This window comes from Narcine bancroftii, chromosome 2 (assembly GCF_036971445.1).
Source record: "Narcine bancroftii isolate sNarBan1 chromosome 2, sNarBan1.hap1, whole genome shotgun sequence".
In the NCBI taxonomy this organism is placed as follows: domain Eukaryota; kingdom Metazoa; phylum Chordata; class Chondrichthyes; order Torpediniformes; family Narcinidae; genus Narcine; species Narcine bancroftii.
In genome coordinates, this window is record NC_091470.1 from 187,918,204 (window position 1) to 187,989,974 (window position 71,771).

The following is a 71,771-nucleotide window of genomic DNA, read 5'->3' on the forward strand; positions in this document are numbered from 1 at the left end:
TTATCACCACACCACAATCGACCGGTGTTTCGTATCTTTTTCTTCCGTCACTTCTCCATCTTCATCACGTCGGGGTCACCAAATTGTCGGACTCTGGCTTTACCTTACTCTTAATTTAGTCTATGTGTAGTCTGAGTCCAGCGTGTTCTTTGAATGAAGTGATAGGAGAAGGTATTCGGTTCAACAGTCAATTTATTACACAGCACAAGAATAAAACTTAACAGAGCTCTGGGTCACTCATTAGTTCATAGGTCACCTGCACAGTGAGCTACTCCCCAAGACTGACCCCTATTGTCCAGTTGGTTCAGTTTATATAGGTCAACCTTATCATACAGAACAAAAGTTGGCTTCCTTTGCTAGATTTCATTATCATACAGAACAAAAGTTGTCTTCCTTTGCTAGATCTTTTTGCATAAGGGTTATCACAAGTCATCTCCTGTTTTGCAGATATCTGGGGTGTAGCACTCCCATCTTAATCCTCCAGGCCAGACTATCCTGTTGTGTTGATCAGAAATTAATTCATCCCCAGATATTTCTAATCACCATTCTGTTCTTGTCTGGCCAATTTCTGCTGTTCTCTTTAACACCTCCTCATGCCTTAATCTTCCTCCTAGACTGGTTTTCCATTCCCTTTGTTTCTTGCAGGCCATTCTTTGTTCTGGTCTGGCCTGTGTCTCCTGTGCTACTCACCACCTCCTTCAGTTTGAGCATTCCTCCTAAATCGTTTTATGCATTTCCTCTCCCTGTATTTTGGAGCAGACAATTTTGCTCAGCCAACTTTGCTCCATACTGTGATTGCCACTTAATCACATTCCTTTTTCCCTGAACCATGCAGTAAATATACACTCATTAATTAATCATTTATTTCATACTGTTTTAACCCCTAGATTCCAACACTGGCCAGGAAAAGATTTAGCCTCCTGACGGTCCAACGGGCCGCGACTTTCATGTTTAACACAAAACTGTGGGGTAAAATCAAGAATGATAAAATCCTGAGGTGGAAAATCAAACTCTCCACCTATAACTATGTGAGAGATAAGTAAAACTGATATAAAAATATGAGGAAACTAGTATGGATATATGTGTAATGAATAAAGCCAGTATGAATAGGATAAGAATAGATATTAGAATGTAAAGTTAGTCTGAATCTGAATAAGATAAGGGTCTTCTAGCCTTAGACAGAATTAGCAAGTTCTGCATATAAGAAATGTAGCCCTGAGAGTTGGGAAGGTGTGAATAAGGACAAAGGCAGGTTTGTGAATAAGGACAATAAGGACAATGACATGATGGGACACCGACAGGATACCCCCTGGTCCTCCAAGTTCACAGAAACAGCACGTAGGCAGACAGGATTGCCTAATCCCAAACTCATCCAGGGGGCAGAAGAATGTAAGGGGGAGGGTATTCTGATACTGAAATCCACTGTATAAAAGTTGGGTGAGCCCCAGTGTATGTGTGTATTCCCAGGGCAAGGGGAAGCACCCAACTTTGCATTGTTGTTATAATAAATGTTCTTTGTTCTCAATTTTTGTCTCGAGCAATTTCTGTTAAGGTACATCTATTTCTAACAAGGGGGAGGGTATTTCTATACTGAAATCAACTGTATAAAAGTTGGGTGAGCCCCAGTGTGTGTGTGTATTCCCAGGGTAAGGGGAAAGCACCCAACTTTGCATTGTTGTAAAATAAATGTTCTTTGTTCTCAATTTTTGTCTCGAGCAATTTCTGTGAAGGTACTTCTGTTTCTCACAACTACAATATCCTGTACCAGCCAGAACTCAACATTCCCCCGGATGCCCTATCCCGGGGGACGTGCACCAGCACGCATCTCGACCACCTCCAGTCCCTCCATGATGACCTCTGCCACCCCAGAGTCACGAGGTTGATCCACTTCAGGAAAGCCCAGAACCTCCCGTACTCCATTGAAGACGTCGGGTCCCTGACCAGTCACTGTCGGGTCTGCGTGGAATGTAAACTGCAGATCTTCAGGCCCGACACAGCACACCATATTAAGGCCACGCGTCTCTTCGATCGACTGAGCGTCGATTTCAAGGGAGCCCTGCCCTTGACCAATAGGAACGACTATTTCCTCAACGTCAAAGATGAGTTCTCCAGATTCCCGTTTGCCATCCCCTGTCCCGACGTGAGTTCTGCCCCAGTTATCAGGGCACTCCGCAGTATATTCACCCTCATCGGGTACCCGGACTATATTCATAGTGATCGGGGGGTCCTCGTACATGAACGACGAGCTGCGGCAGTACATGTTGGCTGGAGACATAGCCATTAGTAGGACCACGAGCTACAACCCCAGGGGAAACGGCCAGGTGGAGCAAGAAAATGCCACCATTTGGAAGGCAATCCTCCTGGCCCTAAAGTCGAAAGGCCTGGCTATGTCTCACTGCCAGGAAGTCCTGCCAGAGGCACTCCACGCCATTCAATCCCTCCTATGCACTGCTACAAATATGACCCCTCACGAACGCATGTTTTCCTTCCCCAGGAGGTCGGCGACCAGGACCGCCCTGGCTCTCAAGTCCAGGTACCGTCCTGTTGAGGAAGCACGCGAGGGGCTTGGTGTTAGAGGTGCAGCTCCTCCACACTAACCCACAATACGCTTGCGGCCAGTCCCCCAACAGTCCCTGTCCGGGACCTGGCGCGTGCCGGCGACACCCACCTACTCCCCCACCCCGGGGTCCCGGCCACCACACACACATACATCGGCCCCTATGGGGACTTGGTGCAGGCTAGTGACAACCCCTCCCGGGCAACCCACACCCACATGCCCGGCCATGAAGGTCGACCTCCCTGCCCCCTGCTGTCCATTCGAGCACATGGAGTGCGGCCAGCCGAAATCTAATGTGTATTGAAGGCCATTGTTCCTCATTCAGTCATCGATCACCGCCAACCACTCACCCCGCCCGCCCCCGCTATGTTTGTGAAGGGTAGGTCGCCGATGGAGGGGGGAGTGGTTTGAACTCCTGTTCAACAACCCCAGCACTGTTTACCAATTGCAGCCTTCCACCCTTTTTCTTGCGAGATCACTTTGCTCCAGCCGGTTCACTCTCACCTACAAAATATCTGAAGATGAGCAACTCAAGGAAAATTGATGGTTAATTGTTAACTTGGCAGCAGAGATTAGGTTGCGATACTTAAGTTGTTTTTGCAGGGGTTGGACAGGCTGCTGGTCATTTCAAGGGCTGACTGAGTCCGTTCGCCGTCCCGCACAGAGGCTCACGGAATGGCAGTGACCATGTTGGAGTTGCCTGCACTGAGCACCAGCTCCGCCCTGCTCCTCTGCGCTCTGCTGGCCATGCTCCTCGTCTACTTGAAGGCGAAGAAGGGCAGCGGCGGGCACTACCCGCCGGGCCCGAGGGGGCTGCCGTTCATTGGCAACATGCACCAACTCGACCTGCGTCGGCTCCACCTCTGCCTCATGGAGGTAAGGCTGGGGGGTCAGGGTCGGATTCAGCTGGTGCGGAGGGATGGGGATAGGGTGGGGATGGGATGGGGTCTGTAGCATCCTGCTGCCCTTGCTGTCAAGTTCATCCAGGCACTGGCGGAATTAGACAGGGTCTCACCGGTGTTGCCCCACAACTTCCGAGATAATGGGTTCGATCCCAACCCCCGGCTCTGGCAGTGTGGAGCCACTCAGAAAGGAAATGATAGACCAATTTAGCCTGACATCAGTAATGAGGAAGCTGTTGGAGTTAATTCTTAAGGACAGTAAGAGCAGGAGTGGGCCATCCAGCTCAGACACTCAATGAGATTTACATGTAAACTTTCAGCAAATATAATTTACCAGAAGCCCTTATTTTTGATTGTTCCCTGACTGTTTTTTTTTTAAGTTGTACGTACCACTTTTTTTTTTTTGGCTTGGCTTCGCGGACGACGATTTATGGAGGGGTAATGTCCACGTCAGCTGCAGGCTCGTTTGTGGCTGACAAGTCCGATGCGGGACAGGCAGACGCGGTTGCGAGGGAAAATTGGTGGGTTGGGTGTTGGGTTTTTCCTCCTTTGTCTTTTGTCAGTGAGGTGGGCTCGGCGGTCTTCTTCAAAGGAGGTTGCTGCCCGCCGAACTGTGAGGCGCCAAGATGCACGGTTTGAGGTGATATCAGCCCACTGGCGGTGGTCAATGTGGCAGGCACCAAGAGATTTCTTTAGGCAGTCCTTGTACCTCTTCTTTGGTGCACCTCTGTCACGGTGGCCAGTGGAGAGCTCGCCATAGAACACGATCTTGGGAAGACGATGGTCCTCCATTCTGGAGACGTGACCTACCCAGCGCAGTTGGATCTTCAGCAGCTGTCAAGGGCTGATGCTGTCGGCCTCTGCCAGCTCGAGTACTTTGATGTTAGGGATGAAGTTGCTCCAATGAATGTTGAAGATGGAGCGGAGACAACGCTGGTGGAAGCGTTCTAGGAGTCGTAGGTGATGCCGGTAGAGGACCCATGATACGGAGCCGAACAGGAGTGTGGGTATGACAACGGCTCTGTATACACTAATCTTTGTGAGGTTTTTCAGGTGGTTGTTTTTCCAGACTCTTTTGTGTAGTCTTCCAAAGGCGCTATTTGCCTTGGCGAGTCTGTTGTCTATCTCGTTGTCGATCCTTGCATCCGATGAAATGGTGCAGCCGAGATAGGTAAACTGGTTGACCGTTTTGAGTTTTGTGTGCCCGATGGAGATGTGGGGGGGCTGGTAGTCATGGTGGGGAGCTGGCTGATGGAGGACCTCCGTTTTCTTCAGGCTGACTTCCAGGCCAAACATTTTGGCAGTTTCCGCAAAACAGGACGTCAAGCGCTGAAGAGCTGGCTCTGAATGGGCAACTAAAGCTGCATCGTCTGCAAAGAGTAATTCACGGACAAGTTGCTCTTGTGTCTTGGTGTGAGCTTGCAGGCGCCTCAGATTGAAGAGACTGCCATCCGTGCAGTACCGAATGTAAACAGCGTCTTCATTTTTGAGGTCTTTCATGGCTTGTTTCAGCATCATGCTGAAGAAGATTGAAAAGAGGGTTGGTGCGAGAACGCAGCCTTGCTTCACACCATTGTTAATGGAGAAGGGTTCAGAGAGTTCATTGCTGTATCTGACCCAACCTTGTTGGTTTTCATGCAGTTGGATAACCATGTTGAGGAACTTTGGGGGGGCATCTGAGGCACTCTAGTATTTGCCAAAGCCCTTTCCTGCTCATGGTGTCGAAGGCTTTGGTGAGGTCAACAAAGGTGATGTAGAGTCCTTTGTTTTGTTCTCTGCACTTTTCTTGGAGCTGTCTGAGGGCAAAGACCATGTCAGTAGTTCCTCTGTTTGCGCGAAAGCCGCACTGTGATTCTGGGAGAACATTCTCGGTGACACTAGGTATTATTCTATTTAGGAGAATCCTAGCAAAGATTTTGCCTGCAATGGAGTGATTCCCCTGTAGTTAGAGCAGTCTGATTTCTCGCCTTTGTTTTTGTACAGGGTGATGATGATGGCATCACAAAGGTCCTAAGGCAGCTTTCCTTGGTCCCAGCAGAGGTTGAAAAACTCATGCAGTTTGGCATGCAGAGTTTTGCCGCCAGCCTTCCAGACCTCTGGGGGGATTTCATCCATACCTGCTGCTTTGCCACTTTTCAGTTGTTCAATTGTCTTATATGTCTCTTCCCGGGTGAGGACCTCATCCAGCTCTAGCCTTAGGGGCTGTTGAGGGAGCTGGAGCAGGGCGGATTTTTGGACTGAGCGGTTGGCACAGAAAAGAGATTGGAAGTGTTCTGACCATCGGTTGAGGATGGAGATCTTGTCGCTGAGGAGAACTTTGCCGTCTGAGCTGCACAGCGGGCTTTGGACTTGGGGTGAGGGGCTGTACACAGCCTTTAGAGCCTCGTAAAAACCCCTGAAGTCGCCAATGTCCGCGCTGAGCTGGGTTCGTTTGGCGAGGCTAGTCCACCACTCATTTTAGATCTCCCAGAGTTTGTGCTGAAGATGGCTGCATGCGCGACAGAAGGCTTGTTTCTTCTCTGGCCAGGACGGCTTTGCTACTACGAAAAGCCCTGTTTGCCGGGAGAGCAGTTTTCATGAGGGAGGGGGAGAGTTTCTGCGACACCAGGGGGTTCAAGTAGTGCGGCGGGGGCCAGCAGACATGGGGAGCGGGGCGGAGTCGGCCAGCAGATGGAGCGGGGCGGGGGCCCAGAACGTCCAAGACCTGCTGAGGGAGGGGTGATCTCTTCCTCGGGGCCCACTCTTCCTGAGGGGTGAGTTACATTCCCGCTTGAATCGCACTGGGTAATGACAATTACTGCCTGGGCGGGCGGTGGTGCACTCCAGAGCTCACGGGTAGATCAGCAGTAGTCCCTGCCCCATGGCGTGGGCATTAGTATCCTTCGATTAACCTGCCTGAGCATGAAGGGTCCTTCCAACATACTTTAGCGACTATATTGTATGGGGTCTCAACATTGCAGGGTCGAAAATTGTTCATTAAAAAACAACACAAAGCTTCAAGTACAACTCAGTCAATCGAAGAGCGAGACGAGCTGGGAGGCTCTCAGATCCGAGGCTAATCAACACAATCTGCCGGTGGGGGTGGGGGAGGCGCAGGGCGGGGCCGGGGGGCCTTACTAAAGCTCAACCAAGAGCTCGGGTGGTAGTTAATCCCCCACTGACAGGCCATTTCGGCCCACGAGCCCTTGCCAACAGCCTACAACTCTGGGACGTATTGGTCGGTGGGAGGAAACGGGAACCCCCCCCCCCCCACCCATCCACCCCGGGGAAAACCCACGTAGATGCGGGGAGAACATACAAACCCCTTACAGAAGCGTGGGGCACAAGCCCCGGTCCCGATCGCTGGAGCTGTAACCGCGGCGCCCCAGATGATGGGCTCATCTCCACCGACCTGCCTTTTCCCCATATCCCTTAATTCTCCGACGACGTAAAAATCTAGCTTAAATATATTGACTGAGGTCACCTCCACTGCTTCAATGGGCAGCGAATTCCACAGATTCACCATCCTCTGGACAAGCCAGTTCCTCCTCATCTCCATCCTAAATCTACTACCTCATTCTGTTCCCCCCCCCACTTATTTCTACCTTTCATAATTTTATATGTTTCTATAAGATCCCTTCTCATCCTTCTAAATTCCAGCGAGTACAGTCCCAGATGACTTGATCTCTCCTCATTGGCTCATCTCTGGAATCCAACCTCCTCTGCACCGTGTCTAAAACCAGTCCACCCTTCCTTCTTCAGGAAGAAGGCATTTGGAATGTTGGCCTTCATAAATCGGAGTATTGAATTCAAGAGTAGGGAGGTTATGATGAAATTGTACAAGGCATTGGTGAGGCCAAATTTGGAGTACTGTGTACAGTTCTGGTCACCAAATTATAGGAAAGATATAAACAAAATAGAGAGAGTGCAGAGAAGGTTCACGAGAATGTTGACAGGATTTCAGGGTCTGAGTTACAGGGAAAGGTTGTGCAGACTGGGGTTTTTTTCTCTGGAGCGTAGAAGATTGAGAGGGGACTTGATAGAGGTGTTTAAGATTTTAAAAGGGACAGACAGAGTAAATGTGGATAGGCTTTTTCAATTAAGAAAGGGGGAGATTCAAACTAGAGGACATGGTTTAAGATTGAAGGGGGAAAATTATAAGGGGAACATGAGGGGAAATTTCTTTACGCAGAGGGTGGTGGGGACATGGTCGAGGTGGGATCATTGGTTACATTTAAGGAAAGACTGGATCGTTACATGGAGAGGAGAGGTCTGGAGGGGTATGGACCGGGTGCTGGTCAATGGGACTAGGAGGGTGGGAATTTGCTATGGCATGGACTAGTAGGGCCGAACTGGCCTGTTCTGTGCTGTAAGTGGTTATATGGTTATATGGGAGACCAGAACTGCATGTGGTACTCCAGATGTGGCCTCTCCAGTACCTTGTCAAGGCTGAGGTTATGGAGTACTGGGGGGCACGTGACAGGATAGGCCATGGTTTCCTTTAGGGAAAATCTTGTTTGGCAGATGATGTGACAAGCCGGATGGATAAGGGAGAGGCAGTGGATATTGGATTTTCAGAAGGCCTTTGACAGGTGTAGAGTCTAAAGCTACTCAACAAGATGTGCCGGGGTGGGGGGCATAGATAAGGTGGATAGCCAACGTCTTTTTCCCAGAGCAAGAGTAGCAAACACCAGGGGACAAAGTGAAGGGAGGGAGAAAGGTTTAGGGGAGACATCTAGGTAAGGGTTTTTTTTATACACAAAGATTTGTGGGTGACTGGAACACCTTGCCAGGGGTGGTGGTGGAGGCTAGAACATAAGGGGCATTTAAGAGACTCTTGGACAGGTACATGGATGAAAGAGGGCTATGAGATAGGGAAGGTATATGATCTCTTCTGGTAGGTCAGCACAACATCGAGGGCTAAAGACCTGCACTGTGCTGTAACATTCCATGATCCATGTATAACAGGAAATGTAGTCAAGTGGGTGGAACATGGGGAGAAAGCAGAGGATCAGAAAACAGGGATCACGTTCTTGCCCGCTGCCGGTTGTGTTCACAGGGCTTGGTGTTCGAGACGTTTCTTTTTGTGCTATATAATTTAGAATGATTATGGAATGGATGGCTTTGTGGTCAAGTTCGCAGATGGTGGGCAGAGGAGCAGGTCACGTCGAGGAAGCAGGGAGCCGGCAGAAGGACTTAGATTAGGAGGACGTGCAGAGAAGTGGAAACTGAGACGCAATGTTGGAAAGTGTACGGTCGCGCGCTTCGGCAGAAAAACTAAATGAGCAGAAAGTGCTTGGTTCGGTGGGTCTGAAGAGAGACGAGTCTGGACACAAGGGTTTGCCAACAAGTGTAAATTTATGAACACTACAATTAAAAAGAGAGAGGATTTATAAGGGAGGAGCGTGGGAACCGATCATAACGGTTAAACAGTCCACAAGTATTAATTCACACAGGCATGCCATACACCCTCCCGGACCCCCGAATGAGAGGAGGTGGATCTGGCACCACTGTACTCACAGGGGTATACGCACGCCCTCGGACCCCTGATCAGTTGTGAGCAGGGGCTCTACTGCTAGTATTGATCCGTAGCAATACCACATTCCAGCTTCAGTGCAGTGTCACCTTCCAAGCGACGTCTGCAGCAGCGTCCTGGGGCTAGCACCACAAGGCAGAGAGAGTATCCTCTGTGCTGGGCTCTAGCCAATAAGGACGCTGAGTGATTTGAACCAGCCAATGGCAAGGTGTGCACTGACCAGTGGTCTGAGCCCATATCTTAACTGACACTCCACCTGCAAACTGTAACTTGGTCTTACAACTTTGTAAGTTTGAGTGGAACAAAAGTAGGCCACATACTGGCAGGTGTGACCTCCGAACGGGTTTCAGGTGGGGGAGGTCACGTGACCACCAGCAATTGGCAGAGGGAGCCTCCCCCCCCCGCCACACACAACAGCAGTCTATTTTCTAAATGAGGATAAAAATTCCCAGATGGAAAGGGACCTGGGAGACCTCATGCAGGATGGCCTGAGGGTAAACTTGCAGGTCGAATCTAAGAGCAGGGATGTAATGTTGAGGCTTTATAAGGCCCTGGTGAGACTTCACTTCAGAAGTTTTAGGCTCCTCGTTTAAGAAAGGATATGCTGACATTGGAGAGGATTCAGAGAAGGCTCACAAGGATGATTCCATGAGGAGCGTTTGACGTGTCTTGGCCTGTATTCGTTGGAATTTAGGAGAATGAGGGGGGAATCTCATTGAAACATTCTGAATGTTGAAGGCATGGACAGAGTAGATGTGGAAGGGTTGTTTTCCATGCTGGGAGAGTCCAGGACAAGAGGGCACAACTTCAGGATTGAAAGGCGTCCGCTCAGAACAGAGATACGGAGGGATTTCTTTCACCAGGGGGGTGGTGAATCTGTGGAATTTGTGGCCACAGGCAGTTGTGGAGGCCAAGTATTTAAGGCAGAGATTCATAGGTTCTTGATTAGCCAGGGCATCAAAGGTTCTGGGGAGAAGGCTGGGCAGTGGTGCTGTATGAAAATGGATCAGCTCATGACTCAATGGGCTGAATGTTCTATTTAAGAACCTATGCCTTAAGATCTCCCAGGTTTTCTCTGGGTGCTTAGCAACCCCATGTCCCAACGATGTGCAGGTCAGTTGGCCCTTCAGTCGCTGGAACTCTGGTTGGTATGGCCATCAGTGGGCAGAAAGGCCTGAGGCCTAGCTCTTTATTGTCAGGGGGTAGTTGCACAGGGGCAATAGTTCTTGACCTCTCCCCAGATTCTACCACCCACTGACCACATTCCACTCACATAGACAGAAAATAGGCTGTGCCAGACAGCAAGGACAGGCATGTGTTGTCTTTGAAAGGCAACCGGATGGTTGCAAGGTCACAGTTGCAGGACAGGAGAAAACAGCTGCTCCCTGAGACCCATCTGATAAACACGTCCACACATCCCCTCACCTCTTCATCCCCCCTACAGCCCCCTTCTCACCTCCCTCCCACACGCCCCTCCGACACGCACCTCCACACATTACCTCACATCGTCCTTCAAACCTCTTCATCTCCCCTCCATCTCCCTCCCACACACCCCGCCGACACATAACTCCACACATCATCCCTCTCTCCACCCCAATTTGACGCCCCTTCCAGCCCCCTCCCCACATCCCTCCCACTCCCCCATCACCCCTCTGACACCTCTACCACCTTTCCATTCCCCATCCGACACATACCTTCACACATCCCCTCACCCCTCTCTCCCCCCCCACTTTGACCTCCCCTTCCTGCCCCCTCCCCACATCCTTCCCACTTCCTCGTCACCCTTCCGACACCACTGCCACCCTTCCATTCCATCCGAAACACAGCCCCTCACATCTTCCTGCATACCTCCCCTCCCAACTTTGATCCTCCCTCCCAACTTTGATTCTCCTCCCTACATCCCCTCTATCACCCCTTCCACACCGCTGCCACCCTCCCGCTTCCCATCTCCCCAGAACCCCTCACATTTTCCTTTGCACCTCTCCCCAATCCCCTCCGACCACCCCCCTCCCCATATTCCTCTAACACTCCCCTCTGACACACATCTCCCACAGACCCATTCTACATACCCCTCCCCATGTCCCTCTCCGCTCCCGTCCAACGCCACTCCCACCCATCCCTCCAACAGGAATGAAGAGGTGTCAGTGGCACAAGACTCGCACCACCAACAGCTACCCCTCCTCTGTCAGACATATCGACCAGAAACTCAGTCAGGGACTTATTTAAGGGATCTTACTTTTGCACTTCATTGATTTTTTTTCTCTCGGTATTGCACATTCAGTTTGTTTACATTTATTTATTTGTTTACATGTGTATGTTGAGTACAATTATTTTATTGCACTACCAATTAGTGGTAATTCTGCCTCACCCACAGGAAAACAAACCTCAGGGTTGTATGTGATATCGTGTATGTACTCTGACAATAAATCTGAAATCTGACATGCTTCCCACACCTCTCGCCACACCTCTCCTCACTCCCCTCCGGCTCCCTTCCCCACATCCATCCCAACTCCCTTCTGACACACAACTCCCACACACCCGTCAGAGACACCCATCGCCGCTCCCCTCCCGTAAACCCCCAACACAACTCCCACACTGCCCTCTATCGCAACATCCCACCGCGTTCCCCACACCTTCCACCTCACCCCTCCCCATTTACCTCCGACATAAACCTCCCATGCCTCTTGCGCCTCACCTGTCCACCACTTCCCTCTGATAAACACATCCCCCCACACCCATCCCACAATACACCCCCACACCTGTCCCACTCCTCCCCATGTTTGCTTCCCCTCCCCTTCTCTCACATCCTTTTCCACCCAAAGGCACACAGCCACGCTCCTTTCACAGGTCCACACTCCTTCCCCCACAACCTTTCTGCCATCTCTCACCTCTGCCCCCTCGCCCCTCCCCCCCCACCGTCCCCAACAGTTGAATGGTGCTCAGGTGCTGAAGATGGCTCTGTGGGATAGAATGTCCATTTGCCATGTGTGAAGGGAGACTCTCCCCACCACTTCCACCCGACCCCCCCCCCCCCCCACCAAAACCTGACGGGCTGGAAATTTTATGACACAACACTTCCCTCATGCTTTTCCAGATCTCTGAGAAATACGGGAAAATCTTTTCCCTGCGCATGGGCCAGCAGAACACGGTGGTGCTAATGGGTTACGAGTTGGTGAAAGAAGCACTGGTCGGCCACGCGGAGGAGTTCATGGGGCGACACAAGAGCAAGATAATAAAGATGACCAGAGGAAATCACGGTGATTTCACGTTATCTCCCCTCCCCCTTGTGCAGGCGGATAACCCTCTGAGTGTCCTGGTAGTGGAAACAGGCCATTCGGCCCTACTCAGCCTTGCCCATCAAATTGACTTCCCAAGTGAGACCCATTTGCCTGAGTTGGGCCCATTATGGGGACACTTTTAGTGTAGGGGTCAACACCACACTATTTCAAGGAAGAACGGGGCTAGCGGGTTAATTGGTCACAAGGGTGTATTTGGGAGTCATGGAGTCGTGGGCTGGAAGGGCTTGGAAAGGCTAGAGAAACTCCGCAGGCCAGACAGCGGACTTTATCTAGTAAAGATAAAGGTACATAACCAACATTTCGAGCTTGAGCCCATCATCAAGGTACAAGCATAATGTAGGCAGGGGCCCAAACAAATTGGTGAGGGGGGAGGGGCAGGGAGGAACATGGTCCCACAGGCAGGGTGGATAAGGGAGGGAGGGCACACCAACAAGCAGGGGGGAGGGAGGATGGCTCTGTGAATGGAGAGGGAAAGGGTTGAAGAGCTGGAGGGGGAGAGAGAGAGAGAGATGGGGAAGGGAGGGAGAACTGCGAATGGTCTAGCAGAAACTGGAGAAGTCGATGTTAATGCCGTTCAGCTGGAGAGCGCCCAGACAGTATATTAGATGATACTTCTCCAATTTTCGGATGGGGTTGGTGGGACTGTATATGGGGCAATGGATGAACAGGTGGGGGGGGGGGTGTGGGGCACAAAATTGAAGTGGCTAGCTACTGGGAGATCCCTTTCACTGAGGCAGACAGGATGAAGGTGCTCAGCAGAGCGATTTCCCAGCCTTCTCTCCGATGTAGAGAAGACCAGAACGGGGAAATGTTGCTTCACTTGAAAGGTCTGTTTGGGGTGCCGAATGGTAGTGAGGGAGGAGGTGAGGGCACAAATTGCCAAGTGAGCAATTTGGTGGGCTGAGTTGGCGAGGGAGTCATGGAGGGAGCAGTCCCAATGGAAGGCAGAGCGTAGAGGAGAGGGGAAGATGTGGCTGGTGGTGGAATCACATTGTCGGTGGCAGAAATTACAGAGGACAATGTGTTGGACGAGGAGGCTCGTGGGGTGGTAGGTGAGGACAGGGGGAATTCTGTGTGAGTGGCAGAGGGGGCTGCGGCAGAGGATTGGGAAATGATGCGGGGAAGGGCTGAGTTGATTGATGGTGGTGGAGGGGAAGCCACGTTTGTAGAAGGCAGACATTTCAGATGCTCTGGACTGGAAGGCATCATCTTGCAAAACACTATGCTGGAGAAACCCATCGGGTCAAAAAATGGCGGGATGTTTGGCATAGCGGATAGCACAATGCCTTGACAGCACCAGCGATTGGGTCTGGGCTGGGGTTCGAATCCCACGCTGTCTGCATTTTTTCAGCCTCGTCACCACTTTCTCCCCTTCAGAAATCTCACTGCTAGTCACTTGACACTCAGAGGAGCTGCTGTTCAGTTGAAGATTGCGCCAAACTCCCCATAGAATGTGACTGCATGCATTTGATGTCACACGTAGCACTTTCCGTTAACATTCCCCACCCCCCATCCCAACACCTGCTTCCGTAAGATCCCTGTTGTATTATATATGCAGCCACTGTTGGTCCCCAATACAATCATTTAAATTCCCCACTTACTTTCTCTGGCCGTATTGTCACAGAGGTGCTAGAGCAGTGCTCTGGCGATCTCCGGCAGTTCTGGATCCAGGCCTTTCACCCCTCGATTTTGTGCCGACCTATAACTTTGTCCTAAAACAAAAATTAAATCCTTCCCCCCTCGAGACCCTCTATTTTTCTATCATCTATATGCCTGTCTAAATGCTGGTACGAATCCAGAGGACCCCAAAACCCAGCAGCAATAGATATTCACGACAAATGGTTACTTAAACAAAAGTTGCTTTTAAACATGAAAATAGAATCACACTTTAACTTAACTCTATTAACTTAAATCACCTAAGCACATGTGTATGTAATGTGTGTGTGTCTGTGTGTGTGTGTAAGTTCAGAAAAGTTCTTGGATTCACAGTCCAATCTCACTTCTCATTCCTCCAAGTTCACTGGTTGCAGGCAATTCTTATACTGTGCACAGAATTTAACATTTATAAAGTTCACCAGGCTTTGGTGCTCGAAAGGTATTAGATGATGTTCCAGGACATCCACAACTGATTTACTTCCATCAGCCACTTCAGTGTCTTGCTGATGAAACATGTCCCTTCAGGGTTCTCCAGATGATAACCTCTTTCTTTCAGGTCACCACAGAGTGTCTTTTTGTCTCTCTTATTCCAAGTGAAATATTAGACAGCCAGTCCTCTCCTCTTGCATGAACCACAAGGGCTTTGACCAGGCCATATTCCAAAATGGGGCTTCTTGCCAGCTTGTCCTGTTCCAGTTCCAGCTGCTTTTGCTGGCTGTAACACTGTACAAGTGATCTCTCTCTCTCTCTCTCTCTCTCTCTATCTCTCTCTCTCTCTCTCTCTCTCTCAGAGAAAAAGTCTGTTTGATTCTCTCTGCTTGCAAAACCACATGACCCCCTTACAGCAGCAAGCTCTCCTCCAGACAGCAGCAGCTCCAGCCTGCTCTCATCTGTTCCCTTTGGTAAACAACAATCCATTAGTGAAGCCTCTTGAGCATCCTTCAAAGCTCTTGCAAAATGTGTGAGGCTCCGATATGTCTAGCATTGGGCAGAGCTCCAGTATTCCAAATAAGATCTGTTTTAAAGTGTTTGTATGTGACCTACTCTAATGAACCTTTCCCAATTTAACTCCCAGAGACATATCTATATACTGTCACAGTACCCCTCATGTTCCAGCCTCCACCACCACTCCAGGCAAGGTATTCCAGCCCCCCCGCAAAGAACCTTTCCCTGATGTCTCCCCCAAACTTTCCTCCCTTCACTTGCCACTTTTCCTAGCCTTGCTTTCCCTCTGTCCACAGGGATCATCATGGCAGAGGGCAACTCTTGGAAACAGATGCGCAGGTTTACAATATCAACTCTGCGTGATTTTGGAATGGGCAAGCGGTCCATCGAGGAGAGAATCATTGAAGAAGCTTTGCACCTGAGAAACCTGATTCAGTCTTTTGGAGGTGAGCGTGGTTTGGGACTGGGACCGCTGTGATGGGGAGGACATCATTTTATCACTGGGGGTGGGGGGGGGAGCAAAATCCTGGGCGAATAGCGGGTCGAGGGGGGCCTGTGGAAGCCAAGGGTAGGTCGGTGTTTCAGGCCAGGATCCAGCTTCAGGACTGAGGGTACATAATTCCTGTGGTGTTGAAGAAAGTTTTTGGCAGGTTGGCCTTCAGAAATCAGAGTGTTGAATACAGGAGTTGGGATGTCATGTCGAAGTTGTATAAGGCATTGGTGAGGCCAAATTTGGAATATTGTGTGCAATTCTGGTCACCAAATTATAGGAAGGACAACAAAATTGAGAGCGGGCGGAGAAGATTTACAGGAATGTTACCTGGGTTTCAGGGTTTGACCTACAGGGAAAGGTTAAACAGGCTGGGACTTTATTCCCTGGAGTGTAGAAGAATGAGGTGTGATTTGATAGAGGTGTTTAAAATTAAGAGGGGGACGGATCGAGCCAATGTGGACAGGCTTTTTCCATTGAGAGTGGGGGAGATTCAAACAAGAGGACGTGGATTGAGATTGAAGGGGGAAAACTTTAGGGGAAACATGAGGGGGAATTTCTTCCCTCAGAGAGGGGTGGGAGTGTGGAATGAACATCCAGCCAAAGTGATCGACACAGACTCAATTTTAATATTGAAGGAAATGTTGGATAGGTACATGGACGAGAGGGGTGTGGAAGGTGATGGGGTTGGTGCGGGTCAATGGGACTAGGTTGGAGAAGATGTTCAGCATGGACTAGAAGGGCCGAACTGGCCTGTTACTGTGCTGTAATTGTTATATGCAAGGTAGTCAGTGAGAGGGAGGGGTGAAATGAGGGCTGGTAGGAATTAGGTGGAGCCTGATAAGGTGAATGATGGGTGGAGGGGAAGGGGGTAGGGAGGTTTGGAGGGATATGGAAGGGGATAAGTTGAGAGGGAGTAATCTCCTTTGGAACGCCGCTGGTTCTGGCAGGAAACCTTTGGAATCTTAGAGTTAGAAATGGTAGAACTGTAGGGAAGGGGGAGTGCAGGAAAGGAAATAACTAAGGAGGTCCACTCAGAGGGATGGTGTCATATTGCTCATGCCACCCTCTCCATCCCTCACCCTTCCACTGCACCCATCATCCATCAGGAAGCCCAGACCTTCTAAGCTGCACCTTCTCCCCCAGGCCAGCCCTTCGAAACGACCATCCCAATGAACTGCACAGTGGCCAACGTCATCTGCTGTATTGTGCTTGGAAAGCGATTCAAGTATGAAGACGAGACATTTGTCTCTCTTATAAAGCTGGTGAACGAAAACGTCCAGCTTGTTGCTTCACCTCAGGTGCAGGTGAGTCCCTCGGTGATTGGTGCCAGTCAACAAGTAGCCCATCCTCAATGGGCAAATTGGGGATTGGATGGCTGGGCAAAATAGCATGGGGTCACACCCCAGGATGACGATCTACCCCAGTAGAAACACTGCTGGAGAAACTCAGCAGGTCAAACACTAAAGATAAAGATGCATAACTGACGTTTCGGGCTTGAGCCTTTCATCAAGGTATCGGAAAATGTTGGCAGGTATCCGAATTTTATTCTGCATCCCACTCCCACACTCGCATGTCTGTCCATGGCCTCGGGTTCTATCCCACCAATTGGAGGAACAACACCTGATTTTTTATCTTGCCAAGCAGTTGGCATTAACATCAAATTCTCCAATTTCTGCCAGCCTTCTCTCCATTCTCCACGTTCCCCTTGTCTCCACCCCCTTCCTTATCTATTTCTAGTCATCCCCCCTACCCCTGCTTGCTGCAGCTCCCACCCTCCCTTATCCTCCTATTACCTCCTCCCTTTGGGACCGTGCTCCTCCGCCCCACCCCTCCCCTCAACCATTTTGTTTGGGGACCTGCCTACATTTTGCTCCTACCTTGATGAAGGGCTGAAGCCCAAAATATAGGTTATGTACCCCCGACGATGCCTGGGATTGTCTAATCTCGGAAGATGAGCGGGTTCAGCCCTGGTCAGTACTCGGAGGGGAGTCCGTCCAGGAACACCAGGCACTGCGGGTTTCTGTGAGGGGGTACTGGACAAAGTGGCGATTCTCGGTCTGCCTTTGGGTGAACAAGAGTTAAAGAATTTCATGCATGTTACATTCTAAATCAGGGGTTCTCAACCTTTTTCTTTCCGCTCACATCCCACCTATGCCATTGGTGCTCTGTGATTAATAAGGGATTGTTTAAGTTAGTCTGTGAGTGGGAAGGTTGAGAACCACTGCTCTAGACCCAATTGTTACTGAAATATTTTGCTTGAGAAAAATTTGTCACTGGCCCATTTCCTTTGGAGTTATGAAACCGTCCACATAACGAGTCAATGAGTGGCGATTAAAACTTTTTCTTTCCACTTACACACCATCTTAAGCAATTCCTTACTAATCACAGAGCCCCGATGGCACAGGGATTACTTAGAGTGGGATGTGAGTGGAAAGAAAAAGGTTGAGAACCACTGGTCTAAATGAGGTGTTACTTGACAATAATGGAACCTTTATGTTTACCTGTCTTTGCTGTATAAAGTAGGACACTTTGAACTGCTGGGTTTCTCCAACGTTGTGTTTTTACTTCAACCAGTGCCTGCAGACTTTTGATCTACCCCAGAGTGTGGGTGGTGGATCCTAACTAATATGCCCACTCAAACTTGTCCCATCACAAGTGCATCTGTAAAATGACTGGGGAACTTGTTTGTGTGGGGTGGGGGGGGGTGGTGCAGGCGATGTAGCTAATTATCGGGTTAGAGGTGAGGCGGATCGGGTTACAGCCGCCCCTTCCACTGCCCCTGTCCACAGAACTAAACGCCACTTCAACTCCGAGCACAGAAATATTGGAGGAACGCAGCTGGTCTTGCAGATACATCACCAAAATTTCGGGCCCTTCTTTAGGCGTGCAGCGCAGCAAAAGGCCATTTCGGCCCTCGTGTCCATGCCGCCCAATTTACACTCAATTAACCAACATCCCCTGTTCATTTTGAATGATGGGAGAAAGCCGGAGGTCCCAGGGGAAAACTCCCACAGAGACGGGGAGAACGTGAAAACTCCTGACAGACAGCGCAGGATTCGAACCCCGGTCCCTTTTGCTGGAGCTTTAAGAGAGGTGGCGCTAATCACTATGCCAACCGTGCCGCTCACCGGTGAAAGTATTAAAGGCTGGGAAAAGAAAGGGGTATGTATGGAGGTGTGGGAGGGGGAGGAGTCCAGACCAACAGACAAAAGGTATTAATTGATGCGAGGTGATGCTTGATTTTGGCTCTGTGAAAATAGACAAGAGGGAAATGGGAAGAAAGAGAGAGGGGGTGACAGGATGAAAAAGATACACAAGACAAAGGGACAGAAATCTGCCATTCGGCCCATCGAGTCTGTTCCATAAATCTACACTCAGCTACTCTACTCTAGTTCCAGTTTCTGACATTGACTCCATATCCCTTGACGAGATACTTGTCTATTTCTTGTTCAAAATACTCCCAGTGATCTGGCTTCCACTGCTGTATACGGCAGCGAGTTCCACGGATCCACGACCCTCTGGCTAAAGAAGTTCTTCCTAATCTCTGTGTTAAATGGATAACCTCTCATTTTCAGACTATGACCCCTTGTCCTCGATTCACCCACCAAGGGAAACGTCTTACCCGCATCCACCTTATCTAAACCTTTCAGAATACTCTCTGAGATCTCATCTCATTCTCCTAGACTCCAATAAATACAACCCAAGAGCTGCCAAACGCTTCTCGTACGTTAGCCCTTGCACTCCGGGAATCATCCTAGTAAATCTCCTCTGCACCCTCTCCAACAATGTCACATCCTTTCTAAGATAGGGGGCCCAAAACTGCACACAGTTCTCCAAATGGGGCCTCACCAGTGCCCCATAGAGCTTCATCAACGCCTCTTTACTTTTATACACTATTCCCCTTGAAGTGAACGCCAACATAGAATTCGGTTTCTTCACGACCAATTCCACCTGGTCATTAACTTTTAGGTTTCCCTGCATGCGGACACCCAGGTCCCTTTGCAAATCCGAGGTCTGAATTTTCACCCCATCCAAACAGTATTCTGCCTGTTTGTTTCCACTGCCAAAATGTACATTTCTCTATGTTAAATCTTATCTGCCATAATTTTGCCCAGTCTCCTAATATGCCTATATCCTTCTGCAACTTTCCAGTTTCTACTGCACTTCCCAGTCCACCACCTATCTTGGTGTCATCCGCAAATTTAGCTACAAAACTATTCATACCACAATGCAAATTGTAAACAGCAGCGACCCCAAGACCAACCTCTGAGGAATACCATTAGTTGATGAGGGGGTTTAACAGAAACTGTAGATGTGAATGCCATTTGGTTGGAGGTGGCCCAGTTGGGCGATGAGGTGTGCCTCCAGTTTGCGGGTGGTCTCAGTCTGGCAGTGCATGAGACCATGGGCAGACATGTCGGCAAGGGAATGGGACAGGGAATTGAAATGGGAGGCCACTGGGAGATCCACATTATTGCGGAGGATCGAGCCGAGGTGCTCAATGAAGCCATCTCCCAGTCTGCGCCTGGTCTTTCTGATGTAGAGGAGACCACAGCGGGAGCCCTGGAAGCAGTAGATGACCCCTGCAGATTCACAGGCGATTTGACGCTTCACTTGAAAGGAACCGTTTGGGGACCTTAATGGTGGCGAGGGAGGAAGTGTGGGCGCAAGTGAAGCGTCTCCTGTGGTCACAGGGGTAGAGAGTAATTGGCAAGGAGGTAACAGTGGGAGGGGCAGTCATGGAGGGAGCCGTCCACGCAGAAGGGAGGAGAGGGGTAGGTGCGTCTGGTGGTGGGATCACGTTGTAGGTAGCTGAAATGATGGAGGAAGATTTGTTGGATACGGAGGCTGGTGGGGTGGTAGGTGAGGATGGGGCCAGGCCAGATGTTTGAGAATGGAAGATATGTGGGTAAGGGTTGAGTTGATGGTTGCAGAGGGAAACCACATTATTTGAAGAAGGAGACTATCTCTAATGGCCTGGTTTGTGAAACAAACTCAGTTCCCGTTGCCCAGTGTGATCCCCTGATGTAATTCTGACCCTCATTGTTAACGCTGACTTTCACCCACCACCGCCCCCCCCCCCCCACCAATCTTCCTGAACTGACACCCATTCCATTACTTCTATTTTCAGCTCTACAATGCATTCCCCTTGCTGGGATACCTTCCAGGAACCCACAGGAAGGTCTTTAAAAACATCTACAGGGTGCATAGTTTCCTCAGAAGTTTCCTCAAAGAAAACCGTCAGAGTTTGAAGGAGGACGATATTCGGAGTTTCATCGATGTCTTCATGATGAAGCAGGAGGAGGTAAGGACTAAGGCGAGAGGAAGTGAAAGGCGAAGCCTGGGAAATCTGAAGGGAAACACAGCAGCGACCATCTGTTGCGCTATCGAACAGAAAGCAGATACAAAACATAAAGTCTGTTCTACAGGCTTTATTGAGCATAAACTTCCACAGAGCTGGTTGTGAGAGTAGCTGTGCAAGCTCTGAGACTGACCTCAAGGGGCCGGATCTGGTTTTTATCCCAGAGGGTGATTGGCAGCCAACTGGGTGGGGCTTGGTCCATTCAGGTCAGCTGATTGACAGCCGGCCAGGTGTTGGTGAAGAAACCCCTGCCCCTTCTTCCCATCTCCTTTCCTTTAGTTCTCTCCGTCTCTCTCTCTCTCTCTCTGCCTGTCTTTCTCTCTCTTTCTCTCTTCCCTGTTCCCTCTGTCTCCTTTCACGGAAGCCAATCAATTCTCACCTTGTCATATCTAATTAACGCCTTTTTGGCTGTTGGCCTGGACGCCTCCCCCTTCCCAGCCTTCAGTCTTTATTCTGACACTTTCTTGTTTTTTGTAGCTAATTCATTGAAAGAAGGCCTCAGGACTGAAACATCTTTACCTCCAACAATCAGAGAAAGGCCTTGATAGAAAAAAATCAACACTGACAAGCTTGATGGGGTCAGAGTTAGGGACATTTGTCCCTCTAATTTCAAAATTGAGTTACTCTGGAGAAACTCTGAGTTCTTTAACATCCTGGGTGTCGACCCATGAGTATGTAGAGAATCAGACGTTTATAATGAGAGCAACCTCAAATGAGACAGCCGCTCTGTATCTTCAGACCCCACTGCCTCCCTGCGGACAGCAGCATGTGCTCTTGTCCGAGACTGAAGACCTTGGTGTAAACCAGCTTTTACCCAGTCCTATTAACTGCAGACAATCCCCCAGAGTGCCCCACTCACAGTCACTGACCACAGCTATTCTGATGAGTATTGAGGCATTGCTAACGATCTTCCAGAAATCCACGGATTCTGGCATGGTCTCAGAGGATCGCAGATTCAAGAAGGGAAGGGAGGCAGCAGAAATGAAATTATAGGCCGGCTAGCCTGATGTTAGTGGTTGGGAAGGTGTTGGAGTCGATCGTCAAGGATGAGGTTATGGAGTACTGGGAGACATGACAGGGTAGGCCAAAGCCAGCATGGTTTCTTTCAGGGATGATCTTGCTTTGGAATTATTTGAGGGAGTGAAAGCCGGCTGGATAAGGGAGAACAAGTGGATGCTGTGCATTTGGATTTTAAGGACTTGATAAGGAGTCACACATGAGGTCACTTAACAAGATAGGGGCCCATGGTATAACAGGAAGCATGGGTGGAGCATTGGCTGGTTGGCAGAGAGTCAGAACGCAAGAATCGTATTCACGATGGCTGCCGGTCGCTCGTGGTGTTGGGGCCGCTTTGTTTTACACTGCACATTAATGATTCAGGTTGTGGAGTGAACAGCTTTGCAGCCAAGTTTGCAGATGATGTGAAGGTAGGTGGGGGAGCAGGTAGTGTTGAAGAAATGGGGAGGCTGCAGAAGGGCCAAGAGAACGGGCAGAGAAGTGGCGAATGTCAGAAAGTGCACTTTGGAGAAAACTGCAAAAAAAAACAGATGCAAAGGGAATTGGGCATCCTCGTGAAGGACAGCCTGAAGGTAAACTTGCAGGTTGAAACGCTGGTGTTTCCCTTGGTGGGAGAGTGTTGGAGAAGAGGGCATAGCTTCAGGATTGAAGGGTGTCCACTCGGAACAAAGATGCCAAGGAATTTCTTCAGCCAGAGGTTGGTAAATCTGTGGAATTTGTTGCCACAGGCAGTTGTGGAGGCCGGATCATTGGGTGTATCTAAAACAGAGGCTGATAGGTTCTTGATTAGCCAAGGTTATGGCAATGGAGTGGGGAAATGGATCGGCTCATGGTGAAATGGCAGGGCAGACCCAATGTGCTGAATGGCCTATTTCTGCTTCTATGTCATTATCTTAAGACAGCGGATAGAGGGGAAAACTGTGACCTGCAGGTTTCCCTCCGAGTACCAACCTCTCGCTGTCCCTTCTTTGATGTTGGGGTCCACCCCAACAGCACCCTGGAGGCTCCTTCACCAGAAGGTGGGCAGGGGTCTGAGAAAGCAGCTCACTTCCACTCTTTCACAGGTCAGTTAAGGGTGGCCAGAGCCACAGGCTCTGAATCGAAAGGGAAATGAATAGGGTTCTTGATTATCATTGCTGAGCATCATGGAGGATAGAAGCAAATTTTATGTTTGTAGGGCTGAGAGGCCTCTCATTAAACCAAAAGAGAACCACTTCTATCAGAGTCAGTTAGGACAAAGCCAATATAATGCCAGCGATCTATAGCTAAGAAGGGTAGGGGGATGAAAATGTGAGCTGTAGTGATAGAGGATTCCATAATTGGGAACACTATGAGAGATTCTGTGGAGGAGATCGTCAATCCTGGATGATATGTTATCTCCCTGATGTCAGGGTCCAGGATATCTCAGATGGCGCTCCTGACATTCTTAGTTGGGAGGGTGAGAGGCCAGATGTCGTGGTCCAGGTAGGGACCAATGACATGGGTAGGAAGGGTGAGGAGGTCCTGCAAGGAGAGTTCAAGGGGTTAGGTGTAGGTTGAAGAAGAGGACCTCCAGGGTCGTGATCTCAGGATTGCTTCCCTTGCCATGTGCTGTAATAGGAGGACTATTGTGTGCTGTTGTGGGCACTAAACTACAGGAAGGATATCAGTGAGCGAGCAGAGAAGATTTACTAGGAGGTGGCTGGGACTTCAGTGACCGGGAAAGATTAAACCTTATGCCTTGGAGCGAAGAAGAATGGGGGGGGGGGGGGAGATTTGATGGAGGTTTACAAGATTATGAGAGGTAGAGACAGAGGGGATGCAAGGAGGCTTTTTCCACTTAGACTGGGAGGAGATAAATAGGAGAGGCCATAGTTTTAAGTTGAAAGGGGAAAGGTTTGGGGGAAACATTAGGGCAAAGTTCTTCACTCAGAGAGCGGTGGGTGTGGAATGAGCAGCCATCTGATGTGGTGAATGGTGGGCTCGATCTTATGTTTTAAGAATAAATTGGATAAATGAATGGGAGAGGTCTGGAGGGTTATGGAATGGGACCAGGTTGGTGGGACTGGTGGAATGATGGCTGGCACAGACTAGAAGGGCTGAGTGGCCTGCTTTCGGTGCTGTAGCCTTCAGTGGCTTGAATATGGTGATATCTGTAAGGAGTCTGTACATTCTCCCAGTGTCTGTGTGGGTTTCCTCCCACTCTTGAAAAAACATACTGGGGGAGGGGGGGTGTCAGTCCAATTGGATGCAATTGGGCGCCACAGGCACGTGCGCCAAAGGGTCTGTCGCCGCGCAGTAAAAACACAAGGCTGGAGAAACTCAGCCAGTGTCCGGGCTTGAGACCTGCAACAAGGACAAGTTGGTGGGGTGGAGGGGAGAGGTGGAGGGAAGAGCATGGTCCCACGGGCATGAGGTAAAAGGTGGATAAGGGACAGAGGGCACCACTGGCAAACCACTTCAATTCTGCACCCCATTCTCGCCACGATGTGTCTGTCCGCGGCCTCAGGCACTGTCCCACAAAGATCTCCCGCAAATTGGAGGGCTATCCCCTCCTTCTCCTCCTCCTGGTGGGTCCTCCCTCCCTTATCCATCTATTAGCCCCTGCCTGTGGGTCCCTAACCCTCCCCCTCACCATTTTGTTCGGGAGCCTGCCCACCTTGATGAAGGGCTCAAGCACGAAATGTCAGTTCTGTATCTTTATCTTTGCAACATGAAGGGCACTGTTTGACTCACTGAGTTTCTCCAGCCTCGTGTTTTTACTTCGGTCACGTGTTGGTGGACTTTCGCGCTTTACCCTGTTACCAGGTCGAGTGCCTAAAATTTTAAGAGGTAGCCCCAGAAGCCAGAGGATAGGGAGTTGGGGGCATCTTTGGGGAGGGACACACCCTATCGCACCAGCGTGCGGAACAGCTCGCAGTCCACGCAGACCATGTGTCACGGCGATCTACCCTGATCACCCACCCCGACCCCCCCTCCAACGGATGCTGAACGATGCCCATGTTTCTGTTCTTTCAAAGGAAACTGGAAATTCTGGAACTTATTTCCACGAAGACAACTTACTGCAGACAACAAATGACCTGTTTGTCGCTGGCATGGAGACCACCTCCACCACCATTCGATGGGCACTGCTAGTGATGGCCAAAATGCCACACATTCAAAGTGAGAGTTCATTCAGTTGACTGTTAGCGCAGCGCTACTGTAGCACAATCGACCCATCGGCCGTTCTCCCATGACCTACATGCCTTTTCTCTGGGTGCTCCAGTTTCCATCCCCCCCTCCAAAAAAATACTTAACAGGCCAGTCAGCATCTATGGAGAGAGGAAGAGCAAGCCTTGTTTCTCAGCGGATGGATGATTCCTAACCAAATCCACGCAAAACTTTCCGTACAATTCTTTAGCCAGAGGATCGTGACTGTGGCCACAGGCGGCTGTGGAAGCAAAGTTGTTGGGTGTATTTAAGGCAGAGATGGAAAGGTATTCGATCAGACAGGGCATCAAGGTTACAGTGAGTGGGGCTGAGTGGATGGATGGATGGATCAATTCATGATTAGAAGGGCCGATGGGCCGACTTCTGCTCCTGTATCTTATCTTCAATTTCTAATTTAAAAAAATCAGACCCTGGATTGCCAAGGCCATCTCTCTCTCTCGCGAGGATGCATCCTTCCTGCTTCTCACCCTCTCTCCGTAGATGCAGCCCAGCCTGCTGAGAGCCCCAGCGCTTCCTGAATTTATGCTGGGTTTCCTGCATCAGCAGTGGGTGGACTTCCCTTGCTCATGGTGTCATTTGGTCCACATACCACCCTCTGCCCAGTTCTCAGTCACGCTGCTTCACAAAGGGAGTTGGCTAGAGGCACCATTCAGACTTGGACAAAACCAACCCTTTCTCTCCTATCTTCCAGAGAAAGTCCAGGATGAAATTGACGCGGTGCTCGGCAGGGAGCGGTATCCGCAGTTAGATGACCGCAAGCACTTGCCGTACACTGACGCCGTGATACACGAGACGCAGAGGTTCGCCAACATTGTCCCGCTCAACCTTCCGCACGAAACCACAACGGATGTCAACTTCCGAGGATACCTCATTCCCAAGGTAGAGTGTGGGCTTGAATAGTCGGACAGAGAGTGAGTGGAACAGAGTATGGAGTCCAGAGCTAGAGGAGGGACTTTATGCATGAATCGCAAATGGTTGGTTGGCAGGTGCAGCAGGCGGTCAAGAAGGCAAATGGAAAGTTGGCCGTCATTGCCGGAGGGATTGAATTTAGGAGCAGGGAAACTCTGCTGTAACTGTACAAGGTCCTGGCGTGGCCGCATCTGGAGAACTGCATGCAGTTCTGGCCTCCTGACTTGAGGAAGGACATCCTGGGTTTGGAGGCGGTGCGGAGGAGGGTCACCAGGTTGATTCCAGGGGTTGGCCGTCATTGCCGGAGGAATTGAATTTAGGAGCAGGGAAGCTCTGCTGTAACTGTACAAGGTCCTGGCGTGGCCGCATCTGGAGAACTGCATGCAGTTCTGGCCTCCTGACTTGAGAAAGGACATCCTGGGTTTGGAGGCGGTGCGGAGGAGGGTCACCAGGTTGATTCCAGGGGTTGGCCTATGAGGAGAGATTGAGTCGCCTGGGACTTCACTCACTGGAATTTAGAAGAATGAGAGGGAGTCTTATGGGAACATACAAAATTATGAAAGGCATAGATACGATAGAGGTAGGTAAGAAGTTGATTCTGTTGGTTGGGGAGACCAGAACTAGGGGACATCGGCTCAGGGTATTAAGGGATCTGGAGAAAAGGCTGGTCGGTGGAGATGAGCCTAGCATCAGATCAGCCACGATCTCATTCAATGGCAGAGCAGAGTTGGCGGGCCAACTCCTGCTCTTATTTCTCCTATGCTCTTCTCTCAGGGGAGGCGGGGCCGACATGTGTTTCGGGGATGGGGGGGGAGCAGCTGGAAGAGCCGAGCGGTCCGAGTGCAACATCCTCACGGGACTGATTTGGCGTTGATTCTCAGGGGACTCAAATCATCCCATCCCTCACCTCCGTGCTGCGAGATAAATCCTACTGGGAGAGGCCAGAGGAATTCTACCCAATGCACTTCCTAGACAAGGATGGGAACTTTGTGAGGAGGGATGCCTTCATACCTTTCTCAGCAGGTAAGTGGACTGTCTGCCTCTAGAAAGGTGAATGGAGCCCTCAAATTCCCATTAAAATATAACATAACATAACAATTACAGCACGGAAACAGGCCATTAGGCCCTTCTAGTCCACACCGAACCAAACACCCCTCTCTAGTCCCACCTCCCTGCGCAATGCCCATAACCCTCCATCTTCTTCTCATCCATATACCTGTCCAACCTTTTCTTAAATAATACAATTGACTCCGCCGCCACTATTTCTCCCGGAAGCTCATTCCACACGGCTACCACTCTCTGAGTAAAGAAGTTCCCTCTCATGTTACCTCTAAACCTCTGCCCCTTAATTCTTAACTCATGTCCTCTTGTTTCAATCTCTCCTCCTCTTAACGGAAATAGTCTATCCACATCCACTCTGTCTATCCCTTTCATAATCTTAAATACTTCTATCAAATCCCCTCTCAACCTTCTACGCTCCAAAGAATAAAGACCTAATCTGTCCAATCTCTCCCTGTACTCTAGATGCTTAAACCCAGGTGACATTCTGGTAAACCTTCTCTGCACTCTCTCCACTCTGTTTATAGCCTTCCTATAATTAGGCGACCAGAACTGCACACAGAACTCCAAATTAGGCCGCACCGACGTCTTATACAATCTCAACATCACCTCCCAACTCCTATATTCCATGCAATGATTGATAAAGGCCAGCAGACTAAAAGCCTTCTTCACCACCCTATTCACGTGAGTTTCTACCTATGTATGATGCTCCAGACATGGGACCAGAAATAGGCCATTCAATCATGAGCTGATCCGTTCTCCCACTCAGCTCCACTGTCTGATCGTCTCCCTCATAACTTTTGATGCCCTAGTTAAACAAGAATCTATGAATCTCTACCTTAAACACACCCAATGATGTCCACAACTGCCTGTGGCAACGAATTCCATAGCTTCACCACCCTCTGGCTACATCTCCGTTCTAAGCGAACGCCGTCCATTCCTGAAGTTGTGCCATCATGTGCTAGACTCTCCCACCAATAGTGGAACAAACTCTATCCACACCTTTCAACATTCAAATGTTTCAGAGATTCAAGGACCCACACCACCATTGAGAGCATCCACGGGGAACGCTGCCGTTGGAGAGCAGCAGCGGTCATCAAGGTCACCCACCACCCAGCGCACACTCGGTTCTCGCGGCTGCCATCAGGAAAGAGGTACAGGCGCCACAAGGCTTGCGCCTAGTGGGTTCAGGAACAGCTGCTACCCCTCCACCATCAGACCCCTGGTTTCAGAGTGGTGGAACGGTGAATCCTTTCCTAATTTGGGTGGTGTGCGACAGAAGGGCACATTCAGGTGGTGTTGTTCCTCTGCACCTACTGAGGTCACAATTTCAGATTTTAGATTTATTGTCAGAGTACGTATGTAGGTTTTCTCCAGGGGACTCCGGTTTCCTCCCAGCTTTAATCAGGTAGCACGGATTCATGGGCCAAAATGGCCTGTTATTTCTAAATAAAATAAATAAATGACATCACTATAACCCTGAGATTCTTTTCCTGCGGACGAAACAAAATTACCACGTATTGGCAGTTTTTAAAAAAAACTGGACTCAATGTACACGTGTAAACAAACTGACAGTGCAATGCAGAGAGAGAGAAAAAAAACCCAACAAAGTGCACAAGGAAGAGTCCTTCAACGAGTCCCTGATTGAGTTTGTCATTGAGGAGTCTGATGGTGGAGGAGGAGCCGCTGTTCCTGAACCTGGTGGGTGCGAGTCTTGTGGCCTCAACATCTCTTTCCTGATGGCAGCAGCGAGAACAGAGCGTGTGCTGGTGGTGGGGATCTTAGATGATTGCTGCTGCTCTCCGACGGCAGTGTTCCCTGTGGATGTTCTCGACGGTGGGGAGATTTCTTGGGCTGAATCCACTACCTTTTACAGGGTATAAGCATTTCACCAGCTCTCTCTTCTCTTTTCCCGCTGTCTCCTTTCAAATATCTACCTTTCCCTTTATCATATCAGATTAACTCCTTTTGTTGATCCGGACCCCTCTCCCTCCCATTCTTCCCCCTTTATCTCTCCAATCTTTATTCAGATGCCTTCCTGCTTTTTGCTTTACACCTTGGATCTGGGATAAAGCCCGAAATGTCAGTGATACACCTTCACCTCCTGTGGGCGCTGCGAGACCCCCGGCTGAGCTTTCAGCTCCAATTGCGGCGTCTGCTGACTTTCCTGTTTTACTTTGTGTTCCCAGGTCGGAGATCCTGTGCAGGAGAGAGTCTGGCCAAGGCAGAGCTCTTCTTGTTCTTCACAGCCCTGTTGCAGGCATTTACTTTCCAAATTCCGGCCGGCACTGAAGCTCCAGATCTCGAGGCTGTGGTGGGAATCACACTTGCCCCAAAGCCTCACAAGCTCTGCGCCATGCTCCGTTGATACCACCCTCCATGTGCCTGGCACCAACGCTCTGAGGACTTCCCACCTCGGGCTGCCGTTTGTCCTCTCGGACCTGGCTCATCTCCCCTGTGAGAGGCCAACATATCCGCCCAGCGGAAGCCAGCTCTGCACCACACCGCCAGGACGCAGGGGCACTGTCAACAACAATCCTGCGAAAGATGGTGGTGGGGCACGGAATGGTGGCTGGGGTGGCAGGGAGAAGGGACCATTGGGAAAGGATGGGGGTAGAGAGGGTGGATGGGAGAATGGCCGCAGTAGACTTGTGTTAATTGTGATGAGTGGGGAACCATTGAGTTGAAGTGAGTGGTGGGTGGGGTTCGAAGGAGGATGAGGCTAAGGGTGGAGAAGGTTGGTCTGGAAAGAGGTTGGGTGGGTGCTGAGGTTTGGTTTGAAAGGAGTTTGGGTCATGGTTGACAATGGTATGAGGGTGAGGTTATGTTAGCCTATGGAGGGTCTTGGTTGGGCTGGGGAGAATGATGGAGGAAGAAGGGGTGAGAGTGGAAGTTGGGGTGGGAAGATGTTGCGACAGGAAGATGGTGGGATAGGTGGTGAGAGGGTGGGTGGGTGAGAGGGTGGGTGAGTGTCAGGATGGGTGGATGTCAGGGTGGGAGGATGTCAGGGTAAGCAGGTATCGGTGTGGGTGTCGGGGTGGGTGGGTGTTGGGGTGGATGGGTGCAGGGACAGGTGGGCGTCAAGGTGGGCTGGGAAGGGATGAGCAGGTGCCAGGGTGGGTGGGAGTCAGGGTGGGCATGAGTCAGTGTGGGCAGGTGTCAGGTTGGGTTAGTGCCGGGGTGGGCGGGTGCTGGGGTGGGGTAGGAAGGGGTGAGCAGGTGTTGGGGTGGGCAGATGTCGGGATGAGTGGGAGTCGGGGTGGGTGGAAGTCAGTGTGGGCGGGTGCCGGGGTGGGCGGGTGCCGGGGTGGGCGGGTGTCAGGATGAATGGGGATCAGGGTGGGTGTGTGTCAGGGTGTGTGGGTGCTGGGGTGGGTGGGGAAGGAATGTGTGTGTGTCGGGGTGGGCTGGGAAGGGATGAGCGGGTGTTGGGGTGGGCAGGTGTCGGGATGAGTGGGTGCTGGGGTGGGTGGGAGTCGGGGTGGGCGTGAGTCAGTGTGGGTGGGTGTCAGGATGGGTTGGTGCTGGGGTGGGCAGGTGTCAGGTGTGCGGGTGTCTGGATGAGTGGGGGTCAGGGTGGGTGTGTGTCAGGATGGGAGGGCATCGAGGTGGGCTGGAAAGGGATGAGCAGGTACCAGGGTGGGTGGGTGGGAGTCGGGGTGGGCATGAGTCAGTGTGGGTGAGTGGCAGGTTGGGTTGGGTTGGTGCCGGGGTGGGCGGGTGCCGGGGTGGGCGGGTGCCGGGATGGGCGGGTGTCAGGGTAGTAGGGAGTCGGGTGGTAGGGAGTTGGGGTGGGAGTTTGGATGACTGCAGAAGTGGTTGTGATGGGGAAAGGTTGATGTAATGGAGGTGGGGGTGAGGTAGGTAGCTTCCCTAGACTTCTGGACAGGAAATCAGGTTGGACAAAGGTGATGAAGTTTGTTGGCGTTTATAACTAAAAAGGACAAAATCTGGGGAAGAGCAGATTTGGAACTTCACCACTTCATTGACAAGTTCCACACCAAGTTACTGAAGAAAATTTGACAACTTCCAGAACTCTGTGTCAAACCCTCCAACTTTTGCTAACCCCCCTCCTTCCTTCTTTCTCTCTGGATCAGGATGGTCATTTCTATCTTGCTTCTTCCCCCATCCTCTCCCTTCACACCATGTTCCACTGACAGGGAAACATAATCCTTACCGAAACATCGACCTTCTCCACCTCCGACGCACGGTGGTGGCTGTGAGTCCTGTCAGTCAAATGCTGTCCCTGATTCTGACATAAAGATTTCAGAATTCAAATAAATGTGACAGACAAACCTGTTTGAAATTTGATTTGTTTTCTGCTGGTGTTCATTAACATATTTTGCATTGCTCTAATTCATTTTTCACAGAGTACAACCCTTGCCGATAGAATTGTGTGAGGTCGAGGTATGATTTCAGATTTATTGTCAGAGAACATACCTGACATCACATACAACCCTGAGATTCTTTTTTGTGTGGGCAAGGCAGAATTACCACTGATTGGTAGTGCAAAAAAAATAAACTGTACGCAGCGTGAACATGTAAACAAATAAAGAAATTTCAACAAATTGTGTAATACAGAGAGAAAAAATCAATAAAGTGCAAAAGTAAGAATCCTTCAATGTGTCCCTGATCGAGTTTGTTGTTGAAAATTCTGATGGTGGAGGGGTAGCAGCTGTTCCTGAACCTAGTGGTGTGAGTCTTGTGACACCTATACCTCTTTCCTGATGGCAGCAGTGAGAACAGAGAGTGAGCTGGTGTGGATCCTTGAGCTGCTGCTTTCCGATGGCAGCGTTCCTTATATATATTCTTGAAGGTGGGGAGGGTTTTGCCGGTGGTTGCCCTGGGCTCTGTCCACTACCTTTTGCGGAGCTTTGTGCTCTCGAGCATTGGTGCACCGTACCAGACCATGATGCAGCCGACCAGCACACCTGTAGAAATTTGCCAAGGTTTCTGGTGCCATACCGAACCTCCGCAAACTCCTGAGGAAGTAGAGACGCTGACTTGCTTTCTTCATGATGCCATTAGTGTGTTGGGTCCAGGAAAGATCCTCTGAGATAGTGACTACAAAGAACTTAAATTTGCTCACCTTCTCCATCTCATCCCCCAATGATCACTGGGTCATATACTCCTTGGCAAAATAACAGTTTGGACTTAAGGCAGCCTCTCCCATAGGGGACAGAGGATAACGGTGGAAGGCTGTCTTCACACTGGAGATCTGTGATCATTTTGGTAAGAATAATCCTATCAGGACGTATTCAGTGAAGGGGAGGGCGTTGAGGAATGCAGAGGGATTTTGGAGTAATGGTTCATTGTTCTTTGAAGGTGAATTCTCATGTAGACAGGGTTTTGGTACGCTGGCCTTTATAAATCAAAGCATAGAGTATAGGAGCTGGGAGGTGATGTTGCGACTTTTCAAGGCATCGGTGAGGCCAAGTTTGGAATATTGTATGCAGTTTTGGTCTTCAAATTATAGGAAGGATATCAATAAGGTTGAGAGGGTGCAGAGAAGATTGACTAAAATGTTGCCTGGATTGCAGTATCTAGAATACGGAGAAAGATTGAGTCGACTGGGTCTTTATTCATTGGAGGGTAGAAGGTTGAGAGGGGATTTGAAGGAGGTATTTAAAATTATGAGGGGAATAGATAAAGTAGATGTGAATAGACCTTTCCCCTTGAGGGTAGAGGAGATTGGAATGAGGGGTCATAAGCTAAAGGTTAGGGGGCAGAACTTTACAATTAACATGAGAGGAAACGTCTTCACTCAGAGAGGGGTGGCTGAGTGGAATGACCTTCTGGAAGAGGTGGTTGTGGCAGGGTCAATTCTGTCATTTAAGAAGAGGTTGGATGAGTACAGGGATGTGAGGGGGTAGGAAGGTTACGGGCAGGGAGCAGGGAGGTAGGAGTCGTGGAGTTCGCTTAAATCGGTGCGGACTCGAGGGGTCGTAATGGCCTGTTTCCATACTGTAAATCATTATATGTTGGTATTCCACAGGGATTGGTATCGAGACTCCTGTTGTTAATTATATATATTAAAGATTTGGATGACGAAGCGGGTGGGTGGGTTAGAGTGCAGCGCTTTTGACATGTAGAGGATTAGCAAAAAATACGGCGGATCAGTTGCAGAGATGTACAAAGCAATGGAAAAAGGGGTTCAATCGGACAAGTGCAAGTGTTGTACTTTCAGAGGGGTTCAATAGCAGAAACTAAAAGCAAGGATCTAGGGGTTCAAATCGAGATCTCCTTGAAAATAGTCATGCAAGTACATTAGGTGGTAAAGAAGGTAAAAGTAAGCTTGTCTGCACGGGCTGCTGAATTGTTAAGACAAGTTTGTTATCAACTGATAGTACAAGTACAACCCAACAAAACTGCATTCTCTGGTCACACGCAGCGTACAACCAGACATAACACACATACAGACAAACAGTGCATTTGCAAGACAAGTATTCAGAGCCAGCTCTTCAGCGCTTGACGTCCTGTTTTGCGGAAACTGCCAAAATGTTTGGCCTGGAAATCAGCCTGAAGAAAACGGAGGTCCTCCATCAGCCAGCTCCCCACCATGACTACCAGCCCCCCCACATCTCCATCGGGCACACAAAACTCAAAACGGTCAACCAGTTTACCTATCTCGGCTGCACCATTTCATCAGATGCAAGGATCGACAACAGACTCGCCAAGGCAAATAGCGCCTTTGGAAGACTACACAAAAGAGTCTGGAAAAACAACCAACTGAAAAACCTCACAAAGATAAGCGTATACAGAGCCGTTGTCATACCCACACTCCTGTTCGGCTCCGAATCGTGGGTCCTCTACCGGCATCACCTACGGCTCCTAGAACGCTTCCACCAGCGTTGTCTCCGCTCCATCCTCAACATTCATTGGAGCGCTTTCATCCCTAACGTCGAAGTACTCGAGATGGCAGAGGTCGACAGCATCGAGTCCACGCTGCTGAAGATCCAGCTGCGCTGGGTGGGTCACGTCTCCAGAATGGAGGACCATCGCCTTCCCAAGATCGTGTTATATGGCGAGCTCTCCACTGGCCACCGTGACAGAGGTGCACCAAAGAAAAGGTACAAGGACTGCCTAAAGAAATCTCTTGGTGCCTGCCACATTGACCACCGCCAGTGGGCTGATATCGCCTCAAACCGTGCATCTTGGCGCCTCACAGTTTGGCGGGCAGCAACCTCCTTTGAAGAAGACCGCAGAGCCCACCTCACTGACAAAAGGCAAAGGAGGAAAAACCCAACACCCAACCCCAACCAACCAATTTTCCCCTGCAACCGCTGCAACCGTGTCTGCCTGTCCGCATCGGACTTGTCAGCCACAAACGAGTCTGCAGCTGACGTGGACTTTTCCCCCCTCCATAAATCTTCGTCCGTGAAGCCAAGCCAAAGAGAAGAGATTTATCCATACGAATAAATAAATTAATTTTTTTTCATAAATATTGGAGCCTTGGATGTTTAGCATGGGCAGCTCCTTCGGTCATTCAGCATAGGACGGCTGTGTTTCTCAGTCCAGTGGCATTGGCTCTGATACAGGGCCAGAGCTACCACTAGGCAAACTAGGCAGCCACCTATGACCCGGACCTCAGAGGGGCGCAGTCAGGACAGCCAGACGTCCGGCACGTAAGGGCCAAATGGGCAAAAGTGTACTGTCTTTATTGGTCGGCGTCCTGGGTGTCCGTTGGCTGGGCGTAGCCATCTTTATTCTCATGCCCGTGCGAGGGCCAGCTGGTGCATGCGTGATGGATTTGAGCGACTCCGGAGCTGCAGGAGCCGCAAGCAAGGCAGGTGCAGGCAGCATTTGAAAACAAATAGGAAACTCTTCAGCAAGGGGCCAAGCAAATCCAATGCAAACTTCCCCCCACCCTGTTCTAGCTTCCCCCCCCCCACCCCCGCCTCTCTATTCTGTTTCAACCCCCACCCATCTCTGTCTGGCTTCACCCCCTTCCCTCTGATCTGGCTTTCCCCCCTCCCTTCTTTCCTCCTCTCCCCTTCCCCTCCCACCTGTTCTGTTTCCTGCTCCCTGTTCTGTTCCCTCCCCCCCCCAATCTGGCTTCCCACACTCCCCTCCCCTCTGATCTGGCTTCTCCCCTCCCTTCTTTTCTCCCTTCCCCTTCCCCCCCCCACCTGTTCTGTTCCCTTCCCCTTGTTCTGTTCTCCCCTAACCTGCCCCCCCCTGATCTGGCTTCCCCCACTCCCCTCCCCTCCCTCTGATCTGGCTTCCCCCCACCCTTCTGTTCTGTTCTCTCCCCCCTGTTCTGTTTCCACCCCCCCCCACCGATCTGGCTTCCCCCACACCCCTCCCCTCCCCTCTGATCTGGCTTTCCACCTCCTTTCTTTCCTCCCCCCTTTGATCTGGCTTTCCCCTCCTCCTGACTGTTTTGTTTCCCCCCCCCCTTGGTTCTGTTTCTCCCCACCTTCCACCTTCTCCACTGTTCTGGGTTCACCCCCTCCCCTCTGATCTTCCCCCCTCCCTTCTTTCCTCCCCTCACCTCCAATCCAGGCAATGTCCTGGTGAATCTCTTCTGTATTCTCTCCATAGCCTCCACATCCTTCCTGTAATGAGGCGAACAGAACTGGACTCGATACTCCAAATGTGGTCTCACCACAGACTTATAAAGTTGCAACCTGATTTCTCTCCTCATAGACACAATCCCCCTATTAATGAAGCCCAGAATCCTAGAGGCTTTTTTAACTATCCTATCAACCTGAGCAATGACCTAGAAGGGTGTATGGACATGAAGCCCAAGACCCCTCTGTTCATCCACACTCTTAATTAACCAACCATTAACCCTGTGCTCAGCTTTTCGATTTGTCCTGTCAAAATGCATCACCTCACACTTGTCCGGATTGAATTCCACTTGCCATTTTTCTACCCAACACGGCAATCTGTCTATGTCCTCTTGCAACCTCTGTGAAAGGAGACAGAGAGAAAAGGGAAGAGAGAGAGAGAGAGACAGACAGACAGCCCTCCCCACCATCGAGAACATCTACTGTTGGAGAGCAGCAGCAATCATCAAGGATCCACACACCACCCAGCGCACGCTCTGTTCTCGCTGCTGGCATCAGGAAAGAGGTCGAGGTGCCCCAAAACTCGCACCACCAGGTTTGGGAACAGCGGCTCCCCCTCCACCATCAGACTCCTCAACCACAAACTCAATCAGGGACTCACTGAAGGACTCTTCCTTGTGCAGTTTATTGATTTACTTTGCTCTCCCTATATTGCACAGTCAGTTTATTCACATTCGTGATCTGTTTATTATTTGTTTACATGTTCAAGCTGTGTGCAGTTAATTGATGCGCTACCAATTAGTGGTGATTCTGCCGCGCCCGCAGGAAAAAGGAATCTCAGGGTTGTACGTGATGTCAGGTATGCACTCTGACAAGAAATCTGAAATCTGAAGTCCGGGAAACATCCGAGTAAATCTTCTCTGCCCTCTTTCAATCTTATGAATATCTTTCTTGTCTTAAAGGCCTCGTGGGCAGAAAGGGTCTGTTGCCGTGCTGTATGTCTAAATTAAAAAGAAATAAAATTTATCAGCATCTCTGTGTAAAGGTGAAGTCAATTGACTCTGTCACCCTTCACACAAATATTCCCTGCCAAATCAAATTCAACTTTTGCACCAGTTAACAGTTAACCAGAAACAGTTCAGATAATCTGCTTGGCTGGACTGTTTAGTCCAGTGGTTCTCAACTTTCCCTTCCCACTCACAGACCTCCTTAATCATTCCCTTACTAATTCACAGGGATTGCTTCAGGTGGAATGTGAGTTCAGCAGGGCAGTTTAAAAACCATTCATTGTCCTAGAGCAGTGGCTCTCAACCCTTTTCTTTCCACCCACTTTAAGTAATCCTTCTGCCATCGGTGCTCTGTGATTAGTAAGGGATGGCTTAAGGTGGTCTGTGAATGGGAAAGGAAGGTTGAGAATTGCTGCTCTAGACCCAATTGTTACTGTAACATTTTGCTTGAGAAAAATTGTCATTTTCTCTGGAGTTCTGAAACTGTCCACATAACGAGACAATGAGGGATGATTAAAACTTTTTCTCTTCACCCACATCCCATCTGAAGCCATCCCTTCCTAATCACAGAGCACTGCTGGCAAAGGGATTACTTCAGGTGGGATGTGAGCAGAAAGAAAAAGGTTGAGAACCACTAGTTTATTCTATTTTCCACAGTTATCTGCATTTCCACAGGGAGTATAAATGATTTATTTATCAGATTACAAAAGGTGAAATCAGGCAGTTTAAGTGAAAGGGTTGAAAATTGTACGGGAATGGAAAGGAATTAGGCCATAGAGTGGGTGAAAACATTGTAGGCTGAATGGGGCCAATTTCAAAACGTTGTCAAAATACAGAGAGATTCAGGACAGAAACAGGCCCTTCGCCCCATCAGGGCAGCACCAAGCTCCAACGACTCATTACGGTGATCCTATAAATATCCCATTTGTTTTGCCTCCATCTTCCCATCGACTCTCCTTGTATTCTACCATCCAGTACAACTTATGGCAGCCCACACGGGAGTCCACGCAGTGGTGGGGGGAATGTGAAAACTCCACAATTACAGCACCTGAGGCCAGAATCGAAGCCAGGGTCTCTGACCCACTGAGGGTGTGTTTCTTCTGGCTGAGACACTTGCAGGAACCAGTTGGGAAACAGTAGGGCAAATGTATTTGCTCAGGGCAAGTCAGGTTCAACTAGCTTGTTGGACTGTGTGAGCGAAAAGGCATCGTGGCCTGATGAGGGCGGGGTGGTAGATCCCACATATTTGGGCTCATTCAGATTTCTGATTTATTGTCAGAGAATGTACATGACATCACATACAACCCTGAGATTCCTCTTTCCTGTGGGCAAGACAGAATTACCACTTACCACTCTGATCACGGAGGGAAAGGGGGGGGGGGAATGTGAGGTGGACCTTATTAGAGCTGCCTGCATTTACCATCAGCGCAACATGCACACATAAACAAATAAAAGAACTGTGAACAAACTGACTGTGCAATACAGAGAAGAAAACCAATAAAGTGTACAAGTAAGGGTCCTTAAATGGATCCCAGATTGAGTTTGTCATTGATGGTCTGATGGTGGAGGGGGAGTGGCTGTTCCTGAACCTGGGGTGTCTGAGTCTTGTGGCCCTTACATCTCTTTCCTGATGGCAGCAGCGAGAACAGAGCGTGCGCTGGGTGGTGCGGATCCTTGATGATCACTGCTGCTCTCTGACGCCAGCGTTCCCCGTAAATGTTCACAATGGTGGGAAGGGTCTTGCCTGGGATGCCCGGGCTGTGTCCCCATGATGTAGCCATTCAGCACATTTTCCACCGCACCTCTGTAGAAATTTGCCAGGGTTTCCGATGTCATATTGAAACTCCACAAACTCCTTGAAGGCCAACGCACCGATAATGACGTTATCGGTGAATCTAATGGATGGAGGGGGCAAGTCAGAGCATGGTGGAGAGGCATCAGTGTTAGAAGAATGTCTTTATTTTGTGGGACCAGCATTATTTTAAGGGGTTTGGATAACAAAAACATCAGGAATGGAGGAAGAGAAGATTAGGTGAGCAGGTCAACATCAAGTCAAGTTTATTGTCAAGTACAGCCTGACGAAACAGCGTTCTCCAGTCCTCGGTGCAAAACACGCAGACCCACAACTAGATGTAACACACATACAGACAAACTATATATATATATATATATATATACAGGACAAGTATTCATATATACAAATAAATAAATTGTTAGTGTTTTATACATATGAGGGTCTCGGATGGTCAGTGTGAGCAGTTCCTTTGGTCGTTCAGCATTCTCACCACCCGTGGGAAGAAGCTGCTCCTCCTGTATCACTTCCCCGATGGGAGCAGCTGAAAGATGCTGCGTGCGGGGTGGAAGGGGTCCTCACTGATTTTGCACACCCTTTTCAGAGAATGATCTCGGTAGATCATGGCGGCAGTGGGGAGGGAGACTCCAGTGTAACCTAGGACAGGAGTTTTGAATGATGGTCAGGGAGAGGGCTCCAGATAGAGAGGAGAGGACACTTAAGAATGAGAAAGATCATGGAGGAGTTTAAAACGATTGAGTCCCAGCCCTAAACTTGGAAAATCATCCCTCTTTAGTTTGAACTTGAACATACTGGGGTTGGTCACCTATCTTCTCGTATTTAGGAGGGTAACTCTCTGATCCCAGGTTCAAAGGCATGACCGTTCACACCTCTATGTTCAGGGCAGAATCCTCAACCCCCTGTGTACAGAGGTGAACTCTCATATTCGACAGATTAGCCACCTCACACCACCCCCCCACCTTTACTCTCCATGTTTGGCAGAGCAGCCACTGCCCCTCCCTCTTTGAACCATAGAACATTACAAGGCAGAAACAATCCCTTCAGCCCTTCTAGTCTGTGCAGAACCATTTTTTTCCTTGTCCCACTGACCTGCATCCAGTCCATCGCCCTCCATACCCCTCCCATCCATATACCTGTCCAAATTCTTCTTAAATGTTAAAATTGAGCCCACATTTACCACTGACAGCTCGTTTCACCCTCCCACCACTCTCTGTGTGAAGACATTCCCCCTAAACTTTTCCCCTTTCACCCTTAACCCATGTCCTCTGGTTTGTACCTCATGTGCCCTCAGTGGAAAAAGCCTATCTATGTTTATTCTGTATATCCCCCCCCCTCATAATTTTAAAAACCTCTATCAAATCTCCCCTCATTCTTCTATGCTCCAGGGAATAAAGTCCTAACCAATTTAGCCTTTCCCTGTAACTCAGTTCCTGGAGTCTGGGCAACATCCTAGTTCGGTGACTGAACTTGCACATAATACTCTAAATTTGGCCTCACTAATGTCTTATGCAACTTTAACATAACATCCCAACTCCCGTACTCAATACTTTGATTTACGAAGGCCAATTTGCCAAAATCTCTCTTTACAACCCTATCTACCTATGACACCACTTTCAGGGAATTATGTGTCTGTATTCTCAGGTCCCTCTGTTCCTCTGCACTCCTCAATGCCAACCATTCACCATGTACATCCTTTCTTGGTTTGTCCTTCCAAAATGCAACACCTCACACTTTTCTGCATTAAATTCCATCTGCCATTTTGCAGCCCACTTTTTCAGCTGGTCCAGATCCCTCTGCAAGCTCTGAAAACCTTCTTCGCTGTTCGCTACTCCTCCAATCTTAGTGTCATCTGCAAACTTGCTGATCCAATTTCCCACATTAACATCCAGATCATTGATAGAGACGACAAATAACAATGGTCCCAGCACCGATCCCTGAGGCCCACCACTAGTCACAGACCTCTAGTCTGAGAAGCCGTCATCCACCATTACTCTCTGGCTTCTCCCATCCAGTCATTATCAAATCCAGTTTACCACTTCACCATGAATACCTGGCATCTGAACCTTCCTGACTAACCTCCCATGTGGGACCTTGTCAAAGGCCTTACTAAACTCCATGTAGACAACATCAACAGCCTTTCTTTCATCAACTTTCCTGGTAACCTCTTCGAATAATTTGAATAATTGGTTAAACACGGACTACCACACACAAAGCCATGTTGACTTTCCCTAATCAGTCCCTGGCTATCCAAATACTTGGATATCCGATCTCTTAAAACAGCTTCCAATAATTTACCTACTACTGACATCAGGCTCACTGGCCTATAATTTCCAGGGTTAATTTTGGAGCCTTTTATAAACAATGGAACAATCTGAGTTACCCTCCAATCCTCTGGCACCACTCCTGTGCCTAAGGACATTTTAAATATTTCTACCAGAGCCCCTACACTAGCCCCCCTCCCCCCTTCAAGGTCCGAGGGAATATCTTGTCCAGCCCTGGGATTTATCCACCTTTATTTGGTTTAAGACAGCAAACACCTCCTCCTCTTTAATCTGTATAGGTTCCATGACCTCCCTGCTTGTTTTCCTTACTCCCTATGACTCTCTGCCGGTTTCCTGAGTAAATACTGATAAAAAGAAAACATTTAAGGTCTCCCCCATCTCTTTTGATTCCATACAAAACCGACCACTCTGATCTTTGAAGGGACCAGTTTTGTACTCTCTCTCATTGATACCTCTATAGAGTATATTGATTTCAAAGACTTTCCTGAACACATTTGACAAACTCCATGCCATCCAGCCCTTTTAGAGTATGGGAGTCCCAGTCGATATATGGAAAGTTAAAATCTCCTACTATCACAATTTTATGTTTCCTGCAACAGTCTACTATCTCTCTACAGATTTGCTGTCCAATTCTCATTGGCTATTTGGTGGTCTATGATACAACCCCATGAGTGTGATCACACCATTCCCATTCCTCAGTTTCACCCATATAGCCTCAGTAGATGAGCCTTCTGGTCAGTGATATTTTCCTTGACGAGCAATGCTACTCCTCCTGCTTTCATCCCATCTGAAGTCAAAAGCACGGAACATTGAGCACCCAGTCCTTACCCTCCTGTAACCAAGTTTCACTAATGGGCACAATTCCACGTGCCAATCCACGGTCTAAGCTCATCTGCCTTTCCTACGGGGTACTGCTTACATTGAAATAGATGCATCTGAGAACATTTCCACCCCATACAACCCGTTGACTTCTAACAGAGCGTGCAATTTTAACATAATTTTTTTCCCTCCTCCACTCCTCAATTTGCTCTGACACCCTGGCCCCCTACAAACCCCCTGGTTATTGGTCCCCCTCTAGTTCAGATGCGAACTGGAACAGGTCCCACTTTCCCTGGAACAGACCCTAATGATCCAGAAACCTGAAGCCCTCCCTCCTGCAACCACATCTTCAGCCACGTGTTGAGCTGCATTGTCCTCCTATTTCTAACCTCACTAGCACCTGGGCACAGGTAGCAATTCTGAGATCACTACCCTGGAAGTCCTGTCCTTCAACCTAGCGCCTACTAACTCTCTGAGCTCTCCTTGCAGGACCCCCTCACCCTTCCAACCCTATGTGGGCCACGGCATCTATCTGCTCACCCTCCCTCTGAGATATCTCGGACCCTGGCACCAGGGAGGCCACATTGTGGTGCCATCACTGTATGGCTATTAGCACTGTCTGTCTGTCTGAATGTACAGTATGAGCTGGCCTGCCTCTTGCACCTGTGACTCCTTTCCCTCCCCCCCCCCAGGAAATCCCCATAAAGGCTGTTACGCCAAAACTCCTCTCTTAGCACCTGCCTTGGAACCAGATGAAGATGTGTTAATGTCTTAAAATGATTAATCTCAACTCTCAGTCTGATGTGGTTGATCAATAGCACGACCCGCACACCATCGGGGATTATCAATCCCTTCCACAGAACCTCTTATCTGTCCCCCTTAACTATGGAATCGCCTGGGCCATAGGCAGAGCACAGAGAGCTGCTGGGGTCGAAGAATGAGAGTTCAAACCCCCGCCACTCCCATCGGCATTTTGGGGTTTATCTGAGCATCTCGGTGGAAAGGTGAAGAACACCTGACTCTGTCACATCTCACCCAAATAGTCAATGCCAAATCAAACTCAACTCCTACAATCACAACATTTACATTGAAGTTAAATATTGACCAGAAAATTTTCTCTATCTGTTCAGCTAATCTGCTTTCCAAGGTTGTTTGATCATCTATTTTCCCTAGATGACACTTTATCTGCATTTAGTGACTTAAATGTTTTTTTTTAACTATATTACAAAGGTGAAATGCAGTCAGTGAGGTGTAGGTGAAAGGGTTGGGACAGGAACGGGAAGTAATCAGGCCAAAGAGTGGGTAAAAGTGATTGGAGGCCGATGGGGCGAACAGGTCGGTAAAAGCCCCTACCCCCTCCCTCGGCTCATCAATCCAGCAGGTTCGCTACCGTTTGCGCCACACGGGACCAGAGCAAGTGGCCCTCACATTTCGGGAACCAGCCTCCACCGCTGCCCAATTTAGGGGAGTAGATTCCCTTCTCCGATCGGCTCAGAAAAAGCCCCCTGCAGAACCTGGTCATGACAAAGAACACAGGGTCAGGAGTCAGCCATCCCCACTGACCTGGCCATAAAGGTCGACTTGCCTGCCCCCTTCCACTCATTCGAGCCCATGGAGTTGAGGCCAGCCAGAATCTAATGTGTATTCAAGCCTATCGTTCCCCACTCGGTCTTTGGAGTCATTGATAGAGTGTATTGTTATGAGCCCAAAGGACCCCAAAACCCAGCAGCAATAGACATTCACCAAGACAAGTAGTTACTTAAACAAAATTTGTTTTTAATTATCTTTAAACATGAAAATAGAATCAAACTTTAACTTATCTCTATACTTAACTAACCCAAATTAACCCCCTTCTAATTCTAAGCGCACGTGTATGTAATGTGTGCGTAAATTTAAGAAAAGTTCTTTGGTTCCCAGTTCAATCTCACTTCTCCTTCATCCAAGTTCTCTGGATGCAGGCAATTCTTACACTGGGCCCAGAATTTAACATGTATAAAGTTCACCAGGCTTTGGTGCTCGAAAGGTAAATGTTTACCGCTCAGGAAGATTCTTGTAGGGTTTGCAGAGAGAGATTTGTTGTTCCAGGATTTTCACAACTGAGGTACCACCATTAGTCACCTCAATGTCTCGCTGATGAAACTTACCCCATCAAGATTCTCCATATGATAACCTCTTTCTTTCAGGCTAGCACAGAGTTCCTTTCTGTTCCCCTTATTCCAAGAGAAACCATATAACCATATAACCATTTACGGAGCGGAAACAGGCCATGTGGGCCTTTCGAGTCCGCACCGGTTCACTGATTTTGTGCGCCCTCTTCAGGCATTGGTCCCGGTAGATCTTCATTCAATAATGATGGGCGAATTCAATGCAGGTGGAATCAGTTGTAGAAACATTTGTGAAATGTGCAGTTCAATACTTCTGTGGCACTTCCAGCCATCTGCCACACTGGAGCTTTTTGTTTCCCACCAGCTTTTCCTGGCTTGTTTCAGCCATGACTGTTCAGCCTCTTTCAGTGTCACACACCTACTGGCTGAGAGAGCTTGTTGATCTTGTCTTCTCTCTTTCTCTCTCTCTCCAACTGCCAACTGCCAGGAAGCTCATGTGACTCTCCCACCTTCTTCAGCAAATAACAGGAGTGATCCTTCTGCTCCCATCTGTTCCCTTATGTTAGAAATAGAAGTACCTTAACAGAAATTGCTCGAGACAAAAATTGAGAACGAAGAACATTTATTATAACAACAATGCAAAGTTGGGTGCTTCCCCTTACCCTGGGAATACACACATACACTGGGGCTCACCCAACTTTTATACAGTGAATTTCAGTATCAGAATACCCTCCCCCTTACATTCTTCTGCCTCCTGGATGGGTTTGGCATTAGGCAATCCTTCCTGCCTACGTGCAATTTCAGGGTGAACTTGGAAGACCAAGGGGTATCCTGTCGGTGTCTTCTCATGTCATTATCCTCATTGTCCTTATTCACAACCTTGCCCTTGTCCCCATTCACACCTTTCCAACTCTCAGAGCTACAGTCTCTTCATATGCAGAGTTCGCTAATCCTGTCTAGGGTTTACTAATTTAATATGCATAACTTGATAAATCTGTGTATGGCTTACTAATTATATATGTAGAACTTGGTACTTCTCTCTAGGGCTAGGAGACCCTTATCTCATCCAGACTATCTCAACTTCCTACATTCTATTATTCCTTACCTCTCCTTATCTTATTCATACGGTGGGCTCACTGATCCTGTCGAAAAGACTAGAAGATTCTTATCTTACAGAGGCTGACTCTTCTTCCTGCATTCTAATTTCCATGCTTAGCCTGTTCATACTGGTTTAATCCATCACTCCACATGTCTGCACTAGTTTCCCCATCTTTCATATTTTATGTCAAGTTTCCTCATCTCTCATACTTAGATAAACAAAACCCAGGAGGGACCTTTCTGTGAGCACTCTGTAGGTATTTGCAAACACCCAGTTTGTCCTCCAAGACAATGGTCTATTGATGACGCCATTTCAATTAGCACTACTTGTGAAATGTGCATAAAATTCTCCAAAGTTTCTGTAAAGTTCCTGAATATGAATTCTTCAGTCTTTCAAATAAGATCTGTTTTAAAATGTGTGTAGGTATGCAACCTACTAATCCCTCCCAATATTTATCCATTACAGTATCAACGACCAGATTGAGAGTGTTATGGTCAATTCAAATGTGAGCTCGGACTGTGGGCAGATTTATATTAGGAAAGGGGAGGGGGAATCATTTTGTTTGTATTTTTGTCAGGAAAAAATGTTTTATATATTGATATTATTGTGGTGATACACTGCACAGGGAGCAACCTGCAGGAAGAGCACTGGAGGACAAGGCAACACCTGGCTGGCTGTCAATCAGCTGACCTGAATGGACCAAGCCCCACCCAGTCGGCTGCCAATCACCCTCCAGGATTATAAGATAGATCTGGCCCCTCGAGGTCAGTCTCAGAGCCAGCACAGCTACTCTCACAGCCAACTCTGTGGAAGCCTGTTGAACAGCCTTTATTTTTGTGTCTGCTTTTCTGCTCGATGGCGCAGCACAATGATTGTTTTTGAAGAGTTTATTATGTATATTTATGAAATATAATATTCAAAAAAAAATTTAAAATATAACAGAGTCTGGGCTATTTTTTTTATCGTTGCTGTCTGGTGCATAACACCGCTCAGACAGGAGCTGATGAGCTTCAACACCAGCCTTTCAGAACACTTCACCACTGATGATGTGAATGCTGGGGGACTTAAGCTGGGCCCAGTCAGAGAGAAACGGCATTCGGCCCATGAGTTGCTGCTACTGGCCATCCTACTCTCATCCCATTTTATACCCCTCTTCCTACCCCCCCCCCCACCCTGTGCTTTCATCAACTCCTCTAAATTGTACCCCTTACCCACACTCCGGGGAGAGTCCATAGCAGCCAGATAATGCACCGCATTGAGGGGTGTATCTGAGGTAGATCAACTGTGGGGGGGGGGGGGGGGGGTGGCAGATGGATTGGAGCTCTCTGAGGTTTAAGCATGGACAGCAATTTCACGGCGAATGGTGGGGCCCCGGAGTTTGTTATGGAGCAGAGACACCTGGAGGAACAGGTACAGAGTGTACTGACAATAACCACAGCAGCAGTGCGGGTATAAGACAGCTTTAATAAACTAATATGTACACTAAGAGGTCTTGTCTCTCTGCAAGACGAACCTGGAAGGCTAGACTGTAGCTCTGGACTGCTTTATATACAATGTCACCGGGGTGACCCCTGGTGGCCTAGTGGTTTAATTACATATCACCACATGCACCCCCCTTTAAAAAATTGTTATCCGCTCCCCCCCACCCCCGTCCTCTTTCCCTTGTTTGTAAGTTCATAAGTCCAAAATTTTTCGTGGCTTCCATTACCTTCTGGACCTCCTCGGTAGTGGTATAGGGGTAGGGAGTGCGGTCTGCCTTTTGGCCTTTCTTGGTGGAGGTGTGGGAGTGGGAAGTACTGGTTTGCCATGTGGGCTGGGGATCCTCTTGTATGGGATTAGATCCTCCACCGAGTCTAGGGTGGTGATATTTTGTGGGGCGGGCATACCCAGGGTCCTGATTTCCGGGGTGGGTGGTAGAGTCCTCTGGCGTAACTCGATGGATGTTTGTTCCAGTGATAGCTACTGCGCTCCTTGTTGATCCGTAGACATCTGTGTTTCCTCCGCGTTGTTCACACATCCGGCCGGCGCGAGAAACCTGGTGGCCACCGAGTCTTCTCTTCCATCTGGGAATGTGACGAAGGCGTACTGAGGGTTCGCGTGCCTCAACTCCACTTGATCCACCAGCGGGTCCGCTTTGTGGGGTCTGCAGTACTTCCGGAGGAGTACAGGTCCCGGTGTCATCATCCATTTAAGTAGCACTGTGCCTGTTGTGGCTTTCCTTGTGAAAGAAAAGATACGGTCATGTGGGGTCATGTTAGTGGCAGTACACAACAAATAACGTATAGTGTGTAGGGCTTCTGGCAACACTTCTTGCCATCTAGTAACAGGCAGGTCTTTTGCTTTTAAAGTCAAGAGGACCGTTTTCCAGATAGTGGCATTTTCCCTTTTGACTTGTCCATTCACCCTGGGATTGTAACTTGTAGTGTGGCTGGTAGCAATCCTCTCGTGCAGGTACTGCTGTACTTCTGCACTCATGAATGCAGCACCCCTGTCTGTGTGTATGTAGTTCAGGTACCAAAATATGCTGAAGATGGGTTGGAGGCATTTTATAACAGTGGCTGCTGATACATCAGGACACGGGATTGCGAAGGGGAAATGGAAATAATCATCTATTACGTTTAGGAAATAGACATTTCTATTATTGGATGGGAGCAGGCCTTTAAAATCGAGGCTGAGGCGCTAAAAAGGTTTGGTAGCTTTTATTTATTTATTTTTTAAAAATTTTTTATTTTTCACACCATAAATCACATTAGTCATGATACACACTTTTTCCTTTTCACACATATACAGTGACATTTTCTCCCCCCCCCCATCCCTCCTCACAACCCACCCCCCCACCCCCCACTATCCATTTAAGGTATACAATCTAGGATACATTAAACCAGTCAGACAATGTTGTCACTCAACAAAAATACACCAGAAATTCTACTGAGTCCATTCTTTTCTTTACTTCCCCTTCCATCAACTTAGGTAATGATTGTCCCCGGTAGGTTTTCGTTATTGTATTTAATGTAAGGCTCCCATATTTGTTCGAATATTTCAATATTATTTTTTAAACTATATGTAATTTTTTCTAATGGAATACATTTATTCATTTCTATATACCATTGTTGTATTTTCAAATTATCTTCCGATTTCCAGGTTGACATAATACATTTTTTTGCTACGGCGAGAGCTATCTTAACAAATCTTTTTTGTGCATCCTCCAAATCAATTCCAAATTCTTTGTTTTTTATGTTACTTAGGAGAAAGATCTCTGGATTCTTTGGTATATTGTTTTCTGTTATTTTATTTAATATCTGATTGAGATCTTCCCAAAATTTTCTACTTTCTCACATGCCCAGATTGCATGAATTGTTGTTCCCATTTCTTTTTTACATCGAAAACATCTGTCAGATACTGTTGGGTCCCATTTATTTAACTTTTGAGGTGTAATGTATAGTCTGTGTATCCAGTTATATTGTATCATACGTAGCCTCGTATTTATTGTATTTCTCATCGTTCCAGAACATAATTTCTCCCATGTTTCCTTTTTTATCTTTATATTTAAATCTTGTTCCCATTTTTGTTTAGTTTTACCATTTATTTCCTCATTCTCCTTTTCTTGCAGTTTAATATACATATTTGTTATAAATCTTTTGATTATCATTGTATCTGTAATCACATATTCAAGGTTATTTGCCTCTGGCAAACTCAAACTGCTTCCTAATTTATCCTTCAAGTAGGATCTCAATTGGTAATATGCCAGTGCTGTATCTTGAGTTATATTGTACTTATCTTTCATTTGTTCAAAGGATAAGAATCTATTTCCTGAAAAACAATTTTCTATTCTTTTAATCCCTTTTTTTTCCCATTCTCTAAAGGAAAGGTTATCTATTGTAAAAGGGAGTAACTTGTTTTGCGTCAATATTAGTTTTGGTAATTGATAATTTGTTTTATTTCTTTCTACATGAATCTTCTTCCAAATATTGAGGAGATGATGTAATACTGGAGAACTTCTATGTTGTACCAATTTTTCATCCCATTTATATAATATGTGTTCAGGTATCTTTTCCCCTATTTTATCTCATTCTAATCACGTCCAGTCTGGTTTTTCCCTTGTTTGATAAAAATCTGATAGGTATCTTAATTGTGCGGCTCTATAATAATTTTTAAAATTTGGCAGTTGTAAGCCTCCTTGTTTATACCATTCTGTTAATTTATCTAGTGCTATCCTCGGTTTCCCCCCTCTCCATAAAAATTTCCTTATTATTTTCTTCAACTCCTTGAAGAATTTTTCTGTCAGTTGTATTGGCAATGCCTGAAATAAGTATAATATCCTTGGAAAAATGTTCATTTTAATACAGTTTATCCTTCCTATTAGTGTTAGTGGTAAATCTTTCCAATGCTCTAAATCGTCCTGTAATTTTTTCATTAGTGGATAATAATTGAGTTTATATAGTTGGCCGAGATTTTTGTTTATTTGTACACCTAGGTATCTTATTGCCTGCATTTGCCATCTAAATGGAGATTCCTTCTTAAATTTTGGGAAATCCGCATTATTCATAGGCATTGCTTCACTTTTATTTACGTTTATCTTGTAACCCGACACTTCTCCATATTCCTTCAATTTCTTATATAATTCTTTTATTGATAGTTGTGGTTCTGTTAAGTACACTATAACATCATCCGCAAATAGACTGATTTTATATTCCTTGTCTTTTATTTTTATTCCTTTTATATTATTATCTATTCTTATCAATTCTGCTAGTGGTTCTATAGCTAACGCAAACAATAAAGGTGATAGTGGGCATCCCTGCCGCGTTGACCTGCTTAAGTTAAATTGCTTTGATACATGTCCATTTACTGTCACTTTCGCTAACGGTCCCTTATACAATGCTTTAATCCAATTAATATACTTCTCCGGTAAACTGAATTTTTGCAATACTTTGAACAAATAATTCCATTCTACTCTGTCAAAGGCCTTCCCTGCGTCTAAAGCAACTGCTACTGTAGGTGCTTTATTTCCTTCTACTGCATGAATTAAGTTAATAAATTTACAAATATTGTCTGTTGTGCGTCTTTTTTTGATAAATCCACTTTGGTCTAAATTTACCATTTTCGGTACATGCTCTGCTAATCTGTTTGCTAATAGTTTAGCTATTATCTTATAATCTGTGTTTAGTAAAGATATTGGTCTATATGACGCTGGTGAGAGTGGATCTTTCCCTTGCTTTAGTATTACTGTAATTATTGCTGTTTTACATGAATCTGGTAAGCTTTGTGTTTCATCAATCTGGTTGATTACATCCAGGAGGGGCGGAATTAATAAGTCTTTAAATGTTTTGTAGAATTCTATTGGGAATCCATCCTCTCCTGGTGTCTTATTATTTGGTAATTTTTTTATTATCTCTTGTATTTCTACTATTCCAAATGGTTCTGTTAATTTATTTTGTTCCTCTATTTGTAGTTTTGGTAGTTCAATTTTAGTCAGAAATTCATCTATTTTCCCTTCTTTCCCTTCGTTTTCAGTTCGGTATAATTGTTCATAGAATTCTCTAAAGTTTTCCTTAATTTCTTTTGGATTATATGTAATTTGTTTGTCTCTTTTCCTTGATGCCAATACCATTTTCTTAGCTTGTTCTGTCTTAAGCTGCCATGCTAGGATTTTGTGCGTTTTTTCACCCAGTTCATAATATTTCTGTTTTGTCTTCATTATATTCTTCTCCACCTTATATGTTTGTAGTGTTTCATATTTTATTTTTTTATCCGCCAATTCTCTTCTTTTAGTTGTATCTTCCTTCATTGCTAATTTTTTTTCTATATTTACAATTTCCCTTTCCAACTGCTCTGTTTCATGATTATAGTCCTTCTTCATTTTGGTTACATAACTTATTATTTGCCCTCTAATGAATGCTTTCATTGCATCCCATAGTATAAACTTATCTTCCACTGATTCCGTATTTATTTCAAAATACATTTTTATTTGTTTTTCAATAAATTCTCTAAAATCCTGCCTTTTAAGTAACATGGGGTTTAATCTCCATCTATACATTCTTGGAGGGATGTCCTCTAGCTTTACTGTCAATATTAAGGGTGAATGGTCCGATAGTATTCTAGCTTTATATTCTGTTTTTCTTACTCTATCTTGCATACTGGCTGATAACATAAATAGGTCTATTCTTGAGTATGTTTTATGTCTAGCCGAGTAATATGAATATTCCTTTTCTTTTGGGTGTTATTTCCTCCATATATCCAAAAGTTGCATTTCTTCCATTGATTTAATTATAAATTTGGTTACTTTGTTCTTTCTATTAATTTTTTTCCCAGTTTTATCCATGTTTGAATCCAAATTCAGGTTGAAATCTCCTCCTATTAATATGTTCCCTTGCATATTTTCTACCTACAAAAAGATATCTTGCATAAACTTTTGATCTTCTTCGTTAGGTGAATATACATTGAGTAGATTCCAAAACTCCGAATATATCTGACATTTTATCATTACATATCTCCCTGCTGGATCTATTATTTCCTCTTCTATTTTAAATGGCACATTTTTACTAATTAATATAGCCACTCCTCTTGCTTTTGAATTATACGATGCTGCTGTTACATGTCCTACCCAATCTCTCTTTAATTTCTTGTGCTCCAATTCAGTTAAGTGTGTTTCTTGCACAAATGCTATATCAATTTTTTCTTTTTTCAGTAAATTTAGCAGTTTTTTCCTTTTAATTTGGTTATGTATTCCATTAATATTTAAAGTCATATAGTTCAACGTAGCCATTTTATACTTTGTTTATCTTCCTTTTCCGTTTTTCCATCATTACCTTTCCTCCTTTTCCATTTCTGTTTTCTTATTTTAAACCCTTTATAAGACAACATTCCTAAAACATCAAACATTTTCCTTATTCTCCTATTTAAAACTTCTTTAGCCCCAATCTCCCCTTCCCCTCCTGAGTTGTCCTTTATCCCTTGTCGGACAACCACATCTCCCCTCTCCATTTGGGTTTGCGAATTCACTCGCAAGTGTCAGCTGATTTTGCAGTGACCGCAACTCCTCCCCACCCAGCCCCCCCCAGAAAAGATTTCACTTTTCATATGTAACAAAGGTCACTCTTTTAGTTCCCTCCTTATTCCCTCTATTCCATTTCCTTCCCTTATTAATTCTTGTCTATACTATCTATATTTTTCTCTAAATACGGATACATTCACGTATTTCTTCTTTGGCTTGGCTTCGCGGACGAAGATTTATGGAGGGGGTAAAAGTCCACGTCAGCTGCAGGCTCGTTTGTGGCTGACAAGTCCGATGCGGGACAGGCAGACACGGTTGCAGCGGCTGCAGGGGAAAATTGGTTGGTTGGGGTTGGGTGTTGGGTTTTTCCTCCTTTGCCTTTTGTCAGTGAGGTGGGCTCTGCGGTCTTCTTCAAAGGAGGTTGCTGCCCGCCAAACTGTGAGGCGCCAAGATGCACGGTTTGAGGCGATATCAGCCCACTGGCGGTGGTCAATGTGGCAGGCACCAAGAGATTTCTTTAGGCAGTCCTTGTACCTTTTCTTTGGTGCACCTCTGTCACGGTGGCCAGTGGAGAGCTCGCCATATAACACGATCTTGGGAAGGCGATGGTCCTCCATTCTGGAGACGTGACCCACCCAGCGCAGCTGGATCTTCAGCAGCGTGGACTCGATGCTGTCGACCTCTGCCATCTCGAGTACTTCGACGTTAGGGATGAAAGCGCTCCAATGGATGTTGAGGATGGAGCGGAGACAACGCTGGTGGAAGCGTTCTAGGAGCCGTAGGTGATGCCGGTAGAGGACCCATAATTCGGAGCCGAACAGGAGTGTGGGTATGACAACGGCTCTGTATACGCTTATCTTTGTGAGGTTTTTCAGTTGGTTGTTTTTCCAGACTCTTTTGTGTAGTCTCCCAAAGGCGCTCTTTGCCTTGGCGAGTCTGTTGTCTATCTCATTGTCGATCCTTGCATTTGAGGAAATGGTGCAGCCGAGATAGGTAAACTGGTTGACCGTTTTGAGTTTTGTGTGCCCGATGGAGATGTGGGGGGGCTGGTAGTCATGGTGGGGAGCTGGCTGATGGAGGACCTCAGTTTTCTTCAGGCTGACTTCCAGGCCAAACATTTTGGCAGTTTCCGCAAAGCAGGACGTCAAGCGCTGAAGAGCTGGCTCTGAATGGGCAACTAAAGCGGCATCGTCTGCAAAGAGTAGTTCACGGACTAGTTTCTCTTGTGTCTTGGTGTGAGCTTGCAGGCGCCTCAGATTGAAGAGACTGCCATCCGTGCGGTACCGGATGTAAACAGCGTCTTCATTGTTGGGGTCTTTCATGGCTTGGTTCAACATCATGCTGAAGAAGATTGAAAAGAGGGTTGGTGCGAGAACACAGCCTTGCTTCACGCCATTGTTAATGGAGAAGGGTTCAGAGAGCTCATTGCTGTATCTGACCCAACCTTGTATGCATATTATACATATACACACTTATACCTCTTTACCCACATACATATAAATCGTGGTCATTTTTACTCTCATCACACGTCTTCATCCCTCAGTCTATTTTGTAATTGTTCTGCAAATTTTCGTGCTTCTTCTCGATCCGAGAATAGTCTGTTTTGTTGTCCTGGAATAAATATTTTCAATACCGCTGGATGCTTTAGTATAAATTTATACCCTTTCTTCCATAAAATCGCTTTTGCTGTATTGAACTCCTTTCTCTTCTTTAGGAGTTCAAAACTTATATCTGGATAAATGAAGATTTTTTGCCCTTTATATTCCAGTGGCTTGTTGCCCTCTCTTACTTTTTCCATTGTCTTCTCCAGTACCTTTTCTCTTGTAGTATATCTTAGGAATTTTACTAAAATAGATCTTGGTTTTTGTTGTGGTTGTGGTTTAAAGGCCAATGCTCTATGTGCCCTTTCTATTTCCATTTCTTGCTGTAGTTCTGGACATCCTAGGATCCTAGGGATCCAATCTTTTATAAACTCTCTCATATTCTTGCCTTCTTCATCTTCCTTAAGGCCCACTATCTTTATGTTATTTCTTCTGTTATAATTTTCCATTGTATCTATTTTTTGAGCTAGTAGTTCTTGTGTCTCTTTAGTTTTTTTTATTAGATTCCTCCAATTTCTTTTTTAAGTCTTCTACCTCCATTTCTGCTGCTACTGCCCGCTCTTCCATCTTGTCCATTTTCTTTCCCATTTCTGTTAAGGTCATATCTATTTTATTCACTTTCTCTTCTGTGTTGTTTATTCTTCTTCTTAAATCATTAAATTCCTGTGTTTGCCATTCTTTAAATGACTCCATGTATCCTCTAACAAGAGAAAGTATATCCTTTACCTTGCCTTTCTTTTCTTCTTCTATTTCACTGTACTCTTCCTCTTCTTCCTCTGGGTTGGCCATCTGTTGTTTCTTTGTTGCCCTTTTCTTCTCTTCTTTCTTGTTTTCATTGTCTTCTGTGTTCTCTTCTTGCTGCAGGTGTTCTGCAGCTGTCGTTGCCGGCTGTGGAGATCGACTCCCCAGCTGGTCACCCCTCCCATCGGTGTGTTTTTTTTTCATGCGCACCGCGCATGCGCGACTCCTTGCGCATGCGCGGTTGCGCACTTTTACTCGGCTCAACGAGCCATTTTTGTAGTCCACTTTCTACCGACCTGAGGGAGCGGGTTTCTCTCTCCACCGCGGGCCTCTTCGAACAGGTAAGGCCTTCTTCTTCTTCCTCCGTTGTCTTCTCTTCCTCTCTTCTTACCGTTGATTTCAATTTTTCTTTTTTTGTCGCCATCTTCTTTCCACCTTTATATTCACTTTTCTTTAACTTTTATTTCTGTGCCTTTGTGTTTTCCTTTGTTTTTTCCGACTTTTCTGGAGAGGGCTGGAGTTCACCGTCCGGCCACTACTCCATCACGTGACTCCCCCTCAGGTTTGGTAGCTTTTATCAGGGTGGCTTTGTCTGGGGGTTTCCATTCCGCCCAGATGGGGGAGCTCTTGTTCACTGACCTCACTTCCTTGACCGAAAATGGGAGGTTTTGGGTTTTAATGAAGTGAAACAGTCTAACGACCCCCAGGTGGCCCAGCTCATTGTGCAAGCTCTGCAACTGGGATGTGGGGTTAAGGATGGCACAAGTGCCTCTGGACAGCGCATCCGGGGGCTCGTTGAGTCTTCCAGGGCGGTATAGAATGTCACAGTTAAATGTAGACAATTCTATCCACCAGCACAGGATTTTGTCATTCTTAATTCTCCCCCTGTTCTGGTTCTCGAACATAAAAGCCACAGACCGTTGGTCCGTAACGATGGTGACATGTTTGCACGCCAGACATTGTCGCCAATGCCTTACTGCTTCCACAATGGCTAGGGTCTCCTTCTCTACTGCTGAGTGTTTTACCTCTGACCCCTGTAGGATTCGTGAGAAAAAGGCCACCGGTCGTCCATCTTGGTCCATCCATTTCTACTTGAAACCGGATCGACTCATCTATGGACCACATGGTAGCTTTAGCGATATGGTCCCTAATTTCCCTGAATGCCTGGTGGCTGCTGGGTACAGTGGGAAAACTGAGGCAGGCCCTTTCGGCATAGTTGGGGACCCATTGGGCGTAGTAAGCGAACAATCCCAAACACCTTTTTAGTGCTTTCAGTGTGTGTGGCACTGGGAGATCTAGGAGAGAGCGCATACAAGTTGGGTCTGGGCTGATTTCCCTGTTCTGCACCATGTAGCCCAGGATTGGCAACTTCCTGGCGCTAAAGATGCATTTGTCCCTGTTGTATGTTCGGTTCCTTTCCTCGGCTGCCTGGAAGAAGCGTTTTAAATTCGTGTCATGATCCTCCTAAGTGTGGCCACAGATTGTCACATTGTCTAAGTAGTTGGAACTCATCTACTATTCGGTCCATTTCTCTCTGAAACAGGGACACTCCAATGGTGACACCGAAGGCGAGTCGCTGAAATTGATACAGCCTGCCGTCTGCCTCAAATGCCATGTAAATGCGATCGCTGTTTCTAATGGGCAGTTGGTGGTTTGCTGCCTTCAGGTCTATGGTGGAGAACACCTTATACTCCGCAAGGTTGTTGACCATGTCTGCTATGCATGGCAGGGGGTAGGCATCTAGTTGTGTAAATTTGTTGATTATCTGGCTGTAATCCACTACCATGTGCAGTTTTTCTCCTGACTTTACTACAACCACCTGGGATCTCCAGGGGGTGGTGCTCTGCTCTATGATGCCCTCCTGTAGTAGCCTGCGACCTCTGTCCTAATGAAGGCTCTGTCTCTCGGGCTGTACCTCCTGCTCTTTGTGTGCATTTTTGGGTCAGGTGTGTGAACAGCGGAGGGGGTTCTATGTTCAGGACAGACAAGCTGCAGTGTTGTTTCTTCGTAAGGCGTAGTAGTGGGTGAGGCCCGTTGTGCACTATTGTAATGCTTTTGTTAGAAATTAAAGTACCTTTAAAGAAATTGCTCGAGACAAAAATTGAGAACAAAGAACATTTATTACTACAACAATGCAAAGTTGGGTGCTTCCCCTTACCCTGGGAATACACACACATACTGGGGCTCACCCAACTTTTATACAGTCAATTTCAGTATCAGAATGCCCTCCCCCTTACATTCTTCTGCCCCCTGGATGGGTTTGGCATAGGTAATCCTTCCTGCCTACGTGCAGTTTCAGTAAACTTGGAGGACCAGGGGGTATCCTGTGGGTGCCCCATCATGTCATTGTCCTTATTCACACCTTCCTGATTCTCTGGGCTACAGTCTCTTGATATGCAGAGTTGACTCATTCTATCTAGGGTTGGCTAATTTCATATGTATAAATCTGTGTATGGTTAGCTAATTAGAAATGTATGACTTGGTACTTCTGTCCAGGGCTAGGAGACCCTTATCTGATCCAGACTACCTCAACTTCCTACATTCTATTGTACCTTACCATTCCTTATCTTAGTCCTATGGTCTTGTCACAAAGACTAGAAGATTCTTATGTTAATCGTGCTGACTCTGCTTTCCTGCATCCTAACCCCCAAGCTTATCCTGTTTGTACTGGTTACAGCCATTTACTGATGAACTTTAGTTTCTTCCATGTTCATAATTTTAGATCAATTTTCCCATCTCTCACAATCCTCACTTTTCTTTTAGATCAGTAATACTGATCTTTCACCATGATCAGTGTTACTGATCTTTGGTTACTAGTGTCAGTGTGACTGATCCCCCCCCCCCCCCTTCCTCACTTTTCTTTTAGATCAGTAATACTGATCTTTCAAGTGTAAGGTGTAGTTTTACCCAGCTGGTCAATAACCGAATTGTAATCTCTGTGTAAAGTCTTTAGGTAGGGGAGGACCATGAAGGTCAGAGTAGCGAGTCCAGCTGCTTATTAGGGTTGCGAGTATCAGGCTCCAGTTCTCAGTAAAGAGTCTAGTCCATCCCACATCAGTCCGAAGTTGCCACGTCTGAACATGGGCATGGGCAGATTCACGTTGAAATATTGAAGCAGTGTCTTTTAACCACCCGACTTTTGTAAGCATTGTCCTGACGAAGTCTGTGAGAGACGCTGCCTTCAGCAGCGAACGAGTAGCAGTCTGTGAGAAACGCTGCCTTCAGCAGCGAACGAGTAGCGAGAGTCAGGCGGTTTCGTTGAATTGTGGCTAGTATCTGATGTCCTCTTCAGCCCCGAATCCTAGGGCCACCGATCTCCGAAGGCTGTTTGGAGCCTGATATTAAAGTGTCAAGCAGCTCACGTTGTTGGAAACTGGTGCTCCCCTTCACGGGGTGATGAAAAGTGACCAAGCTGGGGGGGGGGATTGTTTCTCGTGATTTAACTGTGTGTTGCAGCTTGTCTGCTAACATTAGCATATGTATCATTGAACTTGGGAGTTGCAGCCTGTCTGTGTACATTAGCATATGTATTAACTCTCTCTCTCTCTGTTACATGTACAATCCTGACTACCATTCTGTCTGTCTTTGTCCCACCATGCCCTTTGTGCTATCGCTTCAAAACTCCTGTCTCTAATACCTGTGTAGGCTAAGATACAAATTAGATGTACTCCACTAAAGCTGTTCAGTTCCCCTGGTCCGTATTGGAATCCCTTGTTAACCCATACCCCACTATGACTATACATTAAATCTATGCCCTGTCTACATTCTAAAGGAGCACAATTGTAACCTCTGCTGCCCCTATTCCAGGAGGACTTAAAACATAGCGAGTACTGAAGTGACATATCCATTTAACGAACAATATTCCAAAAAATGAATAAACAACAATAAATGTAAAACCCATTAAAACTGCAATAAAAATACAACAATAACTGTATAAACCATTAAAATAGGAAACAACAACAATAACTGTATAAACCATTAAAATAGGAAACAACAACAATAACTGTATAAACCATTAAAATAGGAAACAACAATAAATGTAAAACCCATTAAAATACGGCAATAAAAAATACAACAATAACTGTATAAACCATTAAAATACGACAATAAATGTAACATTACGGCACTTTGTCATGGCGCAGTGTAAGTTTCAGGTCTGATGGATGAAGAACTGCACGCCAGGTTAAGGGTTGAATCTGTGTGTCATGATGTTGTGGTTCAGAAGCTGGTTTAATTCTTTGAATGTGGGTCCAGCCTTTCTCTCTTGTTCTTACTGCAGTGTCTGTAATTAAAAGTACACAGCAGGGACCATCCCAGGCAGGTTTTAGTTGATCCTCTTGCCATGCTTTTACATATAACCCATCACTAGATTTTAATAAAATGAATAACAATCTGACTTTCCTTTGTGTTAGTGTAAAAATTGTAAAATGAAACACAAACCATATTTGCATGGGTTTTGAATATGTTAGACCTTATTAAAATGCAGTTGGAGCTGCTTGTCTGTATGGGGCACAACCCTCCAATTTGTTAGAGTACATAACAGACATTGTAGCACAAGAGCCTCTGCAAGAGAACTTGAAACATATTCAACCTTTAGTTCTGCCTTAAGTAAAATGCCTTGTGCCACAGCTCACAACCATATTCCATATAATAACCATATAGCAATAACAGTACGGAAACAGGCCATATTGGCCCTTCTAGTCCGCACCGATTTACATGAAACTCCAACTAGTTCCACCTACCTACTCCCTGTCCATAACCCTCCAACCCCCTCACATCCATGTACTCATCACTGCCACTGTAATATAGTTGAACTAACCGCTGCACTACCCAAAGTGAGACAAGAGCCCATGCATTTTCTGACTAAAGGTCACAAGTGCAGCCAACAGATTACTTCAAGGCACTTTCAGCCTTGCTCCTCTGTGCAGCCATGTAATCTTTGAGAAGAGGCAAACATAACCAAGGGCATTAAAAGGGTAAAAATCTGGCAATTTTCTCTCCACAGAGAGCATTTGGGAGCCGGGAACCGATTGTTGATTTTGTAAAATGAAGTTGAACAGGCTTGTACACATTTTCAGACTGCTTGTGCAGTGAGTGCCATACACCATGGTCTTCTGATTCATTGGTGAGGAGGTGATCAGTAAGATGCAGCAGTGGAAGCGCTTGCTCAAAGGCTGGAGGAAAATTAGACTTAGACCTGGATTTGTCAGAATGATAAGAGTTTATCTAAAGCTGGCTTTAGATAGAAGAACATCACAGATGCTCCTCAATTTATGATAGGGTTGCGTTCCAGCAGACCCAGCATAAGTTGAAAAAAAAATCTTAATTGGAGACGTACCTTGTCTAACATTGACAGCGCTGTATCAGTCCCCATACGGATCCCACTACCTTGCTCTCTCCCAACAGTCCCTGTAAGCTTTCCGAAAATGTGATTAACCAACGAGGAAATCAATGATGCTTGTGATGACCTTTAACACATTATATGAAAGTAAATGACAGTCATGCTATTGTGTCATCGTAAAATCATAAGTAGGGGAGCACCTGTATTACCTTTCATATTTTTGCAATGTTGATTGCACACACAATCATTTAAGTACCGGCTAGTTTCTATAATATTGCACTTAAAGTTTAGCTGCATGAATCCTGGAGCTTGTGGAGTCATTAGTGAATCAAGAAATATTGGTGCCATGGCAATTTCTCTGTACCATGCCAATTTCCCAGTCCTGAAGCCGGGATGTAGTGAATAGTATCAGGTACAAGATCTGTGAGTAATTAATGCTATTATTCCTATGCGCCCAATTGTTCTGAACGATGCCACCAATTTAAATCATATTCCACCTATTGCAGTACTCACACACCACCATAGACCAGTTCGCAGGTTTATTTCTCCATTAAGCTGAATCCAGTCGCGCAGGGTTTACCTCCGTGATTATTTACAATGTAACTTCCGCACTACCGGATTTAAATATAAACCTGATGAATGGGGAAAGTTATCATGAATTAAATAACAGCGGCAATACAGAGAAATTGTGCTGAGGCATTAATTTCACTCCGGAGGAAAATGCACCAGAGAAATGAATGATTAAACTTATAGGAATCCCCATAGGAATCCCCAGAGGTATCTTTATTCTCCAGAGGTGGGTGATCTTTAAACTCACGGACCTTGACTGCTGAATGTGTAGAAGAAATGTACTAAATCTATTGATAGGGCTCCATACCTCTAACTGCAAGACAAGAGCCTGAAGCCTCAATTTCAAGTGCCACAGTGCACTTAAAGGGACATGCACACTCCTGCTTCAACTGGCTGAACCAGCCACTTTACACATCAGATCCTTTCTTTATCTTACATACACTTAAAATAAGACGTGTAGAACTCACCCTATTTGCGCAAACATTTCTCCCTGCAAATGTTATAACATCACAACTCTCAGGTACTCCCTGTGCAAAATCACATTTGAATACAATTTATTTCATAAATTGGAATTAACTGGTAGTTAAATTCGCTAATTCTACAGTATTGAAAAACGATCATTTATGACATTTAATTTTTAGCATGAATTTTAATCAATATTGGTCAGTGACTGAAGTGGGAAGTCGTGATTTATGAAATTATCTCTGGTCTCTACTCTCCCACTCCCGACGCTTCTCCCAACATTCAGGAGCTGGCACACAGTCCCTGCCTTTTCCATGTTACTCATCTACTATTACTTTAACTGCTTGCATCAAAATGTTAGCCTTTGCTTTCTGCTTATCCTCAGATGTCTGGACAAATGCTTTTTGTGTGATCTGTAGAAGCTGGGTTATTCCCTGCTCATGCCAATTTTCTGTCTTTTGTAATTTTCTCCTAATGTCTGGGGCTGAGTTGGTAACAAAACCTGTTAGTACCAATTGTTCCCCTGCTGGGGATTCTATGTCGAGACCCCCATATTGTATATATATTTGGTCCCAAAAATTGGTCTTAACTGTTCGGCACATCCCTGGGGATCTTCTATCAGGGAGGTCAGTTCTTTCTTAAAGTTACGCACTTCAGTACTGGTCAGGGGCACATTTACAAAACCGAGACCCTCTCCCATGGGAACTTACCGCAGTGGTCTCATCCAATTGGTTTCTGGCTTATTAGGTCTGGGTTCCTGCTCCCTGGGAAATGAATCAAAGGGTTCTGCCCTTTCTTCCTGAAGAGTCTCACGCTGTTCTGAATTAAAGTTACCTCTCTCTCCTGTCAACAGAGGTGGTAATCGAGTGCTTTGTGAGCAAGTTATCATACCACTCCTGCTCTCTTCTCTCTTCTCTAGTGGTGGGGGAGGTGGGGAAGGTGCAGAAGGGTAGGTCATAGGAGGGGAAGGAAAGATAGGAGCCGGCATAGGAGGAACATAAGGTGGAGGGAGGGAATGTAACACATCCCAACCCTGTGATTCAGGGACAAAAGGTTCCTCCTCTCTCTTATCCCTGAATTCTTTCTCATTCAAAACCAGCTGTTCAATGGATCCCTTGAGCCAGCAGGCTGCATATTCCCTGCTCTCAACATTGTCCCTCTGGTTTTGATAGAGCCATAGGTTCAAAGCTTGACACATCCATTCATCCTCGGATCCGAATTTTGGCCAGTACACGGAGCTCCCTTTAACCGGGTATTTAACCCATTCAATACAACAATACCTGACCATTGTCAGTTTCTCTTTACCACGGGTCTTTCCTGTGCCCCACTCAGATAACATCAACCCAAGCGGGCTGTACGTAGCTATCTGGTGTTCACATCCTGAACCAGGACTACAACAATACCTGACCATTGTCAGTTTGTCTTTCCCACGGGTCTTTCCTGTGCCCCACTCAGATAACATCAACCCAAGCAGGCTGTACGTAGCTATCTGGTGTTCACGTCCTGAACCAGGACTCTCTTCCTTGCTACCCATTATTCCCATACTTATAAACAAGTAAAATTACTCTTACCGAGTTCCAGTAGCAATGCTCTAGCGCGCTTCCTTCCGTCGTTTGTTCTCAATGCCTCTTCTCGGATATCACTCGCTTCTTCCACTGACCAGCCACCCGTCGCCCATGAGTCCAGCTGAATCAGCCGGGGTGCACCTACTCTCGTCGTCGGGGTACTCTGTCAGTGGAGGGAGTGTGATCCCGGACGAGCCCCCATTTGTTAGAAATTAAAGTACCTTTAAAGAAATTGCTCGAGACAAAAATTGAGAACAAAGAACATTTATTACTACAACAATGCAAAGTTGGGTGCTTCCCCTTACCCTGGGAATACACACACATACTGGGGCTCACCCAACTTTTATACAGTCAATTTCAGTATCAGAATGCCCTCCCCCTTACATTCTTCTGCCCCCTGGATGGGTTTGGCATAGGTAATCCTTCCTGCCTACGTGCAGTTTCAGTACACTTGGAGGACCAGGGGGTATCCTGTGGGTGCCCCATCATGTCATTGTCCTTATTCACACCTTCCTGATTCTCTGGGCTACAGTCTCTTGATATGCAGAGTTGACTCATTCTATCTAGGGTTGGCTAATTTCATATGTATAAATCTGTGTATGGTTAGCTAATTAGAAATGTATGACTTGGTACTTCTGTCCAGGGCTAGGAGACCCTTATCTGATCCAGACTACCTCAACTTCCTACATTCTATTGTACCTTACCATTCCTTATCTTAGTCCTATGGTCTTGTCACAAAGACTAGAAGATTCTTATGTTAATCGTGCTGACTCTGCTTTCCTGCATCCTAAGCCCCAAGCTTATCCTGTTTGAACTGGTTACAGCCATTTTACTGATGAACTTTAGTTTCTTCCATGTTCATAATTTTAGATCAATTTTCCCATCTCTCACACTTTCTAACTGGGACTGAAAACCTAATCCCAATAGTACCAGGTCACAGAGGTTAAGGAGTACTAGTCATTTGAACCCTTCGTATTTTGTGCCCTGGATTTCTAGAGTAACCCTGCAAAACTGTTTTACCTCAGCCACAAGGCTGCTGGCTGCTAACAGGAACTGGTGCTCACTCGGGCATGTGGGGAGGGCAAGGCGGTCGACTAACCCCTGGTCAATAAAACTTTCAGTGCTTCCATTATCTATAAAGCAATTTACCCTCACATCATTAATTTTGATGTACACAGTGGCATCAGAATTGTGTGGACTCGCCTGATTCATGCGTAGGGAAGCAAGTCTGGCATGTCCTTTGTGTCCTTTCATCCGATAGTACTCAGCGTCATATTCATCTCCTGAAGACTGTGTCCTCTGCTTCCTCTCATTAGCATGAGAATGGGCCTTGGCTGTGGCCTTGGGGCTTCTGCAGACTTTCACAGTTGGAACAGACATTTTCTCTGGCAGGGCAGAGGGCTCTGTGGTGCTTTCTTTGTCCTCAGAAAAAGCACTTGGGACCCTCAAGGTGCTGCTGCTGCTGTGGATTCCTGTGAGGCAGCATACTTTTCTTTTCGTTGGGCTAGAGAGTCCAGCAGTGTGACATTTGTCCTAGCCCCAGGGTCCTGTGAGTACTCCTCCAGTTCTTTCCTGGTGCTTTCTAAAGCTTCTGCAATAGTCTCTGCCTCATCTAGCCCCACCATTCCTTTCTCCAGCAATCGATGTCTCATCTCAGTGGACCGTATGTCCGCAACAATCCTGTCCCTAATAAGGTCCTCCGCATACTCCTGAGCTGATACTGCTTTAAAGTTGCATCCTCTCGCCAGGTCTTTCAGAGAGAGTATAAAGTCTCTGGGAGACCCCCCTACTTGTGACCTGGTCATGAGTCTGTACCAGGAGTGTAATTCACTATATGCCTTACTGTAATGCCTCTGTAAAATGCTCATTGCCTCTTGGTAGGACCTGGCATCCTGTATAAGGGAGTAAGGGTGGTCTCCCAGCTGGGCTCACAGCAGCATTAATAGCTCTTTATCTGATGCCTCAGCACCCTCCACGTAATTCAGAAAGCATCTCTGCCAGTGGTCGAAGTGCGTGCCGGCTATGGGATTTTTGATGTCGAGCTCCAGCCTGTCTGGTCGCAGCACATGGCTAAACCGCAGTCTCTGGTCCCTTAGGTGTAGCAAGGGCAGACCCTGGGGTACTGGGAGCTGCTGGTAGAGCTTCTGTGGGGCTTGTGTCTGTTGGAGGAGTAACCTGGGCGCTTGGGGCTGTTGGCTGAGTCCCTGGCTTTGGGACATTTGCAGCGGGCTTAGGGGGGGATCCCAGTGGTAGTGTCAGGTCTCCGTGGTACTGGGGAAACTGCTGCTGGGGGAGTGACGATAGTGGTGTCTGTTTTCCCTGGCTCCGGAGTGGTTGGGAATTCTGCACATAAGTGGCGATCGGGAGCACAACTTGTGGAGATCCTTCCATCCGCACTTGTGGCCCCTTTCTGATTGGACAAGGGTTTAGGGTCGGCGGCGCCTGTACCGGCAAACCCACGAGTAGGCAGGGCTCTTGGCCATTTCTTACCTGCCTTATCATACTTCTGTGGTCTTCCCTGCATTCCACCATGATTCCAGTACAGCGGTCCCTCGCCGTCTCTGTCCTCAGAAGCACGTGCGTGCTAGTCATCCCCAAATTCTATTCCTCAGGAAGAGTCTCCAGGTGGTCGAGAATGTGCATCAGAGCAGAAGCAGCTTCTATCCTAGTAGCTATCATATTAGTTTATTAAATTGTACTGACAATAACCACACCAGCAGTGTGAGTATAAGACAGCTTTAAAAAACTAATATGTGCACTAAGAGATCTTGTCTATCTGCAAGACTGTAGCTCTGGACTGCTTTATATACAAGGTCATCGGGATGCCCCCTGGTGACCTAGTGGTGTAATTACATATCATCACACAGAGTTCCTTAACGAGGTGATACAAGTATATAGGGTGATGCAGAAGGCCTTTGATACCATTGCACAGGCCACTGAGTGCAGGAGCAGCGACGTCATGTTACACTGGAAAGGTGTCAGTAACTGTTTGGTGAATGAGGCACCAGGCCTCATCTCGGTTCCATGACCACACAGAGTGAAACATGAAAGCCTGCAGATGCTGCGATTATCGATGCTGGGGGGAATTTCAGCCGGTCTCATGGCATCCACAGGAGGTAAAGGTATTGTAGTGATAGGTTTTCTCCTTGTACAATATTCTCTTATCTATGCTGTTATGAGAACCCGAAACCACCCCATCCACCCCCAACCACCCCATCTTTCACATCATTCCCCTTCCCCCCCCCACCCACCAATGATGGGATTCATCACCAGGGCACAGCTCAGCGGCCCCCACACACAATCTTTCTTCTGCACCCGCTGCACAGACAGTCCTGCCCCCAAACATACAGCCGCACCCCCAGACACTCAACCGGTAACAGAGCAAGCAAACTCCACACCCGCTCCCACAGACGGAGGAAAACGCCAGTGGGACTAACCCTCTTGGAATGAGGTGATTCAAAGACAAAAAGGATGGGGGGGGGCTCTGTTTTTAAAGAAGGGCTGTTTTCTCCTTGTATATTATTCCCTACCTGTGTGCTCTTGTATGTATGAGGCTGGCCCACCCACTAGCGACTCATCTCCTATGTTTCCGCTCCTTATGACCTGGCCTTAAAGGTTGACCCCCCCACCACCCCCGCCAATCCTGTACCTTCCAGGCCAGCCAAAGTCTCATGTTTATTAAAGCCTATCATTCCCCAGCTCTCGTCTTTGTAGTTATTGATAGGGCCTATCTATTACCGACATTTCGGGACCCAAGTCCTTCCTCAAGGTAAAAGCAAAAAGCATGCAGGAGTCTAAATTAAAGATGAGAAAGAGAAAGGGGGAAGACTGGGAGGGGCAGGAGTCCAGACCAACAGGCAAAAGGAGTTAATTGGATCTGATGAGAGGTGAGAATTTATTTTGTGAAAGGAGACGAAGGGAGAAGAGAGATAGAACGAGGAGATGAGGAAGAGGAAAGGTCAATGTTAATGCCATCCGATTAAGAATGCCCCTCCCTTCTTCCCCATTGCCTGTCCTTAGTTCTGTCTCTCTCCCACTCACCTCTCCCCCCCCCACCCATCTTTTCCCTCTGTCTCCTTTCTCAGAGCCGAAATCAGTTCTCACCTTTCCTCTTATCCTATCCAATTAACACCTTTCATCTATTGGTCTCTCCCTCCCACCCCAAGACTTTATTCAGATGTCTGCCTGCTTTTTGACTTTACCTTGAGGAAGGGTTCAGGCCCGAAGTGCCGGTGATGTGTCCTCCCCTCCCATGGATGCTGTGAGGCTGGCCTAGCTCCTCCAGCGTTTACTGTGTGTGTTTTAACTACACTCCGGGATACTCGATCTCTTCCACAGAACCTCTTATCTGTCCCCCTAACTATAGAATCCCCTATCACTACAGCTCACCTCCTCTCCTCCCTATCCTTCTTAGCCACAGGGCCAGAGACCTGATTGCTGTGGCTTTTCCCTGGTATGTGCCCCTCCCTCTTCCCCCACAGCAGTATCCAAAATTGTATACTTATTATTGAGGGGAATGGGCAAATAGGGTTCCCTGCACTGCCCACCCGTCCCCTTTCCCTCTCCTGATTGTCACCCATCTACCCTTCTCCTGCCTTCTATGTGTGATAGTGTAACTCCTGTCTATCACTTCCTCTGCGTCCTGAATGATCCAGAGTTCACCCAACTCCAGCTCTAAATCCCTAACTTGGGTTGTCAGGAGCTGCAGCTGGATGCACCTCTTGCAGGTGTAGTCATTGGGGACAATTGTGCTGTCCCAGATTTCCCACGTGCTGTGTTCAGAGCATTGCACTGCCCTAGATGCTCTCTCCATTACCTATTCTTTGTTTCATGCAAAGAACTTACCTGGCCTTAGCCCACCTGAAAGAAGCTAATCCTCGGCCTTGGCTCACCGTAGTCCCTCAAGCCTGAGCTACTGAGTTTCGCTTGGAGGTGTGTAACTCCTCCTGAGATGAGGAGTTACACACTTCCAAGTGAAGTACCGGTACTGGTATTTACAAGTTGGCTGATGACTTCATAGCTGTCAGCAGAATCACAAGCAATGAGGAAGCGTACAGGAGGGAGATAGATCAGATCGCTCAATGTCAGCAAAACCAAGGAGTGTGATTGTGGACTTCAGGAGGAAGTCAGGGGAACATGACCCAGTCCTCATCGAGGGCTCAGTAGTGGAGAGGGTCAAGAACTTCGAATTCCTGGGTGTCAACCTCTCCGAGGATCTGTCCTGGAGCCTCCACATTGATGCAGTCACGAAGACATCTCGCCAGCGGCTGTACTTTGTGAGGTGTCTGAGGAGATTTAGTATGTTACCGAAGGCCTTCATAAACTTCTACAGGTGGACTGTGGCGAGCATTCTGGCTGGTTGCATCACTGCCTGGTCTGGAAGCACCAACTCTCAGGACAATAAACTCCAGAGGGTTGTTAACGTGGCCTGCGGCATCGCGGGGGCACCAGACCTCACTCTATCGAAGACATCCACAAGGCGCTGTCTTCAAAAAAACAGCCTCTATCCCCAAAGAACCCCACCCCCCTCAGACCACACCCACTTCACTCTGCTACCATTGGGGAAAAGGTACAGGAGCTTAAAGACAACCACTCAGCGGCACAAGGTCAGCTTCTTTCCCTCTGCCAACAGATTTCTGAATGCTCAAAGACACTGCCTGACTTTTCGTCCACCATTATCGTCACTTATTTTATGGTAATGTTGCAAGACGGTTATAATCTGAATGTTTGCACTGTGATGTTGCTCCAAAAACCCCAAATTTCATGATAATAAATTCAGATTCCAATTCTGAGCAGAGAATATTTGGCGAGTAACTGAGACCTGGTTCATGCAAACAGCAAAAGGTTTATTGACCATTGGGAGGTGTTAACACAGATGGGTTCAGACACACAAATACATTGTCTCCTGAGGCCGCTCTCTCCCCCATCACTGCTGCCTGGAATTCTCAGCGCTTCCCAGTCTGATATTCCTGAATCTGGGGTCCACCGGATGATTTAAACACACACAATGCTGGGTAAACTCAGCGGGTCAAACCATGTACTTTATAGAGCAAAGATAGAGATACGTAACTGACGTTTCAGGCTTGAGCCCTTCGACAAGGTACGAGCAAAATGTAGGCAGGCGCCTACATAAAATGATCGGGGCAGGGAGAGGATCACAGTTCCACAGGCAGGAAGTAATAGGTGGATGAGCACACCAGCAAACAATGGGAGGGGGAATGGGTCTGTGAATAGAGAGGAAAGGGGGGTGCCTACATTTTGCTCATACCTTGATGAAGGGCTCAAGCCCGAATCGTCAGTCATGTATCTTTATCTTTAGTGTATAAAGTCCGCTGTTTGACTGGCTAAATTTCTCCAGCGTTTTGCTTTTATTTCAGTCAGTGTCTGCAGATGATCACTGTTGGGTGGCCAGTTTGTCGTTGAGTGTTGGTGCTGTCACAGGGTGGGGGAGAGGGGGCGGTGGAAGTGGGCGATGAGCCAATGCCAGTCTTCCTGGAAGGTTGAGCTAACAGAATAGTCCACGGCAAGTCGCAGCAGCTCGTTGGTCGTAGCGAAGCTGGAGTTTCTGCACCAAGCAGAGTACTCCTCTTCACCCGCCTCACGAAATGGGGCAGTTGGAGCTCTCGGTCGAAATGAACCAGATCTCTCTACTGAAACGTCAAGCAGAGAAAGGTTAAACAGAAAAGTGAGGGAGGGAATAATGGAAGGGGTCCGTTCCCTCAAAGGGGAGATATATGAACAAATATATTTACTGAGATATATTATCAATGTTTTGAGCTTGAGCCCTTCTTCAAGTCAGGAGTGTGATGGAACACCCTCCCCTTGCCTTGAGTGCGGCTTGAAAAACACGCAGGAAGCTCATCACTGTTCAAGACACACCAGGCTGGTAGCCCATCCACACCCATATCCATACCATTCAACAACCCAGAGCAGAGGCAGTTTGTACCATTTACCGCACAAACTCGCCAAGGCTCCTCAGCACATTCCAAAACCACTCCCTCTGGCAGCCACATGGGCAGCAGAATCATTGGGACAAGATGCCATTCAGCTGATGAACTGCCCTGACTCGACAATATCTCACTGTTCCTTCATCAAAATCCCACCACCCACCCCTCACAGAAATGTGGGTAGAAGCACACTGCAAGAAATAGGAGTGAGAGTCGAGCCTGCTCTGCCATTCAATGGGATCGTGGCTGATCTGATGGGCTCATCTCCACCTTTTCCCCATCTCTCTTAAAGGCATTCCAGGCTCCCACAATTCTCTCTGTAAAAAGCTTCCCCCTGATGTCTCCCCTAAATTTCCTTCCCTTCACTTTGGCCCCTGGAGCTTGCTGATCCTGCCCTGGGAAAAAGGTGCTGGGTGTCCACCCTATCCATGCCTCTCAGAATCTTGCGGACCTCAATGAAGTCTCCTCTCATCCTTCTTCGCTCCAAAAAGCCTCAGCTCTGCAACATCCTGGAAAATTTCCTCTGCACCCTCTCCATCTGCCTTTTGCACCTGCAAACCAACCTTTTGCGATTCATGCACAAGGACTCCCAAGTCCTTCTGCTGGCAGCATGCTGCAAACGCTCGCCGTTTGAATAATAACCTGAGCTTCCATTTTCCTTTCGAAACCTCACATTCACCAACATTGTACTCCATCTTTCTGTGGTCTGGAAGCTGTTGCCACGAAGCGCCCTGAACACAGGGGCAGACCCGGCTGGCGTGTCATCTCGGCACCAACAATCGGGATCAGGGCTTGAATCCTGTGCTACCCGTGAGGAGTTTGTGCTTGTACACCCTCCCTGTGTCTGCGTGGATTTTCCCCAAGGAGCTCTAGTTTCCTCCCACCAGAAATGTACCGGGGGTATAGGTTGGTCAGGTGTAATTGGACAACACGAGCTCGTGGGCTGAAATGGCCTGTTACTGTGCTGTATGTCTGCATTTTGTTAAAAAAAATTAATAGCATTGTCCAGATACAGCATGGAAACAGGTCCTTCAGCCAACTATTTCATGCTGACCATTTCTGCTCGCACCACCAGTTCCCTTTCCTTCAAGAGCTCCCCCACACACCTGTTAAATGGTGTGAAGCTCTCTATCTCCACTACCCCCTCAGGCAGTGTGACCCTCGCATCCTCTTCCCTATTCATGTCAGGCCCAGGTTTACACATCGAGGTGATATAATTAATATAAACAGCATATAAGAGCGGGGATGTAATGTTAAGACTCTATAGGGCACAGGTGAGACCTCGCTTGGAGTAATGGGGACAGTTTTGAGGGCCTTGATTGAGAAGAGACATGCTGGAATGGATGGGTTAGCACATAAGGAATGTTTGCCGGTTCTTCGTTGGAGTAAAGTCATGGTGGGGGAGTCTAGGACAAGAGGGCAAGACTTCATGATAAAAGGGCGTCAATTTAAATCCGAGATGTGGCGAAATTCCTTTAGCCAGAGGGTTGTGAGACTGTGGAACATTGCCACAGGCGGCTTGTGGAAGCGAGGTCATGGTGTATTTAAGCCAGAGATTGATGGGTATTTGATTAGTCAGGGCATCAAGGGTTACGGGGAGAAGGCCGGGGAGTTGGACTGAGTGGGGAGGATGGACAGAATTGTGGAGAAGACTTGACGGGCTGATTGGCCTACTTCTGCTCCTATATCTCCTATGAGATCAGAAAGAGCAGCAACTCTTGAAAATAGAACCTTCCCCAGTTCCTGGAGAGAGAGATCAGAGATTTATTAGGATGTTTACCAAGAATCCAGGAACTGAGTTACAGGGAAAGGTTAAACAGGTCAGCACTTTATTCCCTGGAGTGTAGAAGAATGAGGGGAGATTTGATTGAGGTGTTTAAAATTATGAGGGGGAATAGATAGAGTAAATGTAGGTCGGCTTTTGCCACTGAAGGTCGGTGAGATACAATCCAGAGGACATGGGTTAATGGTTAAAGGGGAAAAGTTTAGGGGAATTAAATTAAATTTAGACATACAGCGCAGTAACAGGCCATTTCAGCCCACGAGTCCATGTCGCCAATTTACACCCAATTAACCCGGTACATTTTGAACAGTGAGAGGAAACTGGAGTGTTGTTCCTCCCCAACGCAGACAAGGAGAGAACATACAAACTTCTTACAGGCAGTGCGGGGTTCAAACCCTGCCCTGATCACTGGTGCTATAACATTGTTGCACTTACCACAACACTGACCATGCTGCCCTTGAAACATTGGAGTGGGGGGGGAACTACTTCACACAGAGTGCTGTGGGAGTGTGGAACAAGCCGCCAGCTGAAGTGATGAATGTGCGCTCGTTTTAACATTTAAGAAGGATTTGGACAGGTACATGGATAGGAGGGGTATGGACTGGGTGCAGGTCAGAGGGACTAGCAGAAAAATAGTTTGGCACAGACGAAAAGGGCCTGTTTCTGTGGTGCAATTTTTTTTGGCTCCATGATACTAACCATTCCATGTCCACCCATTGTCTGTCGCCAGTTCCTAGAACAACCATTCCTGCCTACCTGTTCTGTTACCCCATATCCATGTCATTAATGACCAAGAGGCCACTCATGTAACACCTGATCAAAAGCATCCTCATCTACAAACACCACATCAGCCGGATTATCCTCATTTGTTTCTTCATCAAAGAAATCCAGGCATATAATGAATCCAGTTTCGTCCAGCAATGGAGCTTTGCTGTGGCACCACCCAATCAGTTCTCAATCTCAATCTTATATTCTGACACAATTTCCCGTTTCTCAGCCAGTGACAGGGACATCACCAGTGAATTTGTGGATTGCCCGTTGAGAGTATAATGGATTGAGTGGGGGTCCAAGCACACAGCCTTGAGATGCCCTGTGTTGATGGGCAGCGAGGCCAATCTGCACCGAGTGGGGCCTGCCGTTGAGGATCCGGTTCCAGAGGGATGAACAGAGTCCCAGATCACTGAGTTTCATCACACGCCGTGCTGGTGGTGTTGAACACCGAGATGCAG

General features: G+C 47.3%; 2 protein-coding genes across 5 annotated transcripts in view; one reads left to right on the forward strand and one right to left on the reverse strand.

The window, feature by feature from the left end:
- Positions 1-3,001: 3,001 nt before the first annotated feature.
- Positions 3,002-29,829, forward strand: LOC138754793 (cytochrome P450 2K4-like). Its single transcript, XM_069919611.1, has 9 exons — positions 3,002-3,433; positions 12,069-12,231; positions 15,171-15,320; positions 16,511-16,671; positions 20,499-20,672; positions 24,746-24,887; positions 25,627-25,814; positions 26,726-26,867; positions 29,093-29,829. Exons 1-9 carry the CDS (start codon positions 3,233-3,235, stop codon positions 29,269-29,271), a joined length of 1,500 nt encoding a protein of 499 aa, XP_069775712.1. The 5' UTR covers positions 3,002-3,232; the 3' UTR covers positions 29,272-29,829.
- Positions 29,830-67,637: 37,808 nt separating this feature from the next.
- Positions 67,638-71,771, reverse strand: part of LOC138754797 (uncharacterized) — a 79,318-nt gene continuing 75,184 nt past the window's right edge. For all 4 annotated transcript variants that reach the window (XM_069919620.1, XM_069919619.1, XM_069919617.1 and 1 more), the window contains one exon: positions 67,638-68,462. In XM_069919620.1, coding sequence (XP_069775721.1) covers positions 68,411-68,462 — 52 coding nt within the window. In that variant the 3' untranslated portion in view covers positions 67,638-68,410. The remainder of the gene's footprint in view (positions 68,463-71,771) is intronic.

What these genes read in the sequence shown, in the direction of transcription:
- LOC138754793 (XM_069919611.1), top strand. Translation starts at nt 3,233, where the DNA reads ATGGCAGTGACCATGTTGGAGTTGCCTGCACTGAGCACCAGCTCCGCC. An exon ending in CCTGATTCAGTCTTTTGGAG is followed by an intron (nt 15,321 to 16,510) that starts GTGAGCGTGGTT and finishes CTTCTCCCCCAG; the next exon opens with GCCAGCCCTTCGAAACGACC. An exon ending in CTTCATACCTTTCTCAGCAG is followed by an intron (nt 26,868 to 29,092) that starts GTAAGTGGACTG and finishes TTGTGTTCCCAG; the next exon opens with GTCGGAGATCCTGTGCAGGA.